This window comes from Hirundo rustica, chromosome Z, assembly GCF_015227805.2.
Source record: "Hirundo rustica isolate bHirRus1 chromosome Z, bHirRus1.pri.v3, whole genome shotgun sequence".
NCBI classification, from domain to species: Eukaryota; Metazoa; Chordata; class Aves; order Passeriformes; family Hirundinidae; genus Hirundo; species Hirundo rustica.
Genome location: NC_053488.1, coordinates 85,865,165 through 85,936,019, shown reverse-complemented (window position 1 = coordinate 85,936,019; position 70,855 = coordinate 85,865,165). Strand labels below are relative to the sequence as shown.

Genomic DNA, 70,855 nt, shown 5'->3' with positions numbered 1-70,855 from the left:
AGATCCCCCTGTCCAGGTCCCTGACCCTCCAGGGCAACCAAAGGAATGACCTGGACTCCAACAAATTAAAATTAAAATTAAAATTAAAATTAAAATTAAAATTAAAATTAAAATTAAAATTAAAATTAAAATTAGTGTTCTTCCTGACAGGGAAGGAGATAAAGATGTTGAGTAAGGCTGGCAAGGGATGTAGGGCTGTAACACATCCAGGGATTCACATCCATAAGAGCTCAGATGGGACATGAAATCTGTGGGAATCAGTGTCACGGCACCCATGAGTCTATGACAAAATACAATATTTCATAAATAAAAATATCTTCTAGCCAGCATTGCTCACAGCCACACTGTCCCACCTGAAATTTATCCTTCTGAGCAGATTTTTGGGAAGACTGGGAAGAGGGGTTGTGGTGCAAAATTTACACTGATTTCTTGCTTAAGCTAGATTTTTCCTGGGGTTTTGTCTCTGCGCTGAGTGTGTGGGTTTTATTCTTCCATTAAATAAAAACCTGATGAAAATAAAGATCTCTAAAGTCAGAGGGTGGGAGTGACTCCGCTGCCTCTGGAGAGAGGCTGTTAACTCTGTCTGAGGTGTTTTATTACTGACAGCTCCAAAACCTCTCCTTTGCTGGCAAAAACAGCTGCATTTTACTTTGGTGGCGTTTGGGGGAGGACTGTGATTAACTGAGAGGTCGATTTTCTACATTTTCTCTTCAATGCAAAATGCAGAAAATACAAATTCAAACTACACCCAAATTGAATTCAAACCTGGAAAAGGCTCTTTTTGCTCACACAGAAATGCCTCAGCGCCGCCGCATGCAGGAGCTCTCCTCTTACTGCGTTTTTTCCCAAGATTTGGCAAAAAACAAATTTCTGAAAGGTTTTCCTTTATCCACACATCACATTCCTGCATCCTGGCAGAACCTGCTCAGAGCCATTCAGCTCCAGGAGCTGAGGATGCACCAAGAGGCATCGAACACCTGAGTGTGAAGAATATCAGGCAGACAAAATATGAGAGTCAGGATTACTCTGTCTCGTGTTCTCCTGGGTATCCAGAGGGCTCGGGGAATTCAGGAGCAAATTCCACAAGAACTTTCGTGCCAGGTTTTGCTGTGGCCGCCTCCTCCCCTCCAGTGCTGTGTCACCATTTTGTGGAATACTCGTGGATTCATTATTTCCACCTCTATTTCCCCCAGGAACCGACATGGAACTTCATTATTTTTTTAATTTAACTCGCTAGAAATACTGAAAATGGCTTTGAGCAGTCAAGGCTGTGCTTAAAATACAACAGGCAAGCTCTGCTGTACCTAAAATACAAAGAACTCTTGCTCTGGTCCAGTTCTCCATGTGCCTGGTAAAATAGTGGAATGAGGAATAACAGGCTTTAAAAACCCCTTCATTGTGGAATAACAGGTTTAAGAACCCTTGTTCTGTACCAAAACCTTAAAAACCGGCAGGGGGAATGTTAAATCCTGCATCAGGCCTTTACTGCCTGGGTTTTATCTCTTCTCCAGCTCCAGGTTCCAAACGAGAGCGCAGATCCCAGCATGGATCCTGGTCGCGGAGATGAGCGGGGTGGATGCAGTGGCCGACATCCTGCTGGTGTCTGCTCCGCTCGTCACCATCAGCAGGGATGCTGCTCTGCCCGCCAGATTGTTTGATCCACAGCTGGATCAAGAGTGGGTATTAAAGGGAATCCTTCAGGCTGGTGAAGCCACGGCCCTGGATGGCTTGGGAGAGGAAAAAAGGGCAGCGTTACCTGAGGAATTCCCAGTTAGAGGGTCAGCAGAGCTGCATGGAAACGAGGAAGGAGAGGGAGGAGGCTGAGATTACAGAGCAGAAATGCTCTGAGTAATCCTTCAATCAGGGATGCTGGGCTGGAAAAGCAGGAGTAGATGGCACCAATTTTTCCATAAGGATAGGGGCAGGATGGCCCCGTGACAGCACGGCACTAACCGGATAGTATTTCAGAGTGGGGAAAATTGTGTAGATGGAAAAGAAATACGTGGGTTTTGGAGGTGGTTTATGAATAATCACGGTTTATGTGCTTTAAAACTTCCCATCCCAGCAGAACCGGGCACCAGGCTGCAGCCTCCACCCTCCAGGGTGGGAGCAGCCACATGGAGCTGAAATGGGGGCAGAAGTGCCCCTCCTGAGAGCTAAACAGAAAATTCCCAGCTTTGGAAACACTTGGGAAAGCCTTGGGGCAGGCTGGGTTCTCCCACACCCAGAGCCCATTCCTGCCAGGCTGGAGTTTCTCCTGCTCCAACCCATCTGTCGTGATTTTATGACCGTAGACTCCAAATGAGTTGGATTTCTCCTGAATCAATCCCCAATTAATTACCTCGGCTGAACATTGTACAAAGGACCAATTTTTATCTCTTTCCCTGCCCATGTGACTGATTCACTGGTAATGGAAATCTTTGCCTCCAGGCGGAGGAACGACGGCAGCCGGGTCTTCTGCTGCCCATAAAAGCCAGAAAAACTCAGAGATATTGCTCTCCTTTTCCCATTTTCCATTTTTTACAGACATCTGCATCCAATCAATCGTAACAAACGTCTTCTCTAAGCTCCTTGTATATTTTTTAAAGGTCTGACTGGTGAAAATCCTGAAGGAAGCAATGGGAATACGGCTGTAAACAGGCAATTAGTGGGAAGCAACACTCATTTATGATTTTTTTAATAATTCCTATGAAATGTTACGAGTCATTTTACTGAAACCTGCTTATTTATCTTGCACCGACCTCACCAGAAACACTCATCTTGCTAAATTGACCAGCAAGCCACATTTATTGGAGTCATTTAAGCGGGGAATTATCGAGCGACTTATAAAATGCAGAAGCTGGAGCAGAGGGCTCACGTTCGTAGAATCTCATCTTCCTGCCACTGGGCAAACCCAGCCACTTTAGTGGCAGCAGGCTGTGAGTCACAAGCCTGTGGGAAGCAGAGGAAATCCGTCCAAAGTCTGGAGTATTTGTGGTGTCAGGAGGGACAGCGCCAGGGCTCGGCCGCCACGGAGCCGATGGAGAAGGGAGGTTGAGGAGCAGCCCTCCAAGGGTCTCCAGCCGCCAGGACGTTTTCCCACCAAGTGAAAGGAACTCGCCCGTGGGATGGAGGATCTTTGCCCACCCTGCTTTTCTGAGAGAGGCCTGTCGGTTGTGTCATGCAGTGAATTTTTCAATCAATTCATCAATTCGTCAGTTGATGAAGACATTTTCCCGGGAGAATAAACCCTTCTCCCCACGCTGGGGACGCGCCCAGGAGATGGGCTCTGCTTTGATGACACAAGAGCGTGTTTGGGTTTGCTCTTTCCTCCTCCCTCAGCTCTTCCCGGTTCTCCCTTCTCCTCCTGACTCATAAATAATTGAGCTGTACAGAACAGCCAGAATCTACCCAGACCTCCTTACAAAAGAAGGTATTCTCCACTGGAAAAACCAGTGTAATTGCAGTTCCATTTTATTATTTGATCTCTTTGTTGTTTATAGTGTAAATAAGGAAGGCTGGGATTTGGGGGCTGCCTCCCAAAAACCTCTGTTGGAAAGGAAATCGGGTTATTTTGCTTGGCTGTTATAAATACTTCATGAAAACGTCTACTCCGTCAAACAGAATGTGAATTTGCTGAGTGTTGAAAGGAGCTGAAGAAATGCACATTAAAGATTCACAACCCAGCCCAGGCTTCATTCAGGAGAAGCTTTCTCATGATTTTTTCAGCTGATGGGATCCTTCGCAGACATGAGAGTGTTTGTATCTTCCTTTGACTAAAAAGCTGCTTTAAAGCACAGCTTGATGGCCTTATTCAAACAGAGGCGACATTCAAAGCTGGCAATTAAGGACTCAGGGTTTCGGCCAAGGCATCACATCCCCGCTGCTGAAATATTCAGTGCTCGGTGCCGGCACTGGGTTTGTCTCACTTGGTGAGGAGCAAACTCTGGATCTGAGCTCTGCAGGTCACCCCAGGTGCCTCGGGACAGGGCCACGCTGAGCTTCCCCACGTCCTCCTCACTGAATCCAGAATCAAACAGCCCAGAAATCACAGAATCCCGGGATTTTTTTTTTTTTTTTTTTAATTTTTTTTTACATTATTTTCCACCCTGTTGGTTGTGGGGATATCTGGGGTCCATGGGCCAAATGGTCCATGCTGTTTTAAGTTGTATTCCAGCTATTTTGGTTGGACAGGGCTTGGAGCAGCCTGGGATAGTGGGAGGTGTTCCTGCCCGTGGCAGGGGGGGTGGGATGGGAATGAGATCCTTCTGCTGCATCCCCTCCAACCCAAACCGCTCTGGGATTCTGTGATTCTCTCCTGGATATTTCCAAGTGGTTATTTTTCCATAGCCAAGCCCAGTGAGCCCTGCACGTGTAACACAACACCTGAATATTCTAATTAAACCCTGAATTCTATTTGTTTGTTGCCGTACTTGTCCATAGCTGTATCTGATTTAAACCTGCCTACTGTTTTTCCCTGACAAGCCACGATTTATTTGAGTAGATCCTGCAATCCATTTCTCGTTCAGGCTGTTCTGTGCCTTACCGTGCTTCCATTCTTTTTGAAGGAAAATGAAACCTCCCACATGGATTAGCATAATTTCTTGTGTGAGCGACTGTGCTAAAGCCATTGACTAATGCAGTTTGCAAACTAGAATATTTTTCAGGGAGACGAGTTCCTTCTGGGCAGATATGCAAATGCAGCCTTCTTTTTATTCAAATATCTGAGGAATTATTTGTGGGGAATTAGTTTGTGATTGTTCCCCAATCAGTATAAAAAAAGCGCTCGGACGCTGCCTGCATATTAAGAGTAGTTATTTATAACACTTAATAACTCAACTCAGCAAAGGTCACAGGGGATAAATGGTGCTCCTGTATTCAGGCAAACAAAATCCATTAAGGATTAACATCTGTCTGGTAGTAGAAAAACACAAAGGAGCTACTTGGCCTTCACTAATTTTCCCTCAGATCAACGTCCTTTAGGGGCTCAGGATATTTTATCTGTTTTATGTGCAATACAGATGCAAGGAGAAGTTGATTGGGATGTCCTAAGGTCAAGCCCTGGGTGTTTATGGAGCATCAGGGGCTGGAAGGTGATAAAGAACAAACCTTCAGCTCTGGCGCTGCTAAAATGGGCAGCCCGAGGTTGTCCAGGATCCAGAAAAGGAAGGTGACCTTTTCCTAGGGTATTTCTGGAATGAAAACACCCCAGCAGGAGCCTGTACCATTCCCCGGGAAGCTCAGGGCAATCAAAAGCAGCCCAGAAACAAGGCGAGTTCCCAAAGGGTGTGGAACCGACCTGGAACAAACCAGGAGTGGGGCTGAAGTGGTGCCTCTGCCAAGGGTGCTCCTGCACGGACACAGAGATCCAGGGAGGAGAGGGAAAGGGGCTCGGAGATGACGGTGAGCTGGTGCCAGGGTGACCCAGTTAAAGTGAGATAAAACCTGCCAAGAGGGAAGTGCTCTCCAGGTGTCCCTGCCCCTGCCCGGTTCATGAAGTGAAATGTGACAATATCGAAATATTTTCCATAATCACCGCACTCCACCCTTGGCCACGTGGACCCTGCAGGAAGAGTGATCCAGGGAAATTCCATAAGCAAGGTCCATCTCCTCTCCCTTCATCCAGCCCATGAGCAACCGGTGCCCACGGAGGACTTCCCTGGGCAGCAGCACTCCTGCTTTCCTCTGTCAGTATCTTCCTGGAAGTTTTCATCTGACCAGCAAGAAGAAGTGGATTTCTTCTTGAATTGACAACATCCCATTAAAATTCAGCTGGAGATGTCCCGTGCTTTGGTGGCAGCACATCCCTTTGGGCGTCCCTCTTGTAGGTCAGACATCCTGAGGTACCACTGAAGAAACAGAACTTCGTTACTACAGAGGAGAAGAGATAAAAGGGAGACAAAGATAATAATTACAGGCTGAGCAGAGGAGAAAGAAATGTTATTAGTGGCTCCAACGACCCGTCTGCCCAGGGCATTGGAAGTCCACCAAAATAAACAATATGTCTGGGAAGATGTGAGTACACAGATAATGCAAAATTTATATTCTTTCAGTTTTCTTTGTATTTAATGAATGCAGTGGCTCCACAAACAGGTTGTGTGGGACACGGCGTCCAGCAGAACACGCCAGCTGAGCTGCTCGGACAAAAACCAGGTCACGAAGGGCGACCTGCTCGAAACTGCAAAGACACCTCTCCTTGCGCCGCCAGGACACGTGTTCCTGCGAGAGACCTGGCATTGCAGCAGAAAGTTCTGCAGTTGCTTGGAAGGTGAAATGAGCTTTTCTGCTGAAATGGAGAGGGATCGGTACGGCAGAGCACCGAGCTGTGGAGCCTCAGTCCTGCTGGGACAATGTGTGGTCACAGGAGTGGTGATCACCCGTGGAGGGAGGTAAATTTGGGCAGAGAAGCCCCAGCTCAGGTTTGCTCCACTCCGACTCCATCTGTGGGGAGCTTAGTCCAGTCCCAGGACTGGGTTTCTAATCTTTGTGTTTAATCTGCAAAGTGAAAGATGTCCCTGCCCATGGCTTGGAACAGGATGATTTTGAGGTCCCTTCCAACCCAAACCATTCTGCGATTCTATGAAAATAATGAAAACCCCCGAATCCCTGAACACCAGGCTCAAGCGAAAAATTCCAAATCTTCTTTAGGGCGCATTTCCCTGGGGCTTTTTTTAAACATTTCTCCTCAGGTGTGGCAAAATCCCACAGGCAACCAGCGGCTCCATTCCCAGCCAGCCCATCCTCCGGGAAGGGGAGCCAGGCTGGTGCCCAGCATCCCGACCCGGTCACCATGACGACGGGATCGCACGGGACAGCGAGCGAGAAACCCTTCGGAAACCTCTGGAGCTGGAGAGGAATCTGGATAATTACCACCCCAGCCTCCTGCTGTCTCCGGGGACAGCCGTGGAGGGCCAGGGTGACGCAGGCTCTGATGTCACCCGGCCAAGGCACCGTCGGAATTCGGGCGGCTGGCGGCTGGCGGTGCCACCGGTGTCACGCAGGGAATGACAATGAGCCAGGAGAGGCTGGCTCCGCGGGAGGACCCGGAGCGCTAATGGATGTCAGCAGCTCCTGAAGAGCCCGTGCTCCGCATGGTAACGACGGGTCCGAGGCAGCCAGGGGCGAGCGCGCCACGGAGAGCAGTAATTGTGATGTCGGAGGGAAAACAAGCGCTTCCCGGCTCCCGGGAAATGCGCCTCGTCCGCGCGGCAGAGTTTCACCTTTGTGTGGGAGACGGCCAAAGGTGGGGTGAGAGGGAGACGTGGGAAGTGCGGGCGCTCTGTCACCTGCAAGGATCGGTCCTGGGTGTTTGGCTGTTGGTATTTGAAATGGTTTTTCCTTGGAAGATGCTGCGAAGCCACGCTATTTCCCCTGGTGGGTCCAGGTGTTCTCGCCTCACACCTTCTTCAGTCATTCCATGGGGTCCCAGAATGGTTTGGGTTGGAAGGGACCTTAGAGGTCACCTGTTCCACCCCCCTGCCATGGGCAGGGACACCTTCCGCTGTCCCAGGTTGCTCCAAGCCCTGTCCAGCCTGGCCTTGGACACTTCCAGGGGTCCAGGGGCAGCCACAGCTTCTCTGGAAATCCACTCCAGCCTCTCCCCACTTTCACAGGAAGGAATTTTCTCCTAATATCTGATCCAAACCTCCTCTCCTTCAGCCTAAAATTATTTTCAGATCACATCTGCCCAGCTGCATGAGGAACAACTCATTGGGCACTGCGAGTGGCACACAGGAATCTTCTCCACTGCTGGGTGGGTTTTTTTTTGTTTTTTTCAATTTAATTCAAGTCTCAGATTATCAGAGCAGAAAATTTTAATTGGAACAGCGGTCACAAGCACAAGGTCTTTCTGCAGTGGTTTTGAGCATCAATAACAATTAATTTCCAAAGCTCCTTATGAGGGTTATTTGTGTAACGAGCTCAGGCAGTGTTTGGAGTCACTGCAGCTACTCCAGGTGAGAGCAGCTGAATTTCAGGTGAGAGATGATCTGTGCAGAAAACCAGAACCCTCCCGACCTCAGTGAGGGGTCTGAGCCCTCAGCCCTCACCCAGGGGCTGCTGTGTCACCACTGCACAGAGGATTTTCGGGAACATCACAGCTTGGCTTCCTGCAAGGAGGAAGCAGCAAAGAGAAGGAAATCCCACTTCTAGGAGAATCCCACACATGAGCAGAGGGAATTTCGGCCATGAGAGGGGACTTCTTGCCCAGCCTGCACCGAAGGATTTCGGCTGCTCCTCCAGGATCAGCAGCATCTGTGATCCTTCAGGAAGTAAAAAAGTCCAGGCTGCTCTCTGCCCACTTCATAACGCTCAGCTGGGAAGTCCCAAGGATGTGGAGCAGAAGTAATTGGATATAAAATGACAAAGTGGCATTATTACATATCATAGACTTGCTGCTGAATCAATACATGTCAGGAAGAATTTTGCTGCCCCCAGCTATCAGCCAAGAAAGTTCTCCGTGGCATTCCCCTAAGTTTAGGGTTTTCTTTTCTCCTGCACAGGGAGATCAGGGGAGGAGCAGTTTTTTTCCAGAGCCACCTGAGAGGAAGACAACAACCCCCTAATATGGTTTGCCCTAATCAAATCTACCCTTCCTTACCATCCTATAAAATATTTACACTTTTTTTTTTTTTTTTTCTCCCACGGGAAGTCGAGAGAAAAGTTTCCAAGTGTTTGGGTGAATCAGCTGGTAAGTTAAAATCCAGGGGATTTAACCCACGTTATGAGGACGTTTTCTGAGCAGGCGCCCAGGAAAGCACAGCCATCGGTGCCCAGGCCCCCTCTCCTCAGTGGATTTCCACCCCGTTTCACAAATGGCTTTCCTTAAAAGAGCCTCATCCTCCCCCAGAGCTCCTCTCCACGCTGGGTTTTCCATCCAATCCCTCGGGGCAGCGGGGAGGGCAGGGGCAGGTAAAGAGCCCCTTGCACACCTGTGACACCCTGGGAACTGTGACAACCCCCAGTCTGAGCATCCCCCGCTCTGCTGACACTGATCCGGGGCGCAAATCCCTTAACGACCGGGCCAAGCCCCGAGGCACATCTCGGACCCTGTGAGCACAGCCGGAATAAGGTGACAAAACGCCCAAGCTCCTCCACAGCTCTCCAAAAATCCCTTCTCCCTGCTCCTGAGACCCCCCCTGGAGCAGCCCTGCCCTTTTCTCTGCTCATTATCTCCGTAGAGCCTTCCCACCACCAGCAGCCCCCGGGATCCAGCTCATCACAGCAGATAAAAACCCACCACAATGCCACAGTAAAAAATAACAGAAATAAAGGTGGTGTTTTGTTTTGGTTTTTTCTTTTAGCAGTAGGCACTACCTCAAACATAACCTCAGCTCCTGTGAGCAAAGGTCCCTCACCAAGTGAGGACAGGATGCCCAGAGCTGGAGGACTCAGGGTGTTGCTCAACAGGTTCAGGTAACAAATGACCTGCCTGCTAATTAAAAGCTAATTATGTCCTGAGAGAAATCGCTACCAGGTGTTCTGAGTAAATAAAAGGAGAGGCTAGTCTGGTCTTGTCCCTTCTCCCAGCCCTGGGAAGGGGGGGTGAGCTCTTTTAAGGCTCTCTGGAAGTTCTTTGCCTTCAATTTTATGCAAATTGTATTTGTTTCATTAAAGTTTTCTTGTTTGCGCCTTGGGTGCAGCGTGGTCTCCTGGCTGGCTCTGCAGGCAAATGTCCTTTTCTGTTTTGCTCTGCCATCCTTTTATTTGAGTAAATCTAACTCGGATGTTTCTGTCTTCCTGAAAAACAAACCAAGGAATCTGGAAAAAGCTTCTGGGAATGCTTAATGCTTGTCCCTGGTGACCTGACAGGGGGTGAGGTTGGGAAAGGAAAGCCCCTGGAACCCCGCCCCACCCGGGGTGATAAAAACACCTCTGTGCTCCAGGCGTGGTTAAAATTCCAGCTCTAGCTCTAAACGAGCAGAAAAGATCCTTCTCCATAGGATGCAAACCTCTAAATCCTCTGAGCAGCTGCAGCCCCCAAAACCTGGGCAGGGAAACTGTTTTTAGGGGCAGCTAAAGGATGGAAGAAACAGCAAATACACCTCAGGTGATGAAATAGACCCCAAACTTGTCTTGTCTGCGCTCATCACGTCCTGCCTTCTGTCAGCTCCTGTTCCCAGTGCCACATCCGGGCTGCCACCTGCAGGTCCCATCACTGGAAAATTAAATATTCCTGGCCAAACAGCCAGAATTTGGCTGTTTTGGACATCCAGTTGTGGATGTGGGGTTGTTTCTTCATTTTCCCATTTGGACACTGTGGGAGTGGGAGAGGTCTGAGCTATCCTGGGGTGAAAGGATGCAAATTCCCTCCACACGGACAATTCCTGTGCTCTCCTTCACTCCCCTGTGATGCAAGTCCACTGCATTCCTTTCATTTCCCCCACCCCAGCACAAATGTCTTTATAAGGTGAGTGCAGGATTTTCTCTTTTATAAAAGGTGTGTGCTAACCCAGCTATAAAAAGTTTGTAGGATTTGATGTTCCTGAAAATATGCAGCAGTGGGAAAGGGGGGACTGGGAAAAAAATATATATAATAATAATAATAATAATAATAATAATAATAATCCCAGTGTTCAGAGCTCAGGTGGCAGAGCTGGGTTTAGCTGGGAGGGAAACCTTGGATGAACTCAGTGGGGCCAGAGGAGGAGGAGATGTGGGAGAGGTCTCCTGGGTGCCATCCAGGATCCTTCCCTGTGTGTTTTGCTGCCCACATCCCATCCAAATGCCAAAGCGGAGTCTCCAGAACCAGACGCCAAGTCACGGAGAACACATTTATCTGTCCCAGCCCACCTGGAAATGTGACCTGGGATGACACAGGGTCCCGAGGCGCTGCAAACTCACCTTGTGCGGAGTTTTACATCCAGTAGGGATTGCTCATTTAAAGGCTTTGTCTCTGCTCCCACGAGGTGCTCAGCAATATCCCATTATTGTGTTCATTTATCAATATTACATTATTGTGTTCATCTGTCTGTGACATTTCGGCAGAGCTCTTGCAGACGCCTCTGAGCAGCATTCACAATGATGATAGTTTCGTTTTCTCCTCTTCAGAGCGAATTTTTCCACACCTCATAGAGCTGGGAAGGCTCATTTTAGGAGAAATCTCACCTTTCCTATCACCCACTGCAGATTCATAACTTTTCCTCAACCTCAAATCACCCTCTGACTGCAGCAGCCAGGGCAGGGAGGAACCAGACCTGTGGAAATTCGCCCAGGTTTGGCACCATTTTACTTCCCTGTTAGAAGGGCCATGGTGAGATCCCAACGCCCACAGCAGCCGGGACCAGGTTTAATCACTGACGTGACACAGACCCCTCCTTCCCACCCCTAAAAGTAATTATTGTTGAGGCTTCAAAGGGATAACTGACTGGAGCTCCTCTGATGCAAAACAAGCGGCAGGGTTTAAATCGATATAATACAACTCCCCAATTTTTATCCCAACAAGGCGAGCCCACAAGGAGAGGGGAAGTAGCCACAGAGTGGATAGAAAAGATGTTTCCTTGCCAAACCCTCCTGCCTTACCCAGCGGGTAAATCCAGATCCCGGTAAAGCTGCTGGGGGAATATTGATTTCCTTGATCACACAGTTTTATTCCCTCGATAGATCCATGTTGGTGTTGTCTTGGTCCAGCCAGGGCTTGGATGAAGAGGTTTGCATCGGTCACTGGAATTCCCTTTCCAGGCATTTCTCCTTGTCCCTGTGCTGCTACAGTAGGCTGTATTGGGCTCTGTTTTGTGGAATGGAGGATTTATGAGCGAAGGAATTTTTCCCTGTGAGAGTGGCAATGGATTTCCCAGAGGAGCTGTGGCTGCTCCTGGGTCCCTGGAAGTGTCCAAGGCTGGGTTGGATGGGGCTTGGAGCAGCCTGGAGTAGTGGAAGGTGTCCCTGCCCATGGCATGGGAGTGGAATGGGATGATCTTGAACATCCCTTCCCACCCAAACCACCCTGTGATCCCACAATTTTTTTAAAATTTGCATTGTGCATAAAACGATAAAATTCAAATTTGCTTTGTAGGGAAACCACCCAGGCCCTTCCGTCACCCCTGGCTCGGACCACGCTCCCCTCGCACCTGCCACCAGCCTGAAGCCCAGACAGCTCAGCTGGAAATTTCCAGCTGGGAATTTGTCCCTTCCCACCTCTCCAGGGACCCGGAGCAGCCCAGTTCTGTGATGATTTCGTGGCCCTTCCCCTGTGAGAGGCCAAGGCTGCGGAGGAGCAGGGAATTCAAGCTCTGCCGAGGAGAGTTTCTATTTCTGGCTGGTGCTGCTGAGCCTCTGCCCTGCTCAGCGTGGGCTGGGGGGAAGAGAAAAACACTGACATGGAGCCTGGAGTGATTTTTGCCTTGAATGGAGACGTGCAAAATCCCTGATTTGGGCAGGGGTGGGATCAATGCGTTGCTCTGCCCTTGAAAAGCGGGAGGAGGTGATTGTGCCTCTTCCAGCTGAGAAAAACCCCTGACTCATTCGTGCCTCACCTACACACCACATCCCGGGTCCTAAATGGAATTCTCAGGGTGCCTCAAAGCCCATTAAACCCAGCAGAATTCCTCCTGGTCAGGGAAAGCAGGCTGGAGTTTTGTCTTTCCATACATTAACGTCACATGCCAGAAACGTGGAGCTGCGCATCCTCGCCTGACCCTGAGATGGATCAGAAGATCAATAAGATTTCAGTTTACATCATTTATCTGTAATTCCAGATGACTTTACCAAATTCTTTATTATCCTGACTTACCCAGAGAGCAGCAATCATTTCTTCCCTCAGAGTGGGAGCATGGAGATATTTGCTCCCAAATTCAGCGCCCGGTGCGGGTTTGTTCCCAAATTCTGTTCTCGGTGGCTGGGCATCCCAAATATTTACCAAGCGACAGAGGACAGGGTGGGAAAGGCCAGCTTCATTTATTTAATGCTGGGCTGCCCTGGTGCCATTTAAATATTTATACAGAGCCATCAGCTGCTTGACCTGTTCCCTTCTTCATTAAACAGATCCTCTGGATAAATGAACGAGGATTCTGCCTCTCCCCTTGGGATTTAGAGCCAAATCCCAGAGTTTGCTGTGACTTGGGGGTGGCATTCCCTTTTGCCATAAGTGATCCCCCGAGGATGAACTTTTCTCCCAGTCTGATGGATCCCTGTTCCAGCAAGTGTTTCCCTTCAGGATGAGAGCCCACCCTCCTCCACTCCCCGAGCTGATCTAACCAGACTTCTGGGAAGAGGACGATTCGGAATGTCTTAGCCTTCATTATATTTTAATTGATTTTTTTTTAATAGCTTCCCTGATTGGTTTTGAGCTGGTTTTTAAACTACGCTTCCCCTCAGTCGTTTTTCACCCCCGTCTGCAGGAACCTGTCACGTCCTGCAGCCTCTGCCCTCGCTCCTTTTTCACTCCGCTCCTGGAACTGGGTGCGGGATCTCTCCCATTCCGGGTTATTAATCACCTGCCAGGATCCGAGTTGGCATCTCCACAACAAACCCATAACAAACCTCTCGTCAGCAGAGCTCCCCATTCACGGCTGGGGTTATTTTTCTTTCACATGCTCCATTATAAACGCATTTATTGTGTTACACCCTCACACCCTGTCAGGCAGTGGGTGTTGTTTTCCAGGGATGACGCAGGAAGGTTTGATCCCATGTGCTGCCTCCTGCCCCTGACAAAGCCACTGGTTCCCACAGAACCTCCTCTTCCACGAATCCACAAATCCATGAATTCATGAATCCATGAATCCATGAGGGGTGTGCTGGTGCAATTTTCTCCCCTTGGCACAACCTGTTTCAGCCTCGCCTCTTCTTCCTCACCTCTTCAAGGGTTTTTCATCATGTGGAGACCCCTGAAATCCTCCTTAGGTCAAGTTTTCCTTAATTTGTGAGGAAAGAGTCTTCAGCTCCTCACCTGAAGTTTTATAAATCCTTCTGGACTTGTGTAGCTGTCCCTCGGGCTTTTGGTGGCAGGTTGGTTTTATTTAAATAGGAAAAAAAAAAAAAAAAAAGTTTTGTTCATGTTTCAAAACCCAGCCAGAAGATAATATCACACTTGCAAACTGTTTTAAATGCATTTGATGTAAAAGAATACATTAAAGAAAAAAAAAAAAAAAAGGGCGGGGGGGAGAAAAGAGCTGCTTTCCACGTGCCCCCACAACCCCTTGGGCAGGGATCGCCTCCTCTTCCCTCAGCCCAGCACTTCTTCACTTTTGGGGTTTACCATGGGGAGCACTGGGGCACCCCAAAGGGGTTGGCTTGATAATTCTGGTTCAGCATTCCAAGATCCATCTGGATTTCAAGCATCACCTCTCAGCCAGGCAATGGAACGTACCCTGAAAATCCTCAGAAAATTGCTGAGTGCCCACCCTCACGTTCACTGTAGAGCCAGGAGCTGAAAAAAAAAGCCACTTTGTAACCTTCTTCCCAAGCAGGATTTGGGCAGAACCAAAAAAAAATAAAGACACCTGCGATAAACCTGCTCTGATCTGGGCTGCAGCTCAGCCACGTCATCAGCAGAGGAAACAGTTCTGTTCCATTAATTTTGCAGAAAATGTATGGGAGTTTCTGCCTAATGAATACTAATAGACCCTTTAAAGCTCATTTACCAAATCCTTACAATTAAAGGACAACGGGAGGCATCACTTACAGAGCACATCTGAGCAGCCCCAAAATATTCCATTTGTTTATCCCAATAACTGCAAAATAAAATACATTGATTGCTCCATATTTATGAATTCAAGAGCTATTTGGGTCTGGGCTCTGTGTAATGAATGTTATAAAAGCATCTTAATGCAAAATACAAGGAAAACTTGAAAACTGCATGAAATTTGGGAAATAAGACCTTGTGAGTCAGTCATTTACTCATGTTCTCTCCCACCAAAGCACAGGGAGGATGATGCAAACAGGATGTGGGAGGATTTGTGGATATTTATGAGCAGGTGCTCTTCAGCTGGAGTTAGGTTTGAACTAATTGGCACCTGAGGCACAGGCTGCCAGAGGATTTCAGTGGGAGCAGGAGCAGGAATTGTGCTGTGGAGTGTCCTTGGATTTACAGCAGGTTCACTCCAGGCATAGCACTGAGCAGCACATGCAGCCCCAGGATGGTCTGGGTTGGAGTGGACTCAAATCCCATCCCACCCCCTGCCATGGGACAGGGACACCTTCCCCTATCCCACCTTGCTCCAAGCCTCATCCGACCCAGCCTTAGACATTTCCAGGGATGAGGCAGCCACAGCTTCTCCGGGAACTCCATTCCAGGGTCTCCCCACCCTCCCAGGGAGGAATTTCTTCCCAATCCTTTCCCCCTGGCCTCTGGCTGTGGGAAGCCATCCCTGCCCCGTTCCCCTCTGTCCGTGGAGAGCAATGACAATGAACAAGCTCTGCTGGTGTGCTGCAGCCCTTCAGCCCAACCTTCCATGAGGTCTTCCCAGCAGGAATCTGGGAGAGGAGCCCAAACCCACTCTGCTGACTGAGGTGGGAGTGCCCAGCCTCTGGTCCCACTGCCTTTCCCAGAGCTGGGGTGGACACAGGAATTTGAGCCCTCCACCCCAAACCTTTCAATAGAGGATTTCCAGTCAAGAGCCACCTGCTTCCTTTTGTTTCCAGACTGGAGCCATTTCATTTTGGAATTGTTTCCTCTGCAGAGACACATCATTTTGCCTGCTTTTTTCTGCTTTAGAGCAAAAAACAGCCGCAGCACAGAGCAGGCAAAGGATCCTCAAGAACTCCAGTGGCTGTAAAGAAATGTCAGAGGTGGGCGCGGGCTGGGTCCAGGGATTTTCCATGTGAGGTGATGGGAAAAAAGGGATAAATAGAAGCATCACCCAAAGGGGAAAAAACTCCCACTGCATTTGAATGGTGGAGCTGAACCCCAGCAGAACATCCCCCAACTGCACTGCTTGTCTTTGCTGAAAAATATCCACCAGGCATTTGGGTTTATTCTCAGAGCTTTGGGCACATCTCCACAACATCCATCTCCCTGTGGTTTCCATACTCCCTGGTTAAACCTCTGCCTCCAGCAGTGCTGGATCTGTTGGTTATCACCTACTAATGAAGCCATCCATCACTCCCAGGTGAGGGGAACCAGGCTCATGGGGTTCTCAGTGGTTCTTTAGTCATTTTCCTTGTTTTTTAACTGATTTCTCTAAATCCGCAATCGCTGTTTTCTCTTTTCAGCTTTAACGCGCCCATCCATCCCTCCTCTTATTTCCCCTTATTCGGAAAACACCACCTGCAGCTCTGGGGAGGGATCAACCTCTCAAAACGCACTGATCACCCCCAGAATGCTGCCAGCCCCAGCCAGTGGTGGTGGCAGCACCTCTGTGGAGCAGCTGGCTGCTGATGATCGGCCCCAGACCCTCCAGCCCATCCATCAGGGCTGTTCCTGGGGGAAGCAGCTCCGTAAGGCTGCAGAGCCAACCTGTGCAGCCTTCAGGACAGGGACTTAATAATTCAGTGGTTTTTTTCTTCCAAGCATCATTTATTAGTTCTTTACAGAGCTGTTTGCTGCTCAGTCTGAAACTAAAGCCAAAGTTCTTTGTGAGGGTGTGGCTCTAACGCTGGTAAACTTCACAAAACCCCACCAGCAGCGATTTGGCCCCAGGCACGAGAAACTGAGGAGGTTAAACAGCAGTGTTTTCCTGCTTGCCTGTGGATCTCAGGAACCTGGCAGGCTCCTGTTGTTGCACATCCTGGCTGGACGTGGTTCTTGGACATGGTCACATTCCCCATGGAACCAGTGGCTTGTGCCAGGCAATGGCTTGGACACACACCAAAATCTGCTCTGAGTCATTCTGAAACCTTAAAGCTCTGATCAGCATTGCCGGGGCTGATCAGGAAACATGAGGAAAGAGGGAGGAAAGCTTTCACTTTGCTTTTTTTTTTTTTTTTTTCTTTTTCTTTTTTTTTCTTTTTAATAATAATAATAATAATAATAATAATAATAATAATAATAATAATAATAATAATTTATTGAATGGATTCTCTTGCTTCAGTGGATTCCGAGGTGGGAGCGCTGCCCAGGTCCCAAACATGGGGATGGCAGCAGAAATGTTTCAGGCCGGAGTGCTCAATAAATCAGACTGGATTCACCAGCAGTTTCTTGCTCTCCAAAAAGTCTTTTTTTAGCCCATGCAGGACTGGAATTAGCCACGAAACCTGCCCTGGGAGGAGTGGCGGAAAGCTGAGACACTTCACCCTGGTCCTGTCACATCCCTGTCACATCGCAGGCGCGTCCCCTCCGAGGTGTGAAGCCCGGTCATTCCCATGGAAACATTGGCAGCGCCAGCCCAGGGAAGGGACAGGCCGTGGTTCAGTGGCCCTGACACTAATGATATAATTAGCTGTGTTAAAAGTCACCTCTGGGAGCAGCTGCTTTGTTTCCAGGGTGACTGGAGTGCCATAAATGACGATGTCCGGGGTGTTTCCATAGAGCCGCAGTCCTGGCAGAGCGGGACAGAGGGTCCTTTGTGGCCACGGGCAGGACACGGGCACGGACACGGCCAAGGGCTTCATTCCACCTCCCAGGCTCTCAAAGATGAGATCACCCAGCCTCTCCCGGTCCAAGGGAGCAGCTCCAGGCTGGGATCCCTCTTCCCTGGCTTCCCACAGGTGCTGAGCACCCCTTGTTTTGTACAGATTGGTTTTACCTAAGCCACTCTTTCCCAGGGGTCTTCCTCAGTTTTTCTCCTAGAATCTCTTTTCTTGCTATGACCTGACTTAGAAACCGTGGGGAAAAGATCCCACTCCGGTTCAGGAAAGCACCTAAGTGTCACACCTGTGACACTTTGTTTTCCCGCAATAAGAGTTGACGGATTCATTCACTGGATACAGTATTTCAAGGTCTCTCTCCCGACCTAAGTGATGGCAACGCTCTGCAGCTGAGTGTTGTGATGGAATTTCGGGTTGAATGGATTTTAAGGAAGTGTAATGAGTTGTGGGTACTTTAACCTGGGAAGGCCACAGCTCTTTCTCCCAATCTGGGGATAAATCGGCCCCAAGGCTGGTGGTGAATCCAGATCCTTGCAATGCCATTCCCTGGGAACAGCCGGGGATAAGCAGGCAGTACAATATAAAGGGATCTATTCCAGCATCCATTCCGATCTTTGAGACAGAACCACGAGCTGCAAGTCCAGCCTATTGCCTGGAAAATACCAGGAGCTGAGAAAACACTGGGGGAAGAAATTTTTGGCACAAATGGTGCGAGCACTGCGGGGTCGCATCATCTCGAGCTGGGAATTGTCATCCTCCTGCTGCTCCGTGGGGAAAATGGGAGGGCAAAGCCGGCCCTGGGCAGCTCCTGGGACATGGAAACACCACCGGTTTTGTGTGTGCAGAAATCTGGGAACGTATGGGCAGCACCCTGTGTATCCCAGCAGAAAATCAGGAGTGTGAATAAACTCCTGTCAACAGTAGGATGGGAATGTTTATGGGAAAATGAAACAGAGGATGAGGGAAAGGGGTTCCTGTGGGAGGGTGGGCTTGGGAGGGAGTGGGGCTGCATCGTGGAGGGATTTGCTGTTCCCATGGACCCAGACGTGAGGAAAATGGAATAAAAATGACATTAACCTGGGGAGGTACAAGCACACACTGCCCATAAACAGCCATGATCTGCATCCAGTTCTCTAGAGGACTTATTTTTACTTTTATTTTGTAATCCTAGGCAGAGCGAGCAGCCTTCCAGTGTATTTATTACGGTCTTGAATTCCTTTCCATGGTAACTAATTGTGATTTCCGAGGCACAGGTTCTGCAACGGCACAGGATGAAATGGAGCTGAATATGGAGGCAGCTGGGAAGAAGAAAATCGCTTATGAAATAGTATTTAATGATGGGGATTGATGAAGCAGAAAAAATGGAGGTGGCAGGGACTAGAACACAAAGCAGCTCTCTCAGCTTCACATTATTTCCTCAGATTTTGAATTCCTCAGGAAAGCATCTGGTGAATATTTAAGGAAGGGAAACACCCCTATATGTGCTGCCTTCTCACTTCCCCGCTTCCCATTTTATTGAGGAAAACTCTTAAAAATGCAACTGTGTTTAAAAAAAACAGTCATGAAATGAAATTATTGTTAAATGGTGTTTTCTGGTTAAAATAATGGGAGGGCTTTTACAAAAATTTACCCATTGCACCGTGAAAAAGAGGTGAAAAACTCCTGTTTTGGGTAATGTTGGATAAAACTGAGGAAAAAAGGTTTCCCTGGAGCGCAGGTGTTTCTCTGCCCTCCCACATCCAGAGCCTGGGATGGCGCTGGTGCCCAAGGAAGAGCTGAGCGGAGCCAGGGAAAACACTGAGGACCATTTTGAGCCAGTTGGGAATTTCCAAGCTCTCACACGGGGTCAAAAACTCTGGAATGTTCCTGCCCCTCCTCTGTAAGGCTCTGAGGGTCCATGGAATTTAACAGCTGTGACACCTCCCCTTTTCTTGTCCTCTTTAAAAACTGAATTAATGAGCAGTAGTGGAAAACTCAGCTCATGAAACAAAAGAAAACCCCTAAAAGAGCCCAAATCCCCTCCCCAAAGCCCAGAAAATCCAGGTAAACAACCAGAAATGTAACCGTGGTGACTGTGGTTTATGTTGCCCAGCTAAAACCCAAAAGTTCGTGGGAGTTTCTCCGACCTTGGCCCAACATCACCAGAAATCCTGGATAAATACGGGTTCAGATTTATGGAGATGTACGTACGTGAAGTCCAATCCTTTGTCATTGAAATTTCCATTTTATTGACCCAGCAGACAGTGAGGTTTTTATTATATAGAGATGTAGGCACTTCAAATGTGAGTGTTTGACACAAGCCCGGTGACAAGGAGCACAGAGCCATTCCAAGGGATGGGAGATCCACAGGAACCCCTCTGGAACTTTTCCTGTGGGTCTGCCAGGCTGAATCTGAGCCTGTGCTCTAAACACCTGAGGAACTGTAACCAAATTTTCATCTCTCTTGCAATCACCACACTCCACTTCAGCTTCCTGGAGAAATCTGCCCGCTCCAGCTGGAGCAATCAAGGAATTACAGGAAACCACATGTTAAATAAAATGTTCTTTTAATGATCATCCCCCAAATACCCAAAGGCACCAGTCAACACCATGGACTAATGACCTACAAATTGGTGGGATTCTTACACATTTGTAGCATTACAATATTTTTTCCACAGCTTCAGATGGCACATTGAGAGGAATATTTCATCTGCAACAGCTTTGTCCCGAACGCCCTTCCATGTGATTATTTAATAGGAAAAGGATCAACCCAAAACTCGGCTCACTGCCCTCCTTTCTCCAGATATTTCTGCAGCTCATCTTGAATCCAAACCTGTATAACTCCAAATTTATTCCCAAATTATCACTGTAACTCCTCTAACACCACCCAAATCCCCTCAGAGGTCCTCAGGCTCCGGGTAGCACATGGTGAGGCAACACCTCCGCTGAGGACAATTTGCATTTCTTTTATCCACTGCAAAAACCTCTGTAACGTGTCAAGTATAAAGCTCACAAAATACATTTTAAAGGAACTACCATAAAATATTTGCTTCAAATAGACCTTTTACAACAAAACACAAAATTCAAAGGACTTTTTCTTTAGGAAAGCACTTGAAACTGTAACACTTAGGTCCTGACAACATTAGATTACTTTAAGCTGTAAACCCTAAGAAGTTTTGTGATTAAATAAAATCAGCATTACAATTTTCAGGCATTATAATCATTGAACAGATTGTAACAACGAGATATAATTATAATGCAAACATGAAGCTCAGGAGAGTGGCACTGAGAAAACTCTCAATTCCTTGTAGATTTAGATCTGCACATGATAAAATCAGTAACAACTGGAGAAGAGGTCCCAGTTTAATCCGACACACTGATATCAGTGTTTCGCAAGCAGCAGTCAATACATCATCCCCATTTCAATATTATTTTACAGAGTCATTATGACCTTGAGCAAAAAAAAGAAAAAACCCTCCAGGTCAATTACTGCTGCCAGGTATCAATAGAACATCTGGAAGGAAATAATTAAAACCATCAGGTTTTGTTAATTGCCCCTGTAGGTGTAGATACACGAGATTTTATATATGTAAGGCTAAATAAATTACACACATATATATATGCTTACATACACAAAATCACAACCTCAACCTTCAGAACTGAATTACCTCTAGGTAAGAAATATAAGACCTTTTTCCATAAATTTAAAGGGTTTGTTTATACCTGAGAGATTTTTGCATATTGATGTCTTTGTACCTTTGCCTGTAGGCACTCCCCTAAGTCTTTCCTCTTTCCTGGGGTACAAAGCCCATTGCAGCCAGGTGGACTCTTCCCACCAGCTCCATGGACTTTGCCTGAGCCCTTCCTTACCTAACCTGGATGAACAGAGAGGTGACAGAATTCAATATGTACTTACATAAAGTTCTGTACAAGTGCACAGGCTGGTTTATACAAATCCACAGCGAGTTCACCACTCCTGATCCTTCCACAATATTTCATTTAAAAGGTACTTTAATCCTTTACCCAATGCATGTTTCTACTTGTTGGTTAGAGAACACCTTAGTGAAGAATTTTTCTGGGTATTGGATCACTGGCCATGCGAGACACATTGCAAATGCTCCTTCCTGCCTGACCTGTTCCCATTCTTGGGAATATCAACACATTTTTCCACCCAGCAACCACGGAAACCAGGAGTGGAGAAGTAATGAATCAAAGTGGCAACACTACATTAAGGTCACAGGTCAGCGCAGATGGACTGAGACTTTCCAACAAATCTAAAGAGATTAGGAGCCTCATTCCTCCTGAAATTTAAGGCATTTGGATGCCTGATTCCTACATATCCCCCAGAGCAGCTCTCAGCTCCTCATCCCTGCAGATCCCAAGCAGTGGCAGGGACGTGACCCACGTAAGGCTCTTACAGAATTTCACAGTGCTATTTAACATGGCAAACACCAAACTAAATGGAAAGGTTCCCTTTGTCATCCCGACAGTTCAATTAAAACAGAAATAAAAGGAATCCATCATGTCTCACTCCATTTTGCTCCTGACAGGGGGAATTCCCTAGCAGTGCTTGCATGCAAATGTGGTGTTACCTTAGCTGATCACAGAGCAATTAGGATTGATGCTTCTATTAAATATAGTTTAACCAATGGTAAGAACTTAGTGGAAGTGGAATAAAGTGTGCTTTCAGACACCAAATTGGACACACCTGAAAAATCAGCAAAAGTAACAGTACTCTTTTCATGAAAGACATCACAAAATGCATCAGTTTCATCAGCAAAACCTTATGTTGCAGAAATACCATTTTTTTGCACTGTACTTTACAGAAAGAAGTTGATTTTAGTGGTGATGGTCTTTGAACAATTCTTTGTTTAAATGTACAGGAATATAACGGGGAGAAGGGAAGCTACATTTCACTGGCAATTGGACTTCATAGACCTTAGAAAATTTAGAAATGTTTGTTTTAATACAGCACATTTATGGACTACATTTCTCCATAAAATAAATCAAACTCTTGTGCCCAAGTAGAAGAAATTCCCAAGGCCTGACACCTGTTGTAAATGGATGCAATGCAGCCACTGCTCTGGAGCAGGAGGAGATGAGGATGAACAGTGACAGGGACAACACGGCGACACACTAAGTCGATGTAAGAAATTCTACATCTTGCATTTCCAGTTGGCTGCTCCCATTTTATACCCACAAACCTCCTTTTCCTGCTAGTCCCTCTTGTTCTGTATTCTTTTTCCCATGTTTGGTTTTGGTGGCACCAGCTTAGGTCCATCTGTCCCAAACCTGCTCATTCTGGAGCAAACCCCTCCACCTGTCGCTGCTGCAAACACTCTGCAACCCCAGAGCGTGTGTTCCCTTTCCATGTTTCCCTTTCCACAATTCAGGAGTTCTCTGGCACCATTTCCAGCATTTCATGGAGCAACTGGCACAGGGAGGCACTTATGTGACATGTTTAAAACTTATCTTTGGTAAACACTCACACACACACACAAATGTGAAACTCATGTTTTGCTTCCTGATCATAAATCCTCATTTGCTACTGGTGGATGTGTGCAGGTATCTAAACACAGACAGGACTTTACCAGTATAAAATAGTTTTTCAAATGCCACTGCCAAGGATTTGTTTTAATTCACTTAAAAATAACGCAGTCCTGGGCTTTTGGAGTTTTTTTCCTGACTCTGTTGTGCATTAAAGCAGCTCTGATCAATAACAAATTAGCAACAGAAAGTGAGCCCGTTCTGCTCAATTTTCACCTCCCTCTTCATTCTCTTGCCTTGGTTTTCATGACCAATTTAATCAGAATAGTTGTACCTCTTACAGCTTTCGTTATCTGTGAGACGGATCCTGGGCTCTGACGCTGCCTGACTTGAGCAGCCAAATCTCTCACTGGGATCAGTGGAAATTTTGGATACACAAAATGCTGAGTCTGCTCTTGGTAGGAGCATTTCCTGCCCACCAGTACAAACCAGTACATTGGCAAGGGGAGTGACCCCAAGTCTCTGGCTGACCTGAGGAACAATCAGCAGAGCTCACACCACCAAGAGATGACCCATCAATGTGTGTTTTCAAAGGTGCTGCAAATAAATGTTGCTGGAACTGCATGGATAAAACCAAGGGATGATTGACTTTGACATATACAGAGCACTGTCCCTTCTAACAGCAGGCATTTCTACAGAGAGGTATTTCATTGGCTTCAGTTTTCATCGACACCATTTAAATTTTGCTTAAGATTCTTTTTTTTTTTTTTTTTTTTTTTAGAACCCAGAACTTAGTGCATTTCATTTTTATAAAATTAGAATAATTTATATCCTTCTCTTTTCATTGCAAAAAAATACAGCCCAAACACACGTCAAGGTATAAACACTTCACGAATGGCAGACGCTTCACTTATTTCACCTGCTTAATGGTGACTTAGACATCGATCAACCAAACAGCTTTGGCAACTTGCACAAAAATATGTCCTTAACTCAAAAGTGCTGATAAAACTCGCTTTAATGAGGCCTTTACTAAGGAGAGAACTGGAAAGAGAGGAGTGGTGAGTGCTTGGAGGTCGGAGAGTTCCTACACCATCCCACTCTGTAGCTGTATGTGGAAAGGGTACGGCTGGTAGAACACAGGAGGCTGTCCATGAGCTATGTAGTAGTTGCTGAAGTTTCTGTCACTGATATAGGGAGCAGGCTGATAGTAGCACGTGACGTTGGCCGCGTTCGGGATGATGTTCTGTTCTCCGAGCACTTTTAAAGCCAGGATTGTGATCATGTTGAGGGTCTGCCTTCGCTCGTGCCCCATGAGGCAGACTGTGCTCTTGTTCACCACCCCACGCAGGGTCATCAAGTAGTCGTACTTGCTCTTCTCCTCCCCGATGAAGTGGTTGCGCAGGTAGGACTCGATTTTCCTCTGCTGCTCGGCAACGTCGGGAAAATCAATGAAGAACCGGGAGCACATGTAACGTTCAAGAGATTTAATTTCAGCCTCATCCGCCGGCTTAAAATCACGGACCAGGAGGTTGCTGTACTTCAGGAGGCCGCCTCCCCTGATCTCCTCCGGGTTCCGGGTGGAGATGAGTTTGTATTTCAGGTGGTCCATGGCTTGGTTGAAGTCCCCGTACATGCTCTCGGCGATGATGGTGGGGTGACAGTCCTGGGTCAGGGGCCGGTCTGAGGCTCTGTAGACGGCCAGGATGGAGTCCAGGATGATCTGGAAGGAGTCCACGCTGAACTCAAACTGCCGCCGGAGCGAGCTGACAAACTTCAGCTCCACGTTCTTGCCGCTGTTGTTGGACAGGGAGATGAGGCTCCAGCGGTCGTGGTCAGTGGAGACTTTGACCATCTTCTGCACGTAGGCATCTTTCATGGTCTGAGCCGTGATTTTTTGCTTGTTAACACATTTTGGCAAGAAGTCCAATAGGCAATTGAGAACTGCTTCCTTAACGACCTGGAATTCAAGCTCGCTGGGAAGCTCCACTCCAAAAATGATGTCCAGATCCTTGTAACTGGTGCCATTGTGCTTCACCAGGATGTGACTGGCAGTGGAACCGTTCAGGCGGATGTCCCTGACATGGATCTGCTTCTCAATGAGCTGCTCCTTTACCATATGGATTATATCCTTCGGCTTTACTTCCAGGGTTGGAAAATTTCCTCTCCCATGAATAGGTATAGCCTCAGTTAAAACCTGGTCCAGGATTTTAATCTGATCCCAGGTGAGATAACTGAATCTGTGGTCCAAATCCTCAGTCATTGTGATATCAGTTGGCTAAACAGGGAGAAAGAGGAGTTAGACATAAATGTTAGAACTTTCCAGAACAACAGAGAGGACATTTCGCTAGGTTATACCAAACCTCCTCCCTCAGTGTAGTGACAGAGCTGTTCATTTTAGAGACACAACCCCAGTTAACGGTCTGAGTCAACCACTGCACTTGTCGCAGGCTTTTAATTGAATTTTAATGTACTCAGGTTTTAATCCTGCTGAGAAGCCATCACGTTATTGTATAACCCGTGACTCAAAGTAAATGCAGCAAACCATACAGACCCAATTTAAAACTACTCAAAGGTCAATAACACAAATACTTGGTTCTAATGGAACTCCAAATAAATTTCACCGTGAAGAGCTAAAATTAGCTAAATGAACAAATTTGTTCTTTCTGTCCCGCCTGGACATCTCCCTTGATCTTCAGTGACCTGAATACTTAAAAGCACTAAAAGACCAGGAAGTTTTTTTTGTGAAAAACCTGCTCCCCGTTTATCCAGCCATATGCCTTGGATGAACTTTGCTCTCTATGGATCATCTAAACACATGCATCCTTTAATATCACTTGTGGTTTAAGGACTGGATATCTGATAATTGTCAAGCTGTTTCCACGATGTTTCTGAGGAAAATATTTCCCTCCTAAGCCATAAGCCATGTTTTACATTAATGTATCAATAATGCTGCAAGTCGTGGTTTGCAGATCCAGTGAGAAAACCCCTTCCCGTCTTATGGAAGAAGGACCTCAAGAAATCCTGTAAAGAAGCACCTACAGAATACATGGGATAAAGCTCAGCTTTGGGAATTTCTCAGTTTAAAATGACATCTTGACTTCACAGCATCACATTTAGCAAGGAGATGAGACACTCAGGTGGTGGCCAGGTGGGATCTGAACAAGCTCAGTGAGGCACCAGCCCAGTGGAAGAAGTGCCTTTGGGAATCTGCCAGCACCCAGAACCTGCTTCCGAAACACGCCCGAGTGTTTCTGCAGCCAGATGGCTCAAACATATTCTTTCAGCCAAAGCTCAGGCATAAAAATAAAGTAAAATCATACTAAGTAACAACATTACTGAAAAGTCCCCGCTGTTGTTTCTTAACCAGTGGTGACTCCATATGTACGTTGTCATACATTCATTCCCCTTCCCTCGCCTTCGGATTCCACATTCTGGAATATTTTAGTAATTTCAAATAACCTGTCAGCTGCCAAATGGCTTGGGAATATGGCAGAGCTCTATTTCACATATCTCTGCTGGAATTTCAGCTCCCATTAAGCTGATCAGGAGCACATGTAATTCCAAGCACCTTCCTGGCCTCATGACAAAGAATGGGACTAACCAGATGTTTGAAGTTTGAAGGAAAGTTTTGAAAGTTGGCTAAAGCAGGACTGACACTGGGAATTAAGTTGACACTATGAAGGTCTTGGAATGAGTCCCACAGGCCTGGCACAATCACGTAGCTCCTGGCATCGTGTACATAGCGTATCATTCCACACCCACAGCAGGTATGTTCTCGGGTATATTCAGGAATATCCACGTTTTTCCTGCTGGTGTTTAGAGGACACAATATTTGAACCAAAAAGGAGAGAAATTTCCCTCCACATCACTGCCAGTTTTACATGTTAATGATTTCACCATTAAATATTAATTAGAATTCTGTGCTTATTCCTTTAAAACTATAACTATGCATCCTTCAGAGCCTTTATGACAACTCAGTACAAACCTATCCTAAAAAACAGCTTTTAGAGAGAGCTACTCTTAATTCTGGAAGGGGCACATCCTAGAGTGGAGGCAGGTGGGAAGGAGAGGGTTTTGTTCAAATGTTTTGGCTGCCATGTTGTCACCTGACTCCTTCGTAGAATCACAGAATTAAGGCTGGAAAAGACTTTTCAAGATCATCAAGTCCAACTTTTTATATGTCAGATTATGGGAGACCAGCCCAAATGATCCTCTAGCAAACTGAAAATTGTCAGAATTGTTGTCTAAGCAGTAGTTTTTATTATGGCATTTGTTTGATATTTCAAAACTTTGACCTTTCTGAGGCTGATGTTGTGATGTAAAAACAAAGGAGAGTAGAGAAGGGAATGTTGAAATTCAATCCCCTTTTAGCAGAGGGATCCAAACACTTGGAAAGTCAGAAGATGGACATACCCCTAAAATAAGCTTAGAAATCCTTCCTTTATTACTACATGCTTTTAGGTTTTTCAGATGTTATTGGAATATATTGAGGTTTGCAACTGAAAGGAGAAGGTAACATCAGTAAATCTCTCTTTTGTGTTAAAGAGGTGTTCCTCAAAACGCTATTTCTCTTAAGTGATTCCTGGAGAATCTGGGGAGGCTTTGGGAACTCAAGAGTCTTACCATTAATGTTTTATGATAAATATTAAAGAATTCTGTGCTGAAATAACACCTGCAACTCTGACAAGTGAGCAAAATGTACTAGGAAAAAAACTCAGGAATTCCACTTTCAAAAATATAGTAAATTTGCAGGTAAGCCTAAATAAATAGTAGTAGTAGTACTAGTACTACTAGTAGTAATAGTATTTATTATTTACTAATTTGCTACCAATTTGAAACCCAATATTTTAACCCTGTACTCTCCTGGAAGGGTTTTATCTTGTTCTCTTTTGCAATCTTGTCTGGCAGCAAGAACAATTTCCAGGCACTTTTATAGTCATTAGGAACTCGATTTCTCACAGCAAAGACAAATTTATCTACTGAGGTGCTCAGGTTAATGCCAGAGCTATTATTTATGTAATTAACCTCAGTTACAATACATCAGCAGCAACATTGAGGTTGTAATTAGTCAAAGTGTTGTGTAAAACAAGATATCCTGGGATGAAGGGAAGGAAGCTCCCTGCACGTGACCACAGCACTTGGATGAAGCGAAGCACAAGTGAGTACTGAGCTGGTTAATTGGAAAAGGGGCTGAAAAATCACTTTATTCCTTGGAAACTGGTGCTGTTTGCAGTGGAGGTTGATCAATTTACATGGGAAGAGAGTGATAGGACAGAGGAATGGTTTCAAAGTAAAGGAGGGGAGATTTAGATTAAATTAGAGAGAAATTCATCCCTGTGAGGGTGCTGAGACCCTGGCACTGGTTGCCCAGAGAAGCTGTGGCTGCCCCTGTATCCCTGGAAGTGTCCAAGGCCAGGCTGGGCAGGGCTTGGAGCAGCCTGGGACAGTGAAAGTGGAACTGGAAGCAGATAATCCTTAAGGTCCCTTCCAACCAAACCATCCAGAGATTCTGTGATGCCTGGATGCAGATACAGCTCACCTCACTGGCATCCCCAATCCCAGCCGTCATTAAGCCTTCCCTCCTGCACCCTGCCAAAGAATTCCCTTTGTGAAACTCCTTCCACACAAATACCCCGAAGCATCTCATGGGTTCCACATTCAGGGTTTTCTTGTCCTACAGTCTGCACGTGGGCAAATGGAAGCTGTACAAACATCACCACCATGGCAGTGAAAATTAAAAGAGGGTGTTTTTTCCACACATCATCAATATTTTAATTTACTGAAATTCTCTCCTAGTGACTTTATCTGAAGTTTTGGTTTTTGGGTTTTTTAATGGGATTTAAAATGTTACCATAAACTGCAATAGACCCTGAATACCATCTGATGTAAGACCTCTGCCAGAAAAAAAGGAGGAGGAGAAGCAGTTCTCAGAGTATTTTCTTTTACATACACCAGCTAGAGGAGCATAGAACAAGATGGATCAGACCCAGACAAGTTGTGTGGTATATCATCCTTATTGTAAGGTTAGAAAAATATTTCCCTGATTCAACATCCAACTTGTCCTTGAGTGGTCACCTTCACCTGATAAAGCAGCCACGATGCGGAAAAATGTTTGGATACTGTTGGATCATTAAACATAATATCGTTAAATGTTATCATTTATTTCTCCATTGAAATTAGAGGCTCTAATTTTCTTTTTTGGAGCAAGCAGCTCTGAGTTTGGGCTTACAATGATGCTAAAATGTTTCATTAACCACCTCTTAGCACTCCACTGTGCATGAGCTTCATCAAAAGCAGATCTGGCTTTACATCTGAATGAAGCAAATCTGCCGTGCTAATGACAGCTTTCATGTTCCCCACAACTTTCATAGAAACAGATACTTGCAGTCTAGAGAAAAGTCTCATCAAATTTAGCTCATATTTTAGTGATAAACTGTTTAGATTCTCTTTATATATATTCCATAATGTTGATTCAGTGTGTTTTCAAAGGGTTTGCCATGTGCTGGCATTTTCAGGCAGGATACAGCTGAAATAGTTTTTGCGCAGCTGTGGCAGCTCCATCCTCTTCCCTTTGCTTCTATCTGCTCCCATGTTTTTCTGTTTACAATAAAGGCTGGGAATATTAAATGCTCCAATTCTTTTTACTTTTCACTTGAAATCAGTTGTGTGGGGACCTTTCACAGATCACAGAATTCCAGAATGAGTGAGGTTGGAAAAGCCCTCCAAGACTATCGAGTCCAGCCAGTGCCTGATCCCCACCTTGTCCCCAGCCCGGAGCACTGAGTGCCACCTCCAGCCCTTCCTTGGACACCTCCAGGGATGGGGACTCCAAACTTCCCTGGGCAGCCCCTTCCAAGGCCTGACCACCCTTCCCATGGAGAAATTCCTGGTGGTGTCCAACCTGAATCTCCCACTGCAGCTGGAGGCTGTTCCCCCTCATCCTGTCCCTAGTTCCCTGGGAGAAGAGGCTAAAAAAAGAGATGTGGCAAGATGTCTTGGGAGCTGCTGTGGTGCCCTTGTTTTGGGGGATCACTCCAGAAACACCCACAGGAACTCTGCCATTCCTCCCATCTCTGCACTGGCTCTCCTGCTTACAGATTTTATACATCACTACAAATGTGCACGATCTCCTGCTAAAGCTTTATTTTAATTCAAAGATCCATTTCTCTATTAAGCTGGACATTTGGAAGTATTTTGCCCACTTACTTCAGGATTGCAGCTGGCATAAGCTCCAAAGGCAGCAATGTCAAACGCGGAGGGACTTCCAGTCGTAATTTAAACACAGACGAGACAAGGAGAAGCAGTAAAGCATCTGGGGAACCTAAATGGGGACATATTTAAACTGGTTTGACAGTGTTTTCCATGAGTTTTTCCTTCCATTAATGTTAATGTAGGCGGTGGAGGCAGTGTTTATTTATCCTGTTATCAAGATATAATGCATGAATTGCCATCAGTTTTCAGTCCAGTTACCACTGAGTTTCCCTGGGATAACAAATGATAGCTCAGCTCTTCCCTGGCAGATAAGGCTGCGGGATGGGCAGAACGCACTGCAAAGCTGTGGGCTTGGGCTGCGCCACAGAGTGGCACCGTCAAGGGCACAAAAAGTAAACACAGGACCAGAATGGATCCACAAAACTGGGTCCTACTTTTCCCACCCAAAAAAAGGAATGTGGATAATGGCTTTAAGGGAAAGAGAGCAGGGTTAGAGGGGATGTTTGGAAGAAATTATTTCTTTTAAGGGGGGTAGGCCCTGGCACAGGGTGCCCAGAGAAGCTGTGGCTGCCCCATCCCTGTAAGTGTTCAAGGCCTGGTTGGACAGGGCTTGGAGCATCCCAGACTAGGACGTTTCCCAGGCCCATGGAACGAGAGGGAATATAAGGTCCCTTCCAACCCAAACCATCCTGGGGTGCTGTTTCTACTGGAATGCTCCAGGATACTGGCTTGATGAGCTGGGAGTTCTCAGGGGGCACAAAAATGAGGAGTTTAATTTGGGTACCCAGTATGAAATCATAATCCATATTCTGTCATGCTGGATATTTGGGGGTTTTTGGATGTCCCATTTTTCCATCATGACTCATGGCACACTCAGTCAGATGGGGATTCCCTCAGAGGGCAACATTCTCAAGGGCCAATTTATCATGACTTGTTATCAGTTCCTACAACACATGAAGCTCCTTCTCACAGGGCTTCCAATCCAAACCAGCGAAGGCTTTAAAAAACATGAGGCCAGCAGTATCTCAATTCCTCTAAAATACTTCAATAACTTCTAAAAAATAGCTGTCATGTGCAGTATTTGGTCTCTTTGGGGCTGTGGTCACCCCTGGGAAGTTCCTGCTTTAGGAAAAGATTATTTGTACCACCAAACACATACTTACGGACTAAATCCTGAGTAGCACTCCCAGCAAGGACACAAAATCCCACGGACTCACCGTGGCAGGACGACTGGAAGTGTGTATTCCAGCAGAGTTAATAGGATGAGTCACTGCATCATTTGGTAGAAATATGAATTGTCATCTTGTCGCGGATAGAAACACGAAGCTCCCCGGGAAAAGCTGCAGGAAATAAAACCCAACAAACAATCACATTCACTTGGAGATCAGTGTTAACCACCAGTCACCTGCTGGACATAATAAGTGAGACATTACAGACTGGCAGTCCTACAGATGTAACAACAGACTTTGAAGTTGGGAATGGTAAGGTAAAAGTAGTGGGAAAAGCACCAAAAGGTTTATGAAGACTCTGGGTTTCAGGTCATGCTTAATCCTCTGCAAGGATATTAACAAACTTGCCATTTTCCCTACGGGATTTTGAGTGGGAATTTAATATTGAATAATAGGCATGCAAATTAGGAGGGATGTAGTGGAAGTATATAAAATTTAGAATGAATAATAACTCAACAGAATGAAGTATTATGAATTATGTAGTGGCTTTAGATTCTTTCTGTCAGAGCGTGCAGCTGACTGGAAGGTCTTGTTTCCTGGCACATGAGGTTGTTGGTTCATTTTTAGAGTAAGCCCAGGTTCCTGTTGTTGGAATTTCTGTGTTCATGGACTGGCTGTGCTGGAATGAAATATTTCTGTAAATATTCACCTGCTACCATAAACGCACTCCCTTATACTTGTTTCTCATTTCAAACATGTGCTGACAGTCAGTATTCTCGGACTTTCTTTGCAAGACCTCCCATTCCAGCACCCCATCCTGCAAAGTTCACAGCACCCACTCAAGTTCCTTGACTATCCCAAGCAGGGCCTGTCCTCTGTACGGTTTGATATTTGTGGGAATTTACTCCTTGTTGAGTTGCATTCCACAATCTCAGCTTTTATGCTCAAAATATGTATTCGGTACTTGGCAGAGATAATATTTAAAGTATGATTTAAGCGTAAATATCTGCATAATCTGCAAGAAAAGCTGAAATTATGGCCCAAGGAGGTACGGACCGTGTTATTACTTTATTTGGAATATAGTGGATTTTTCCTCCCTGCTGCAGCAGGCAGATTTTTATCCCGAAAATGCCATTTTAGTGCTGCCAGAAGCACAGCACTTGCTTTGCTCACCCTGTGAGGGCCTGTCTGTGGTGCCAGGGCCTGTCTGCAGCTTTCGTTTGCTTTCCAGCTCCTGATGGGCCACTAATTAGCCGAATGCATGTTCCTGGCCTGCTCCCAAATCCGTGCACTGGTGGTTCACGTTGGCAGCTGGAATAAAGGGTTAAGTCTGGCAAGGGCTGAGCTCTGCTCTGAGCCTGGCAGTGAGCAGCCAGTTAGGCCTTGACGGCAAAAGGAAGAGTTCTGGCCCGCGTAGATAAAAGACTCTCAGCATGTGGAGTCTGGAAAAGTCAGACAGATCAGTCACTTCGCAAAAAAAAAAAAAACAAAAACACCAAAAAAAACCCCCAAAACAAACCAAAACCGACCAATTTCTTTTTAACACTAAAATATTGTTATTTTTTCTGTGCAGGGATGGAAGGTTTAATGGATATATGATATCCATTAATGGATATATCACTGTGATAGAACAGATTAACACTGGAGTAGAATTTATGGCTTCCCCTGGTGATATTTAGGGGAAGAAGAGAGACTTTTTTTTTTTTTTTTTTTTTTTTTTTTTTTTTTTTTCCAGGAGAGGCATTGTTATATAATAGGTTCACAGAAGCAGCAGCTGAGATTGATGAGCTGCTTTGCCTACTGGGACATTATTCCCAACAGCTGCCTTTTATTGGCTCAGTCACCACAGGAAAAAGCATCATTTCCTCACATTACACTCAGGGTTCCCAGGATTTCTTTCAGCTGAAGGAAAAAACAAAAATAAAAATGACAATGTCAATAATTACCCTGTGATTTAAAAGAAAGTATTTCCCTGTTCCTGAAGTGGGTATGTGAACTGTGGCAACACGCACCACCAAACCCATTCCCAAGCCTTTTCCCCTGGTACCTCTGCGCCTGAGTAGCACAGGACTATCTTGAGATCCAGCAGGGTCTGGGAGATGATGTGGGGCTCTTGTGCCTCTGTGCCACAATTTCCCAGCTGGCCACTCCTTTGGGTTTCCCCACTCATCGGTCCCACCCTGAGGAATATCAACCCTCAGACTTTCCAGGTGGACCTCAAATCTCTGTTGGATGTGGAGGTTGCTCAGACAACTCATGAGCTCTCCCAGAGCATTTCAAGGTGATGCCCCCTGAACTGGCAAGAACAAGAGCCAAGGATCCCAGAGATTCCTTGCTCTCCCTCTGTGCTGCAGCTTCCTCTGACTGCTTTGCTCAGCTCCTCAGAGTAATCCCAAAATCTATTTACTCACTCGAGATTTCAGTGACTCAATCCAAAGCTCACTTGTCAAAAACTCTCATTATTATGACTAAACTGCAGCAAAAAGCAGGCAAAGTAAAAACTGAAACAGTCCCTCTTTTCCGTCTATTAACCATCCTCATAATCACCTCCCCTCTTCAAATGCCAGAGGAAGAGGGATGAGCGATGCCATGTGCCACTGCAGCCTTAAAGCCAGGCTGCTTTCAGAGTAAAAAGGGCATTACAAAGTCAAAGTTCTCCTCAGGAACTCTCCAGAACCATCCTCCCCTAATCTACACCAAAGGACACCTATCAAATACCCCCATGGCCACTAAACCATGAAAGGATCCTCCAGGATCACTTTCCTGCCAGTTTTGAGAGGAGTTACAAGACAACCACAGCCACTGAATGGATTTCTCTTTTTTAACAGATCGTACCCCAAAAACCTTTTCTGGAAGTTGCATTTAGTTCCTTCAGCCAATGCAGTGTGGGGGTTTCCCCTCTAAAATCAGTACTGAGCCTTTGGGGTATGGAGGGTGGGTTTTGACGGTTCATCCAGAGTGGATTTGGAGTTTTCCTTGGGAAGAGCCCGAAAGATGAAAGAAATGCACCCGGAAAGCCTCTCTGCATCACCCCTGCTCCGCTCCGCCCAGGTTAGAAAAGTTTCTGTTGAACAATTATTCTGTCCCACCCCAGGAGTATTTTCATTTCATGGCAGAAGCCGTGAGCTCCAGGCCCGGGCTCCAGGTTGATTTGTGAAGCAGTTTAGGATCTGTCCAAATATAAAGGCTCTTCCCGATTGCTACAGCAAGGGGGGGAGTTTAAATTCAAATGGGAAAACTTCAGTTGGGAAAACTTCCTGGAGCAGGCTGGGCTGGCATCTCCACAGGACTGTGTCTCACAGGGGACTCAAAGATTACTGTGTCTTCCAGTATTTAATTATGTTGCTATATGTGTTTACAATGTTCATATAGAATTCATATTTTTATGAGTTAATTTCCATACTTATATTAGAAAGTTACTCTCTGAATACAAAACACAGCAGTGGGATTTCATTTTAATGCCATTTTCCCAATTTTATGAGTTACACTGTAAAAGGGGGGGGGGGGGAATGAATTATTCATTATCTTTAAAGTATTTGCTGCACAGGAGTTTATGTTTAATTTTGCATCAGTAACAGCCAAGATTCCCACAGAAAATAGTCTTTAGATAAGTGAAATGTTTTCTAGAGTTTGTAGTTAAAAGAAATCTGCAGAACTCTGGTCATACTACAACAGGAAAAAGGATTCTGTCTGCAGCAGCAGAGCAGGGAACTGCTCTTCTTTTGTGGTGAAGGCAGCACGAAATCTCTGTTGACATTATTACTAAAAGGCAGAGAGGAGATAAAGTGATGATTAAACCCAAGAAAAAGGCCCAGGCCCTGCAGCACAGCTGTGCATTCGTGACTTTTCCATCACTATCAATAATTCATAATGACCATCACGTACCTGACAACACCAAGTTGGGGAGAAAGACTGAGTCAAGCTCTCACCAAATGTGCAAAAACATCCAACTTGACATCGGATGTCAGGGCGACAGGACCTGCTGGATAAGCAAAGATCCAGTAGAAAGGGTAATGGAGAAGAAAATCAGCTGATGTGGACACAAATCAACATCTGCTGTACCCATTTGTGGCATTTCACAGAGGAAAACTCTCTTTTTGGTGATACACATTGAAAGAAACAGTTTTTGGTGCTTCTAAAATAACTTTTTCTAGAAAAGAACTGAAACGATGGTTTACCTGTGAGCAATTCTGCAGCATGAAGGATTCATGCTCAATATTATGCTCAAGTTTTGCAGCTGGCTTCTCTCTTGCTGTACCACATTAATTCAGCACGGCCATAGGCAATGGCACATTGCTGATTCCCTGGAGCATCTTAGATTCTCTGCTGATGGTTTGAATAATTATTTTTGCGTGAAGATCATGATGGCAAAGGCAAAAAAGCCAGACTGCAATTTGCAAAATATTTCTTTTTTTTTTTTTTTAATGTGTGAATCCTAATGGCATAAATTCATAGAATCATGGAATGGTTTGGGATGGAAGGGACCTTTAATCCCATCCAGAACCACCCCTGCCATGGGCAGGAACACTTTCCACTAGCCCAGGTTGCTCCAAGCCCTGTCCCAGCTGGCCTTGGATACTTCCAGGGATCCAGGGGCAGCCACAGCTTCTCTGGGCAACCTGTGCCAGGGACTCCCCACCCTCACAGGGAAGAATGCCTTCCACATATTGCAGTGAAATCTCTCTCTTTTGAAATTATTACTCACTGTTCCACCTCTACATTTCCTGATAAAGGAATTGACTGAATAGAAATTCAGTTCATCAAGAATTATATTATAAATAATATATTATAAATATATTCTATTCAGCTCTGGTGTAAATGGGAGCAGAATTGGCCTGATCTATTCATGGTTGAACATCTGACTTCTGTAAGATAAACCCTGAGTTTGCTTCCACGCTCCATGGACATTCTCTCACTCCCTGTTACCCATTCTTTGATGGTGAAATTTGACTTACAATTTGCCTCCAAATCCTCTTACTGTCCATTGACTTTCATCCATTAAAACCAGTGGGTTAAACATAGACACGTAAGAGATATATGACATGGAAAATGTAACTATGTGTTAAATCCTTTTAAAAAAAAAATCTATCCCCATATGCAGAGACCATCAAGGCACTGAGAATTCAACACACACTGTCAACAGCCTCAGGACAACCCACCAAAGGCTCTTCAACGTGAATGAGAAAGGCAAAGCAGAGTAAAAGGTTCCAAGATTTCCCCCTTGCTGTGGCCAAGCAGGGGTGGCACAGCCCAAACCTCTCCTGCAGTCTGATCATCAGAGCCCAGAACCATGAAACAACTCTGGATTAGGAGCGTTTTGAAACATGGGTAGAATTTAATTCCTTCAAGCACTGTTAATTAATGAATTAATTTCCACTGCCTGCCTAAATGCTGCTTAATTGACTCTCCAAAATAACTCAGTCTCAGTGTGATCTTTCAAGGAACTCGGTCTTCTTGTGTCTCCCTAATTTATGGCCGATTCATAAATTATGGGTCTCTACTGTGTCAGCAGTTACTCCTGAGCTTGAGCAGGAGCTCAAGCCCTGATCTGCAGGGCAGGAATTTAGGGTCAGGGTTTTGCTCACAAGGGTCAACGCATCTCTGTGTGGCAGCTGAATCATTCCAGGGCACACAGTCCTCACACAGCCCTCTGTGTCTGGTGCCTAATGAGGCAACAAAACTAAATTTACTGTAAAGTTATGCCTGGGATGCACAACTGGGCAGGGAGGGCCTGCAGGCAGCACTGCCCAGAGGTCAAAGGTCTGCAGCACTGCAAATTAAAGGAATTATTGGTGCTCCCTTTGAACTAAGCTGTGGGAATGCCAGAGGGATAAGACATAAGGAATAGAAGGCACAATGCAGACAGCTATTCTCCCTCCACACACCAAGCCCGTGTTCCCGAATCCTGGATGCTGCAGGCACAGCACACGGGGGAATGAAAGGGCACAGGGATTGTTTTTAACATTTCTGAATGGGACAGACACATCACACCTGCCTCTAGAGCTTAAGGAGGAGTCAGGAGCATGAAGCATGGGAGAGTCCCTGCTCCGGAGTCACTGTCATTTATTATTCATCCCTTGGCCTTTAGCGGAGAATTCGGCACATCCCCATTCATTCCCACCTGGCTGCTTTTCATGGGAGCCACGAACAGGCTTTTACTCTTGAGGCAGCACACGAAACACAACGTGTGAGCCTGCAGAGGCCACCCTCCTCTTTCCGAGGGAACAATTAAGGCTATTACAGATTTGCAGCGGCTTAAAGATGTATCAGAGATGCCTGCGGGAGAAGGCAGAGAGCACATGAGAGTGATTCCTGGCTGGGAAGACACAGAATTCCAGCCTCGAGTTGCTGGAAAGCAGTTTTGCTTTGCACGCAGGCACTTCCGAATAGTTCAGGACACAGATTCACAGCTTGCTGTCACTATCACTGTCGCTATCACTTCACTGTCACCTCTGGGCTGTGACCTCCCCCCAAAACACGGACGGTCCTTGCAGAATACACCGAAAAAGGCCTCAGCTACCAGGGCTGTCATCATCTGAGTGGGATGACAGAGCTTCCAACAGCGAGTAAGGAATGCCACGCTCCTACTACCGCTACTACGAACGTGGCGAGGCAGGGCTTGCCCACATCCAGGGAGCTTTCAGGGTCCATGCGAAGGAACGCCCGTGGCGAGACGGAGCTCACGTGCAGCCAGACACACGCACCCCCCCCAGCACCGCCGCGCCGGCCAAGCCGCCCTTTTAACAAGTTCACCCCCAAAGTTTCTAAGGAAAACGCCTTACGGAGAGAGATGGGAAAGGCCCGAGCCGAGCCGAGCGCTCCGGGTTTCCCCCCAAGTTTTTTTAACCGAGCCCAACCGCTCCCGCAACGGCCCCGCCCGGTCCCAACCCCGCGGGCACCCGCGACCTGCGGGCTGGGCGCTCTGGGGACACTCACTCGCCATGCTGGGGACGAGCATTCACCCAGCGGCCGCGGGGGACATCCGCTCGCCGAGCGGCTGCGGGGACACCCAGTCACCGAGCGGCCGCGGCGGACGCGCTCGGGGCGGCTGTGGGAGACAGTCACCGCGCGGGTGTGGGGACACTCGCTCACCGTGTGGGGACACTCACCGTGCGGGCGCAGGGGACGCTCCGTGCGGGCGTACGGGACACGCACCGAGCCGTGCCCGCTCCCTGCCGGGGCCGCCGCTGTCCGCGGCCGCGCTGGTGCTGAAGGGGCCGCCCCGCCCCGCGCCCGCCCCCGCCCGCCCCCGCGGAGCGCAGCGCGGCCGCCATGGCAACGCCGTGAGGGGGCCGCGCCCGCCGCCGCCCGGCCGGGCCCGCCGGCAGCGCCGGGATCCCCGGCACACCCGGTACACCCGGCACACCCGGGACTCCCGGCACACCCGGGACTCCCGGGACTCCCGGCACACCCGGGACTCCCGGCACACCCGGGACTCCCGGCACACCCGGCACACCCGGGACTCCCGGCACACCCGGGACTCTCGGCACCGCTGTCACACCCGGTAGCCCCGGCACAGCCGCAGCCCCGGCTCCGGGGATCAGCGCACCGGCACCGCGGCCGTGCTCTGCCTCAGCGGTGACAGCGAAGAGGACGCGGCCGCCGTGGCCTCCTCCACCTTCCCTGCCGCACGCTCCCGGTGGAGGGCAGGGAACCGCGGAAGCGTGGAATCAAAGAATCGTAATATCAGGGAACTGTTCTGGTTGGGAAAGCCCACTAAGGCCACCGAGAGAGCTCAGCGCTGCCAAAACCCGCCACTAACCCGTGTTTCCCAAGTGCCACATCTACATGGCTGCTAAATATCTCCAAGGATGGGGACTGAGGTCCAGGAGCACTCGGACAACACCTCAGGGAACAGGGTTGGATTGTCAGGATGTCTGTGCAGGGCCAGGAGACTGACTTGATGATCTTGATGGGTCCCTTCCAAGTCAGCATATTCCATGGTTCTGTGATTCCGCCACTGCCCTGGGCAGTCCCTTCCAATGCTTTCAGAACCCTTTCCCTAGAGAAATTTTTCCTAATATCCAATTCCTAATTTTCTGACCCTCCCCTGGTACAACATGAAAGGAAACAAGGTCCCGCTGACTTGGTGGCAAGCATTTTTATCCTGGTGATGCAGTTCTCAGGTCGCTAAACCTAAGAAAAGTCAGAACTAAACTTGTTTGGTTTCAATGTCCTTCCTGCACAAACAGTCTGCCTCACTATTTCATAAAATCCTGGAATGGTTTGGGTTGGAAGGGATCTTAAAGAGCATCATCCTACCCCCTGCCATAGGCAGGGACACCTTCCACTATCCCATGTTGCTCCAAGCCCCATCCAGCCTGGCCTGGGATGCTGCCAGGGAAGGGGCAGCCACAGCTTCTCCAGGTAAGACACATGCACAGGATGTAATTGCCCAGGAAATCTAAGGAAATCTACATTCCAGAAGTGCAAACGGAAGGATTAAGATGACTGAGGGGAAATCAATGATATAAGCACCAGCACCTGAAGTTTGGCCACTCAAATCCCCAAATTCTGCCTCACCTGGAGCTTGTAGAAAAGCGCTTGGCTGCTGTGTGATCCTCAGTTCAGGAATCAGGATCTCCCCCAGCGTGGCTCTGCTTGGAGACAGTCCCACTGTAAACATTCCATATGCTCCCCCCTGTACAAGGCATGATGTCACAGACTCAGTTCTGGCTCTAAGCGCCCAATTTTAAAAAAACAGGATTTCCAACATGAGCTTCTAAAATGTATTATTTTTGATAAATTACTTCACTGGATGGATGGGATAAAACCTGGCATGAGATGAGCTTATGGCATTTGTGCCATCTTTGGTAATTTCCATTGCACTGTGACACTGAATACCTTTGCTGCTGTACAATGTTTAAGTTTGCTTAGACACAGACCTAAAATGAGAGATAATTTACTTAACTGTTCTGAGAAAAATATGCCAAATGGGAAAGCCATGATTAGTTTTGAAAAAAGTGCAGATTTAGTAATACAGTGACTCATAACAATGAGCAGAAAAAAGGTCATGGAAGTATTTTAAACTGCATTTTATCATAGGGAAATAAAAAATCACCTTAAATATCTCTGTCTGTACTTGACCTTCCAGCACCCAGGTACTTCTAGGCTGGCTCTTGGGTATTATACCAAAGCAGGATTTTAACCTTTTCTCCTAAAAGAATCCACAGCAAGGAAACAGCAAGGACCCTTGTTGAACATAAAAATCCCCAGACCAGCTGTTATTCTTTAGGGCCCTTGAAAACATCTTCCGTCTTGGGAATAGTTTTATGATGGAGCAATTGCAGCAATTACAAAGCATTCCACAATTAAAGAATGCCACTCCTGAGACAGCTTCATTTTATGTCATAAAATTAATTTATAATATTTTATATTCCAAGCTCTGAAAATCATCTATATTTAAAATACTTTATATAATTATACTAGTTTATTATTTATTTTCTTTGTTTATTATTATTATTATTATATGAATTTATATTCCTAGTTCACAAATTAGGGAAAAGAGGTGAGGGAACGTTTGAAAATCACATAAATTCCAAACACAAACCAAATCTCAGCCCCTAAAAGTCTCTCTTCCTGTTGCCTGGTCCTGGGACACTAGAGCCAAGCTGGAGGGAGGCCAGAGGCCCTGGCCAGGCAGCATTGCTGGAGAGCGGAACAGGATGGGAGCTGCACACTCAGCCCGTGCCAGGATGAAGCCCATGACTTGCCCAGCCATTGTATGTAGCTACCGAGTGATTAATTGGGCAAAATAATTAGTTAATGGCCCTCCTGCACTTAGAAAAAGATACACACCTTTCTTTTTTCCCCACTTTTTATCACTAGGAAGTTGCAGCACCGCAGCATAGCTGGGCAAGGGAATAGTGTTCAGTACACTGAGAAAAGCTCATGTTCAGTGGGTGATGAACCCAATTTAATGTCAGGCAGGGAGAGCTGAATTCTCTTGGAATTGTGCCTTTTACCTCTTTGCACATTTTCAGGGAGGCAGATGGAAAAATCTGCCATGGTGGTGTCACCAGGCTGCTGGGACTGGCCACAGGCAGGCAGGTCAGGAATGGCACCAAAGGGCTGGCAGCACCACAGGGGAAAAGTGGCAGGAGACTGGGTGAAGGACAGGGACATTTCTCTGATGACATCCCAGGGTCACTGAGGTTGCTGGGACTCCAGTTCCTGAGTTTAGTAAAGCCAGGATTTCACTTAGCTCCTTTTGTTTGGGTTGGAAATGAGGATTTTAAAGGCCACCCCTAAGGCCAAGTCTCCTGTGCTGATGTACAAGAAACACTCCCTAAACCTGGACTCTTGATGCCTCCTCCTGCCTTGGCCCTAATTCCAGAAAGCACTTAATATATCCATAAATACATTTCTCACAGGCAAAGCTCTTGAGCAAACACCTCATTTAAAGATTTGCTTATCTCTAATTCCTTGGTGAAGAAGTAAGGCATTACTCCAAAGGAGTAAAAAGGGATAATCAAGCTGTAAATCCTCACAGTTTCTATAATTTATAACCAGAGCTTAGTCATCTTTTGACCAGTGACGCATAGCACCGATTTCTTGCTGAATAAAATTGTAGAAGCACAGCCAGTTTTTCACAGAGTTTGGAACCGTGCCCTTCGTGGGGTTTTATGAATGCAGAGCTCAAGGTCCATAGTATGCCACAGATAACCTAATGCAAGGTCATGTTTTGCTGGAATAACAGTGCTGAAATCCTCCACAGCAACGATGGGGTCCAGCCCTACCTGGAGATTTTATCAAATTTCACAGGGATTTGGCTGTGCAGAACAAGTTCAGACTGTGAGAGTAATAAAGGCAGTTGTAAAACGCTGAAGATGGGAACTGTAAAGGTCAGAGCCTGATCTGCACTCCCCCAATTCTCACGTGTATTTAGATCTGAGATACCCTGTGCATTTAGCTTGGTGCTCTGCAGTTCAGCAAGCTGGAAGAAAATCATCTTTACCTTTGGAAAATTCCATCACAGGGCTATGTTTTCTTCTAAAACTCCAGAATTTCATGTCATGAATGATGCATATTCCGTCTCAAAGGAAATAACCCCAGGAAATAAACATTCCCGGTGTCCTTAACTTTAGGCAGATGCTGCTGAACCAGCCTGGGGGTGGGTAAAAGTGCATTTCCCAGGTGAACTGGACATTCACTTCTCCACACACACACCCCCCAGAACCATGAGAAATTTTCCTTTCCAGCCTGCCAGAGTGAAGCCAGATTGCACACAGGACTCTCAAAGCACTGTAAACTCTTTCCTCTCATTCCCAACCACCTTGGATTGAGCACTCAGCCAGGATTTGGGAGGAACTTATATTCTATTTAATAGCCACTGAGTGGAAAGTACTGAGAGCTCCTTGCTGTGCAAATTTCTCTTAAGAAAGTCCGAGAAGTCTGTTGAGGTCAGGGTTTTTATGGCTACTGCTCCCTTCTGTGAAGTTTTACTCTTAAATGTGAAGCAACTTGTTAAGTTTTTGTATTGCTTAAACCCAGAAGTGGAGAATATTTTGATTCATCCAAAGAAATTCTCTGAAGGCCATCAATGCTCAGAATGAAAATGAATCAAAACAATCAACCCCCTGGGAACAGTCAGAATTAGCTCTTTTCCTGTACTGGTCTGTATGAAATAATTCCTTGACCTTTGACCAGGGAGAAGAAAAAAGTTTAAGAGCACAAAATAAGCTATAAAAATGACCATTAAAAATTTCCTCAGGAAATCTGTTTAAATGCTGATGTCATTTTCTCCACTCACCACTCCAATCTTACTCTGTGTTAAACCAGAAAGGCACCATCAGAGTCATAAGGAGGGGAAGGTTTGACCAGGCAACAGCAGGAACGTGGGAGACACATCCGAGGGGGAATGCACATGCACAGGCTGCCAGGAAGACCCTGTTCCAAGATGAGGAAGAAATCTGAGGAAAGAGGTGTCTCCCTACTCTGGAGTCTGAGGTGGATCCTGGCACATGAAGCACAGAATGGTTTGGGCTGGGAGGAACCTTGAAGATCTTCTCATTCCAACCCCTCTGCCATGGGCACTCAGCAAGTCTTGCTCCAGATGTCCAGGTTTGGAAAAGTTCATGGAAGTGTCAGATTTAAACAGAGCTTTAACAGTCCAGCAGGTGAGAGGCTGCAGAAAACTCAGGAACATGACTCTATAATGGAGTGAAGAAGAGGACTCTGACTCAAGGCACAGAGTAGTGAGTGCCAGTTTGTTGGAAAGACAAGGGAAAGAGAAGATGTGGCCTCATAAATCTGGTTAGTCTTCCAAAAATATACTGCAGGAACATGAGATGCTACTGGGAACATACACAGTGCAGCACAGTGTTCAGCAAAGCATCGTAACCTAATTTCCGTGTTACATGAAAGGAGAAAACCCTGACTCATATTTTATGAAAATTGTAATGGTGAATCAGCAAATTACTTCTGTTTATCTCCTCCAACGTCAGCATGCTGAAGTCTGGAGCAACCTGAACTAATCCCAGAGCACTTTTAAATAGAATATATTCAGGCCAGCTGAAGCTGGACTAAATGGGAACAAGCAGGAATTCGTCATCAGCGGACAGCTGGGAAGCTCAGAGTGCTGTTTCCTGTCTGACCAGTCAGAAGGAAAGACAAGCTCTGTGTGTGCCCTTCACCTCTGACTCCCACATCAGATCCCAAATAAAAAATGTTTACACTTTGGAAATGTGTGGCCATTACAAGAAGATGCCCCTGGATGGCAAATGCTGGTGGCTTGGTATATGTGCCTGTTTACCCATATCCCTGTGGTGCTAGGAAGAAAATAAAACTGCACAGAAATCTATAACCTGATCTGGTTTGTTTAGCTGCTAATCCAATCTTCTTTCCTAGTAGAGCTCCAATAATTTGATTGTGTTGTGTAGGGCACTCTGGAGCACCTGAGGCATGAGAATGAAATAGTGTAGATGAGCAGAGAAACTGCTGAAATGCCTTTCTGCATCAGCTCTCAGAGTAAGTCATGAGATTGCTGCTGCTCGTCTCAGACCCACGTGAAGACACACAGATCTGTGAAGGATTCTATGGGTGCTTTGTCAGGGAATGGGGCTGCCCAGGGAGTGGCAGAGCCCCCACCCCTGAAGGTGCTCAAGGAATGACTGGAGGTGGCACTCAGTGCTCTGGGCTGCTGACAAGGTCGGGACTGGTCACAGGCTGGACTCATGACCTTGGATGTCTTTTCCTGCCTTAATGATCCAGTGATTCTGTGATCTCCAGCTCCAGGGCTTTTCCAGCCATCCCAAGACATTGAGGGGAGCACAGGGAGCACAGCAGGACCGTCTCCCTCCTTTGGAGCTGTTCTCACAGCCAGGACCGCGCCACTGCCTGGACCAGGCACATTGGCTCCCATTGGAAGCAGCAATGTCCCCAGTGGGGTCACACCTAGCCACACACCTTCCTGTAGGTTTATGGCACTCATTCCTGCTGTAACAGCATTAACTGCCTGTAAATTCCCTTTAACCCTCTCTCCCCCTCGTGAGGAAGTTGTAACTGCAGTGAATCTCCCCTCAGTCTCCTCTTGTCCAGCTGTACAGATGAAGTGACCTCAGCCGCTCCTCAAGACCCTCCACCATCTTTTGCCTCCTCTGGACACTTTCTAATAGTTTCATGTCTTTTTTATTTGTGGTGCCCAAAACTTTCCCCAAAGACCAGAGGTGAGGCCACCCCAGTGCAGAACAGAGCGGGACAATCCACTCCCTTGCCTTGTGTCCCCCCCAGGACAGGGATGTCCCCCCATGGCTGTCAGGGCACTGCTGACTCAGATCCAACTTCCCATCGATGTGGACCCGCAGGGAAAAGAGCTGGGATGGCCGTTCCCCTTCAGCGGGGCGGGGGCTGGACCAGCCCGTGTCCCAGCGGGGGCTGGTGGCACTGGTGTCCCAGTGACTGTTCCGCGCCGGAGCCCGAGGGCCAGACCTGCAGCTGGGACTGACCTCAGCGTGACGGCAGCAGCGCTGAGTCACCGGGCAGCAGAACAACAGGAGCAGTTTGCACATTTGCAAAGTGGGAAAGGCATAGAGCAGGCTGCATGGGATCGTTAAGGGAGAAGCAGCCAGGCTCTGCAGTGGGATTCATGCGCTACAAGGAACAGTTTCATGGGGTTTGCGTGAAAAGAGCTGTAGTGGAGCCTGGTATTATTATTATTACTGAGTTGTGCAATATTGAAACAATCCCAAAGAAAGACAAATGCAGAGTGATTCCTTCAGAGAATCAACCGCTCTGATAAGTACTGCACCACTGAGAGGAAGGATTTGTTTTGATCATCATTGAGAAAACATGTTTGAAACACTTGGCACGGCACAGACAGCCCTGGCAGCAGAAATCTGAATCCCTGGAGCACAGAGCAGTCACGTAGGCTCCTGGAGTTTTCCCGTCGCATGATTTCAGCTGGGGGAAAAAAAAAGGCGAAAAAACCCTAAAAGTACTCTGGAGGATTATTCCTTAAATGCCCCCAAATAAAATGCCACAAAAGGTAAATCAATGACATAAAACCACGTTTTAACTTGAAAAAATTGCTATCCCACATAAAAGCTTTTGTAGTCTCTGAGCCTTTGGAGGTCCTTGTCTTCCTCCACGGCTGAGTTGAGTTTAACCACATCTATACAATCCCAAGTAGTGGCAGAGCCATTTCTGGCTGCTGTATTGATTTATATTTGAAAGGAAGTTAATTTTTTAAAATAAATATTTTTGATATATATATATTTTTTAAATCGTCATGCTGATTTTTTTAACTGCTTCTCTCCACTAATCTTTCTCCAGAAGAAAAATCACTTCCCTGCCACATTAGCCAAGTTTAATTTTCTCCTTAAATCTGTCCCAGGCTTCTCGTTTGCTCAGTGGTTGACAGAGTATTTTCAAAGTTATTAAATATTAAACTATTTAAGAACAGACAGAAAGCATTTTGGAGGAAAAAAACCCCAACAAAACAAAACAAAACAAAACAAAACAAAACAAAACAAAAAAAAAAAAAAAAACACCAAAAACTTTCAAGTCTTTTTCAGAACCAACAGTTCCTCAATCTATTTTGAGTGAAACCCCATGTCGCTATTTTAAATTGAACATCCACAAACCATTGCAGAACACAACCAGGACAGCTCAGTAGAAGCTTGTGCCAGTGGTCTGGCAGAGATAAGCTGGAAATAAAGCTTATTCAGGAAATTCATGGTAATAGAACAGGGAAAAAAAAAAGAAAAAAAAGAAAAAAAGGAAAGGAAAAAAAAAAAAGAAAACCACCAAAAAAAACCACCACCACCAAACTTTTCAGTAAAAATAAATGAACCCAGTGATGCAGACCCCTTTGGTTTTCCCTGTCCTACTGGCTTTCAAAAAGACCTAACTAAGATTTACACTAGTTTTTCTGAAAATGACACAATCTGAGGGACCTCAGAGGTGGAGAATCAGATCATTAACACGGCTACTGGAGAATTAAATGGTTTTATTGAACTGATTCTTTCGTGCCCTCTGGTCGCTGCCTTTCAGATCCTGGCAAGTTTGCTGTGAATCCTAAACACTTCATCCTGGGCTTCACATTCCTGTTTGTCTTCACAGTTCCACAAAGAGACTGGAGAAATCCCCCTGCTGCTTCAGATAAATAATGCCCATGGTGGAAGAAGTTTTCCTGCCATGCAACTTTGAAGGAGATGGCAACATTTCAAAGGACAGCTAGGAGGTCTTAAAGGCAATGATGTTTAAGGAACATGAAATATGACTAAGAGGAGAGTGATAAAAAAAAAAAAAAACACCAAAACAAACAAACAAACAAACAAACAAAAAACCAAAAAAAACCCAAACAAAAAACCCCAACCAACTAAAATTTAAAAATGAAATCAGAAACTGAGCTTTTTTTCCTATAACATTAATTATTGAACTCTGTTTTCCTGGAAAATTATATAATTTCTGGTGTGCACTCTAAATGAGAACAATTTTTCGTGAATTTTCTGTGGAACAGAAACTCAGTTTTCAGTGTGTATTTTAGGTGGAACTGTTACAGGAATGTCTCAGTGAAAGAACAATCAGCAGTGCTGAACAAAACAACATTCAGTTGCCCAGAGAAGATGCCCCATCCCTGGAAGTGCCCAAGGCCAGGTTGGGCAGGACTTGGAGTAACCTGGGATAGTGGAAAGTGTCCCTGCCCATGGCAAGGGGTGGAATGGGATGGGGTTTAAGGTCCCTTACAACCCAAACCACCCCATGATTTCACGGTTCTATGATTAAATCACCATCACTGGCAACTTCAGTGTCTCCTGTTGTTGCCTTCTACTTATAGTGATTTTATCGAGTCAAGAAAATGCTCATTTTAGGACGTATCCATGCAATGTGTGGTACAAAATATTGCCAGGATCAACAGGCCTTTCACACCTGGAAGTATTTGGCTGACTACAGCCAGAACATCTCTCTTTGGTTGCAATGCAAGATGTAACCAGCAGTATGTATTCTATTCCCATCTGTTGAAACCGGTTGGGGAGGTGTTTTCTTTATCTCTTGTATAACCCATTCCTCATAACTTCGGGGGGGAGGAGGCAGGTGTCTTCTGTTAATGGGCCAGCTGTTAAACCAGGTGGGGCAGCGCTCTTTATCTCTTCCATGACCCCTCCCTCTGGGGTATATCTGCTGTTAATGGGCCATCGAGGCTCACTGCACAGCTGATAAAATGACATCATCTCATTGGGAGGTGCTCCACCCAGCATGAGGAGCCAAGCATTCCTACCTGAATAAAATCTGACATTCAGAACACCACGACAGCCTGTTTGCACTGGATTGCCAGAGGAAGACTGGACACATCTCACCACCACTGGACCTTCAGAGGAAAGCTACACCTTTCTACAGGATCATCTCTGCTCCAATAAAACCACGTCTGTCACTCCAGGAGGACTTAACTGGACTGCTCCCAACACCCTGACCTACATTTTTATTTTTAATATACGTAGTAAAGAACTGTTATTCCTATTCCCATATCTTTGCCCGAAAGCCCCTTAATTTTGAAATGATAATTCAGAGGGAGGAGGTTTACATTCTCCATTCCAAGGGAGGCTCTGGTTTCCCCTGGCAGACACCTATCTTTCCAGAGCAAGCCAACATCCCTGTTTATCCAAGTCCAGACAGTGGGCAGAGCTGTATTTTGCCATCTTCTCTCCATGCGGAGGCAGGACTGATTTGTTGTTCCCTCTCTGAACTGGACTCGCGCAGTTGCCAACCACCTGCAGTGGAAATCTGGTGAGTCACCAGCATTTTGGGCCATCAGTAATTTTGAGATGCAGAGTCCTCCTGCTGTGGTGAATCTGCTGCAAGTAGAAAAGCAAAGTAGCCGGTGGGCAACGCGTGCACATCCCTGCGCCAGTGCTCTTCCATCCAATAGGAGGAGGCCAAGCTGCCTGGCTCATCCCGAGGGATAATGTCATCCCTTCTCCCATGGCCAACAGCTTCTGCCTCAGAGATGCAGCCAAGATCCCACATCCCCCAATGTCTTTATCACCTTAATTTCTTTTTGCTATATGTTGACTTTAAATACAACGTGAGTCCAATCCTTCTATTGCTTTTATTTGCATCCACTAAATAAAAATGCATTTCAATTACAAGTGTTCTCACAGGGTCAGAGTTCTCAGCAGTGCTGTATCACACCTGGGTTTGATCATTGTGATGTTCTACCCCCTGAATTCCTATTTAACATTTGCTGCCTCTCGCGCCTCATCCGTGACTGACACCGGGAGTGACTCAGGGAACAGATCAATTATTGTGATTAAAATTGATCCTCATCGCTCTTGGTGTCACAGTTCACGAGCCAACACTCATGAGCTCATTTGGCTTGGGTCTGTAACCATTGCCAATGGTGAGAATCTCACTGAGCAGAGTAAAATCATCTCTACGTCAAAATTAAAGGATTTGATCATCACACGAATAAAAATCAATCTGTGTTTGTGGCCTTTATACCTAACAGCAAAGTCATATTTAGGTTGGGATGCCTCTCAAAAATGCCATTTTATAGTAAGAACCACTGTTTGGGAGGTTTATGCAATATGGGATCTCAGGTGCCGTGAAAATAAAATGTACCTTTGTTCCCTCTTGCAAAACATGAAGGGTATTCCTGTGGGCTTGGCAGAAAGGCAGCAAGGAAATGCCAAATGTTTGTAACATACTGCACTGAAAAGCTTATTATATTTAACAAATCCTGGGCTGGTCAATTCCTGTATGTGAAAACACAAAGTAGAGGGAAAAAAAGAGATGGAAAAGAACATGATGGAGGCGGAATAAAAGAAAGAGAAAGACTGAGCTGAAACACCATAGACAGAGAAGGGAAAATTTATGTAATGAATGTTTTCCACCTCATCACCTCCTTCCTGCCCTAAACACCATCACCACCTGTAAGTGCACTCATCAAACTGGCAAAACTATACACCTCCATCATGCCTGGAAATTGAATTCTGCTGCTTTTTCAGCACTTTTATTTAATAATTCTGGGTTTTTTTTTCATATTTTCAGTTCGCTTTTTTCCTAGCTCATCTTCTTGTGCAGCTCAGTTTGTCAGTTTTATTTCTCCAAAGTGCTATGGAGGGAGCAACATATAATTCACAACCCAATAAAATTTAAGGAAAAATAAATATTTGCTGCATCCAAGACGAGACGGAGGGTGTGTAGGAGGTGAGGAGGCAGGAGGTAGACTTGAAATTGCTGCTTCTGGAAGAGGTTTGAGAATTGAGAGTTGGTACCTCAGTGCAAAATGTTGGGGGCTCTAAAATGGATTCATCAAGAATTGCAATAAAAAATGCAGGAGGGAGCTGTTCAGAAATTGTGTCTGTGCAAGGTGATTTCAGTCTAATGAACAGTACTGGACACCCATGATTGTTTGAAGGTAAACCAATTTATTTACAATTTTACTGGCTGGAAAAAGCCACCAACTGCACCTTCACCTTTCAAAATGTGGGATACAGCAAACTGCTTCTCATATTAGAGGCAGAAGGTCTCTACCAAGAGTTCAGAGATTAATCAACAGCTTTATTCCCTCCAAACCACTGGTGACTCAGATGTCAAAGTCATTCTTTTTCTCCTGGGTGAGAGAGGCTGGAGGGTCTGGGCACTGATCTCTTGTGAGCAAAGCCTGACTCTGTGCCCAAAGCACAGCTCAGGAAGGACTCTCCTACACTTACAGAATGTCTTTATAATGAAAATATTTCTAAATTATTAAATTACATAGGTTTCATTGCAATCTGTGTGTCTCTACGCCTGCACCCACAGTAGGTAACATTTAATTCAAGTTATTGAAGATAATTGCTTGGTAATGTGTTTCTTCCAAATTTGGAGGTTTTTTAATAATGAAAATTCAGCAATGATTGTAAGGAAAAAACCACAAACCGATAAAATGCATTTCTTTTTCACCTCAGGTAGCTTTTTAAGGTATACCACCAAGATATTTCCTCAGCGGTCAAAACGAAAGAGAGATTTCAGTTGGAATTTGTGAGCTAATGTCCTGAGCACCTCTGAGGAAGCTGCAGCCCAGTGTGTTCCCTCCTGTGTCACCTGCGTGACTCTGATTGATGCTTCTCCAGGTTTGATTGAGGTAGAACATTACAGGCTCCTGTTCCTGAGCAGCTTTTGTTGCTTTGTTCTCTAACATTGTTGCGGGTAATTAGGCCAGGTTCACTTCTCTTTGACAGAGCTGAAATGAATCATTTTTTTCAGAGCAGACAATCACTCTAATACTTCCTATCTAATATCACTGCCACCTCCAAATCGTGTCCTAATGAGAGAGTTCCAGGAATATTAGAGAAAAAAGAGGTGAATGCTCAATGATCTAGTGTCTGCTTCCGACCCTGGAAAACCTTATTCATTTAAAGAACTATTACTCATGAGGATTACAGTGCAAGCTTCCAGGAGGCTGAACAGAGGATGGTTGTCCAAGCAGGAACAGACTCTGTTAAACACAGAACTATCAAATATGTTAAATCTCTCCTACAGCCCTCCCAAGAGATTTGGTTTAAAAACATATATAGTAACACTTCTGTGAACTGGTGATACTGAGAATTATCACATACAGAAAATCTCATCTTTTCCCATCTCCTGGATAAAAAGGTCCTTCCTGCAGACCTCTCCTATTACACACATGGAGTCTGTCACTGCTGTGGTGTCACCAGCTCAGTTTCAAAGCTTTCACAGCCAGGACTCAGTAATCTTTATCATTATAAATTCAGACTCCTGAGACACCAGCAAGAATAATTAGTTACTGGCTTTGCTCAAGTGTCTTCTGCCACACTCTTTGCAGTTCATTTGCCACGAGCCCTGCTGTGTTATTACCGTATCCACAACTCCTACAGGCATTTCACCGGGGAAGAACTGCCAGCTCAGATGCATCACTCCTCTGGCAGGTTTTGTCTGAGATGCCGCAGCAGAAAATATCATTAAATATAGATCCCGGTGGGTGAGAGGCTGGACATGGCCCAGCCCACAGACCCCCAAGTCCTGGGCTCATCTCCAGTGTGGGCAGCAGGAAGCGGGGGATTCTGCCCTGCAGAGCTGCCTCCAGCATTGGGATCCAGGAGGATGTAGAGCTGCTGGAGCCAGTCCAGAGGAAGCCACGAATGTTTAGAGACGATGGGGCAGCTCTGCTCTGGAGAGAAGCTGTAAGAACTGGAGGTGTCCATCGTGGAGAAGCTTTGGAGTGACTTAATTGAGGCCTTCCAGTATCTGAAGGAGGTGACGGGGATGATGAAGAGAACTCTTTATTTACAAGGGACTGGAGAGACAGGACAACTGGGGAATGGATTCAAACTGAAGGAGAGGAGAGATATCCAAAGGAGGGGACATGAAGATGGTGAAGTGCCTTGAGGAGCAGCTGAGGGCACTTGGTCTGTTCAGCTGGAGGAGACTGAGTAGAAACAGCGCAGTTACAACTCCCTCGTGAGGGAAAGAGGAGGGGCAGGCGTGACAGGGACAGGATCCAGGGAACGGCTGGAGCTGTGCCAGGGTCAGGTTGGAGATCAAGAAAAGGTTCTTTCCCCAGAGGGTGTTGGTCACTGACCAGGCTCTCCAAAAAACGGGCACAGCCTCAAGGCTGCCAGAACTCCGGGAGCGTTTGGACAACGCTCCCAGGGATGCACAGGGTGAGATTGTTGGGGTGTCTGTGCAGGGCCAGGAACCGGACTGATGATCTTAGTGGACCCCTTCCAACTCAGGATATTCTGTCATTTAGATTGGACATTAGGGGGAGGATCTTCCCTGTGAGGGCGATTTCGAAGAGAAGCCGTGGCTCCCCCATCCCTGGAAGCGCACAAAGCCAAACCAGCAGCAGCCCAATCTACGAACGGGCTCCTGCCCACAGCAGCGGAGGGGAGGGCCGGGATGAGGCTCCCGGTCCCTCCCAGCCCAAAGCCGCAGGCGCGGCCCCGCCCCGGCTCGTCACGGGGCCGGAACCCGGAGCCGCCGGAGCCGCCGCCGCCCCGGGCCCAGCGCTGCCCCAGCCCGGTCCGGAGCCGCGCCGCTCCCCCCGGGGCCGCCAGCATGTCCAACATGGAGAGTATCCTCGGGCGGGACCGCGGGCGGGACGGGCCGGGAGCCGCCGGGGCCGGGGCGGGGAAGGTGGCGGTGGCGGTGGAGAGCGAGGCCTCCCCGCCGGGAGGAGCCCCCGGGGCGCGGGGGAACGAGGAGGAGGATCCCCCCTCATGGCAGTGGACTCGGGGCCCGAGGGGCAGCGGCAGGAGCAGGGTAATGGCTGGGTGTGATACTGGCAGGGGCTGAGGTCTCTCAGCTTCGGAATTCTCTTCTAAAGGCGAGAAAACCGACGTGGGATCTCATATTCCGTACCAGTATCTCCAGGGGGTGTCAGTGGATGGTGCCAGGCTCTGTTCAGTGGTGCCCCAGCACCAGGATGAGAAGCAGTGGCCATGAACTAAAAAACAAGGAATTCCACCTCAACACGAGGAAGGACTTCTTTCCGTGAAGGGGGCAGAGCCCTGGAACAGCTGCCATGGGAGGTGTGGAGTCTCTGCCTGGAGACATCCCAAACCCACCTGGACACATTCCTGTGTCACCTGCTCCAGATGACCCTGCCAGGGCAGAGGAGTTGGACTGGGTGATCTCCAGAAGTCCCTTCTAACCTCAGTTATTCCGTGATTCTGTGGTTTTCCCACAAGGAAGTGGGTGGGAAGTTCGGTGTCTCTTCCCAAGGTGTGATTAGGCAACCTTGGTTGGGAGTGAGGAGAAGGAGGCAGGGCTGTGGTGGTGGAGGGACAGCCCAGTTCCTGAGGCAAAAACACAATTTATACTAAAAATAATGCAAATTGTGCAGCAGGGCCAGCCCAGCTGTGTATAGACTGGAGTGATGTCAGCAGGGCTGTGCCCCAAACAGACACTGCTGTGTCAGCTGTGCTTCCTGCTCTTGGAAAGAATTTACACACAGGGCCCTGTGTGGGCTGGCTGAAACTTTCATGCTGTCTGGAACCATCTTAATGCACTGGGGCAGAAAACTTAGAGATTCGAGAGGTCTCAGTGTGCTTTGAATGTGCAGGAAGTGCTGGCCTTGCCGGTTGTCCTGGTAAGGACTGACGGGATTTCTGGAGCAGCTGACTGTGAGTCACAAACTGAGGTGGAAGTTGTGTTCCACTCGGGTTGTGGCTAACTCGGGTTTGTTCTCGATTGTTGAGAAAGACACTTGAAGGGAGGAGCAGGAATGTGCACCTCTGGGATGGGTCAGCTGGTTTAATGTCAGGTAAATTCCCCAGCTGAGTAACTGAGGAAGTTATTTCAAAATAAACTGCTCTGGTACTGGTACCTAAATTACTAGATATTCTAAATGCAAAGTCAGGCATGTTACCTGTTAGTAGCCTGCCAGTGATGTTCATAGGATAACAAAGACATTCCTAAGGTTTCCAGGTTGCTGTCAGAGTAAGAGGAATGGCTGGACTTTAAAGCAGAAAACAGCTCTGGAATAATTTATGTACTTGAAATATTGAAGAAACCTCAAGTACTCGTAATGTTTAGCTTTGTGCTTCCACTTAATTGGTAATCGTCTTAGTACCTGCTGCATCTTCCTCTTGGGATATCACAGGTGGCAGGAAAGAAGCCTACAAAGCTTTTTACTTACGTATTGTTTGAGAAAGGATGATACTGCTTGGAAGCTTTCATCAACAGTATTTTAAGAGAATGTTTTTGATTGTTGTTTTTACAGCACACACTCTATTCTCTGTCAGTAATAGTTTAGTGCAAATCGCTCTGAAGGCCTGTCTTACTGTTCTCTTGGAGCTTTCAGTTTAAGCAGTTGAACTTCTGTTTATAAAGTTCCTTTTCCTGCCTGAAGTACTCTCTGCCCAAAAGTCAGACGAGCTGTCGGGGAGCCCGGGATCACTCGCATGACCCAGGGCTGGGAAGGAGCTGGATGAGCAATTTAAATCCAAGATCCTGCTGGGCTGTAGCTGGCCGTGGCCAGCTGAGGCAGTTTGCTGTTACGCTGTTTATTTGTTGTGTTCCTCAGTGACTTTGGGACTTTTAATTTTTTTTTTTTTGATGGGGAGGTTTCAGGGAAGTCCGGAAACCACAGCATTTCACTGAGAGTCGCAGGCTTTGGGTGTGGGAGTGAAAGTAACCAGCAGAGAACCGTTCAGGGGCGTGTTTGGTGGTTGGATTTATCACTCTGAAATAGGTTTGGTCCCTTAACTTGCACTGCAGAACACCTCTTTAATTTGAAGTTTGCTGCAAAGGAGCTCAACAGGAACTCAAAAAAATGCGACAAAGAAGAAAAGGCTGAGAAAGCTAAAATTAAGAAGGTAAGTCAGAACCAAGCTTTTTAGATCTGTTGCTGCCTGTTAGAGCAGGAAGACATCTGGTATTTTGTCATCTCCCTGGTGTGCATGCTAACAATCACGTGGTCAGTGTTTGTTAAATGTTTGTTAAAACAAATGTTTGTTAAAAAATGAGACTATAAATCTTCCTGTGCTTATTAATAAGCATGTGGATAAATCCTTGTGCATCCTCATGGTCAGCTTCTGGCATTTGCTTCCCTAAAGGATTGTCTTGTATGTGCTTTGGTAGAGACTGTTGCTCTCAGGGTTAAAACCCTCTTCATGTTCATCAGCTTGTATTAAAAAGGCCTTGCAGAGAGGAGCTTCAAAACAGCTTCAAGGACTCGAGCTTTTGAGTCCTTGAAGTAGTGAAGAGAGAGACCGAGTTGATTTGGTGTATTTGTGCCCATGGGATATAGCTGTACCACCTGTGCCTGTGTTTCTGTCTTGAGACTGAAAACGTTTTCAGGAACAGAAATTATGTATCTGTAGATCTGCAAAACTGCCTGTTTGAAGCGCATTTTTTCCAGTGCCTTTCCTGGAAAGGAGTTAGGAGTTCTCACGTTGGAAGTGTTTGGGATCTGCTGTGGGAGGGACTTTCTTTCTTTTTTTAATAGAAAAAGATAAAGTGACTAGTGAACTCTTTTTTCAAAGCCAAAACAGACTACAGAGAAATCCTGTGTGCAAGAGCAGGCAAGGGTAAAAGGCTTTTCCTTTTGTCTCTCCCTCTTTGCCAAGGCCATTCAGAAGGGGAACATGGAAGTGGCGCGGATCCACGCGGAGAACGCCATCCGCCAGAAGAACCAGGCCATCAACTTCCTGCGCATGAGCGCCCGCGTGGACGCCGTGGCAGCCAGAGTCCAGACTGCCGTCACCATGGGCAAGGTGAGGCCCTCCCTGTCCTGCAGGGGCAAGGAGGAGGCTTCTCATCTTCCCTGGGGTGCTTTCATCCCGGCTGGAATGAGCTGGGAACTTCCAGTTTTGCTTTTGGAGGAACTGGGTGCTGGAATACCTCTGGCAGCCGCTCTTTGAATTATTTCACAATGATACTTCTCCCCTTCGAAATGAAGTCGTGAGGTGGGAGTTGTGATTCCAGAGATCTTTTTTTAGTTCAAATAGTTGTTTAAGGTAAACTGATTTACTGCTCTCCACCTTGAAATTTTATTGTGAGCTGGGGATGAAATGTATCCCTTAACAGTGACAGGTCTCAAGTCCACAGAAATGAATGCCATATAAAGCTCATTTTTAGTGAATTTTGCCTCAGAATGTGTATTTCAAGTGGCTGAGTTAATTTCTAGAGCTGGGAAGGGTGGGAGATATTTAAAATAATGACATTCCAGATGGAAATAGGATGTTCCCTCCTATTTGATACTGTCAAAGCTCTGTCAACAGAGATAAGATAGCTGGGTAAGAAATATCAGAATCCCAGAATAATTTGGGTTGGAAGGGACCTTTAATCCCATCCAGTCTCACCCCCTGCCATAGACAGAGACACCTTCCACCATCCCAGGTTGCTCTAAGCCCCTTCCCAGCTGGCCTTGGACACTTCCAGGGATCCAGAGGCAGCCACAGCTTCTCTGGGAACCTGTGCCAGGGCCTCCCCATCCTCATGGGGAGGGATTTGTTCCTCAACTGCACATTTTTTCCTTGTAATAATTTCCTTCCCCTTGTTTCAGGTAACAAAGTCAATGGCAGGGGTAGTGAAGTCAATGGATGCCACCTTGAAGAGCATGAACTTGGAAAAGGTAAATATTTAGACTTAATTTTCTTGGAGCTGACATCAAAAGCAGAAAGGACAACAGGCACAAGTTTTAGAAAGGGAAATTCAATCAAAAGTTTTCCAGCTGAGATGTATTACTTTTCTTATCTGAAGATAAGTGATTTGATTCATGTTTTTCGTAGATATCTGCACTAATGGACAAATTTGAACATCAGTTTGAGACACTGGATGTTCAGACACAGCAGATGGAAGACACAATGAGCAACACTACGACATTAACAACGCCACAGGTAACAATAATAGAGTATATTTTAGTAAGGTGATCTTAAATTATGTGTCTAAACTGTTCATTAACAGCACGAGACACTCAGGTGTATGTTTGCGGTTTTTTAAAGATAAGTTGAATTCTGTAGAAGCATTATTTACAAGCCAGAGTTCAGTTAATGTCATTTCAACTGCTGAGCACCTCTGCTTCTTATTTTTGAGTTCATACCTTCTAGTGGTTAAGCACCAAACTATTCTGCCAAAGGCATTCACCTTTAAATCAGTTTTGTTAAAGTAATTCCTGTTCTCTGAAGATCGAACCAGAAGTTGTCGGAAGCTCCAAATGCAACAATCCATTTTGTTTTCCTTTAGAACCAAGTGGACATGCTCCTGCAGGAAATGGCAGATGAAGCAGGGTAAGTGAAATTTCTATTTCTTGAGTAAACCTTGGTTCCCTCAACCCTTCCTGGTTATATCTAAGGTCAAATTCCCTTGTTTTATAAGTCTGTCTCTTAGAAGCAGAGGGAAAACACGATTTTCCTTTTACCTCTGGACATACCTGACTTGTCCTGGTGGTGAGTCAAAATTACTCACCAGCTTGTGTAACTCTGGAATGTTCAGGGGCTGCTGTCTCATTGTTCCTCTGCTGTCAGTTATGGTGCTTCCCCCTCGATCCACCTGTGCCTGACTTGGTGTTTGCTCTGTTTTCTCCTGGTAGCCTTGATCTGAACATGGAACTACCTCAAGGACAGACAGGTTCTGTTGGTACAAGCGTGGCCTCAGCAGAACAGGTAAGTGGTGGAATTCAGTGAGGTCAGTGTTTTCTGGAGAAATGGAAGGTGGGAATTAATGCTTCACTCAGTCAAAACAAGATGCTAAATTGCTGAATTCTATTTCAGGAAACTGTGTGGTTAAAAGTCTTGCTATCAAAGTAATTTTAACCATACATTTATTGAATGTTAAAGGGAAGGGCCCTTAAAACTCATCCAGTGCCATGGGCAGGGATGCCTTGCACTAGCCCAGGGTGCTCCGAGCTCTGTCCAGCCTGGCCTTGGACGTTCCCCGGGATGGGGCAGACACAGCTTCTCTGGGAACCTGTACCAGGGCCTCCCTGCCCTCACAGGGAATGATTTCAGCCCCCTTGTCCTATCAGATATTCCACAAATAGTTTCTTTGAAAAAAGCTGCAAAACCCTGACCCTTTCTCTGCTTAATTCTGTGTTCTGAAACTCTCCCCGCACTGCCGTGTTTGTGGTCTTAAGCAAATCTTGTTAAGCCATGAGAGAATTTCTCATCAGCTGGACATCAGACGGCAAAAGTTGCTTTTCCTGCTGCTGATGGTTGATTTTCCCTTTTTGTTTTCCAACGGTGCAGGATGAGCTGTCACAGAGACTGGCCCGCCTACGTGATCAAGTCTAAGTGAACAGAGCTGCAGTTCTCTGGAGCTGCTTCCAAATTCCCTGTCTGGAACTAACCCTGCACTACACTCGAGGTGTAAAACAGTCCAGCTTAGGTGTTTGAGTGTTTGTAATATAGGGTACTTCACTCCCAGCTTGCTACTCTTTCTAAAATACATTAAGTGACCCAAAAATATCAGCTCTAACGTCCTTTTCTGTACGTTTGGAAGTCGATCTATTTTTTGCAAGCTTTTTTCACAAATTCAAGTTGATGTTCTGAGTCAGCTGCTAATGGTGGTACATTCTAGTTCCAAACAAAGCAGAGTGTCAGTGATCTATATTTTAAATTATGATTTTTTTTTAAATTATGAGAACTGTTTATGGTAGGAGAACTGATGTATCAGTTCAGATGGTTGTCGTAGGTAATTTTCCTACAGAGCTAAACTCCTGGAACACAGAGGGATGGACAGCATGGACCTCCTGGAAAATGCACTTGTTGAAACAACTAAGTGGACTTTGACGTTTTTAGTCTTTAAAACTTAGGATAAATGTGCTGAAATGAGCAGTTTAGTTCAAAATGGGTTACCAAAAGCTGATTTCATGTAACTGGGGACTTGTATGGTGGCATCACTTTAGCATAGGTGGAATAAAATATATTTTTGGACTCTTTGCCAGGTCTGTTTCTCTCTGCAGATAAAATCCCAATATTTGTAATTTTCTTGCTGTAGGGAGTAGCTAATTTTAAGCAATCCCTTTATATTTCTGCACAGTAAGAGTCTGGCTGCTCTCAGTAGCTTCAAACTCTTGTTGCAGTTGTAAAATAAGAAATGGTTGTAGAAATCTGTCGCTGAGACCACTTGTGATGTGTTGTGATAAACAGTGACGTTCAAATTCTCTTCCTAATTTTTTTTGGGCTCATTTTTATGTTTTGTCTTTGTAGGGGTGAGGGAAGGTGTGGAGCACCAGGCTTGGAATTGGTTCTTAATTGCCTGGTGCTCAGGGCCACGTGGGTTTTCCAGTGTTAGGGAATTGTTTAAGGAAAAGAAAAAAACACTCACTTTTTTATTCAAGCAGGATTTTTTCAATGAAAATGTGCAAGAACCATGAAACTTTTTAGAGCAGTTTCAGATGTTATTTTGAATGTGTTACCCAACTCACTCTGAGGGTTGAGCAGGATGTTATGTAATCAAGGTTACTGTAAAAATAAATTCAGGAAAATAAGATAGACAAAACAACCTAGAATGTTGTGGGATTCTCTCTCACACTGGCAGCTGAACTGAAACCATGAGTTTAAAATGGGGGTCTTTTCACTTGTTAGAAAGAAACTGGGGTTAAAAATAAATGTAAACTCCTTGAGTGTTCCTCCTGTAAACAGGAGAAGTTGGAAGGTGTTTAAAAACCACGAACTGACAGCTGTAGTCTGGCCACGATCCCTTCAAACAATTAATAAAACGTCCTAGAAAGGGACTTTTTCCTGCATTTTCTTCCCTGGCTGCTTCTGAGCATTGTAACCAAGATCACAGTGTATCTATGCAACCCAGTTACCCAGCTGGGGTGGCTGCGTGTGTGCCTTTGCCTTGCTGGACTTCCTTCAGCTTTTTAATATTCAGTTACTTCATATCATGGGAGTGCTGGAAGCTTCCTGGCGAGGGATCGCTCCACACCGGAGTTTACTTGGAGCTATCCGTGAAATACTGAGGATTCAGTGTCTGATGGCAGGACAGCTCCAGCTGCTTGTCTGGCTTCTTTTAATGTTGAAAATGTTGCTGCTGTTCGACTGATTTGGGCCATTCTGGAATTAGTTGAGGGTCAGACAGCGATTCTGAGCTCCCACATGGTTGATTTTACCAGTCTGTTGCCTTGCTGTGAGCCTTGGAGGGATTTAAAAATAGACTGGGATTGAGATTGCTGCAACGGAAAGGTTGAATAAGCTTCATGATTTTATTGATTGTTGTGGATCTTATCCCAGGCTGGTGAACCCCAGGACCAGCGCAGATTTCCAGTGCTGTCTCTTGGAAGGAATTAACAAATACGAAGGTTTGACTGACATAATTAAGGTTGTGTCTGGGGGGAGTGTGATGCAGTGAGGCTTAGAAAGAAATAAGTGTTTGAGCCAGGGTATTTTTACCTGTTGACTTCACTCCCGGAGTTGCTGTGTATTTCAGCCATGCCAGGGTTTGGAGCTGGCAGCTCCTGTGTACAGAACTCCTGCCCTCTCCTGGGGAAATGCTTTCACTCATGGCTGGAAGCTGCATCCAGGAAGGCTGAAGTTATGTCTTAAACATACACATTTTTCTCATGACATTTGGGAATGCTTAAAGCTGGAAGTTACTCTTAAAGCAATATTTGAGTTTTATCCCTCCTCCCTTTCAGGCTCAAAACATTTCTCTTCCCTGAACAGCTCTGGCTCCTCACTCTGACCTTGTTTTGTCTCTGTAAGTTGATTGTTTGTAAAGTTCATTTCATGTTAAATCACTTGTTTGTGCTTTTCTGGAACCTTATTGCCAGTTAAAATTTCAATATTTCTGCTGACGAGCAGGCACATCTTAAGTGAAACATTGCTTAAGTGAAATGTTGCTGGATAGTTTTGCTCAGCATTTTTATCCTCTGTTACTAAAACTGCTGGCTGGTGGTAGCTTTGTCTTCATTAGAATTCCAAAACAAAGCCATGCAAATCTTCAGATGAAAGGAGAGGGAAGCAAAACAAGAAATTTAATGTCATTATTGCAGTGGGATAAAACTTAACAAGTTGCCTTTGTGGAGATCCTCAGAGCCAAAAAATAGTGAATTTTTGTTAAACATAATCAGCAGTTGTGTATAGGTATAAATTCTGAAGCTGGTGCCGTGTATAGAGGAGAGAACAATTTTTGTAGCTCTGGTTGAGTTCACTTTGAGAACTGCTTTACTTGTATGGGACAGTTTGTAAATGTAACTGCAGGTGGTAAATAAAATTGTACATACAACTCATTCTGGGTGTGCGGCTGCTACAGGTCTCTGTACATGGATGGACAGGCGGGTGGGATGTCTTTCCTGTAGGAAGTCACCCACAAAATTCAATCTTTATGGGGAGAAAACAAGAAAAAAATAAAGTGGGTACTACTGAGAGAGATTTGGGACAGTTGGGGAGTAATTAATACTAAATATAACAACATAAACTCTGCTTTTATGGGGTTTGTAAAAATGTTTAGTCTGAAAGAGCCCCGTGCTTAAACATCTCTGAGGGGTTTTTGTCCTTACACACAGGACAAGGGACCACTGGAAAACTGGCAAGGAGGTGGTGTGTGGGTTCGAGTTTGGGATTGGGTTTGGCTCTCCCAGGCCTAAAAATCGTCAGTTTTAACATTTCAATTCAGTCGTCCAAGAACCAGCAGAGGGCACCTCAGGCTTTGCTTTCATGTGTCCAGAAATGGCTGGTTGGAGCAGTTGAAGGAAAACTGCTTGGTTCAGGGAACAGCCTCTCCCGTGGAACCTTTGTCTGGGCAGCATCCACTCACTCTAGGACGTTCCTGTGCCGGGGCTTTGATCCCAAAATCCAGCTCGGCAGCTCATCCACAGGTCCATCAGCTGAATGGGGTCAGTCTGCGCTAACTCTTCAAAACGGTCCTTTGCTGCCTTTGGGGGTAATTTAGGTCTCTAAGATCTGTTGGGAGCATAATAGTGGGTAACCTTGTGCTTAAAACTTGGGTTTAAATTTCATTTTCAGTTAAATTTCAGGGTTTCTCGCTGTTGTCATTCTGCTTTTGACCTGTGGTAATTTTTCTGCTCTCTACATAAGGAAACACGTAGTATGCGCTGATGGAAATGGGTTTTGGTGGTAAATTTTATTTTTTTATCAGAGCTTTGATGAGCTTTGGTTTGATGAAGGATTGACTTTAATTTCAGGATTCCCTCTGCAGTTCTGCCTTCACCTCTTGCTCAGGCTGCTTTGAGCTCACGGCAGCACTTGGCTCCCAACTTTCTTGTTTCAAACAGTATTTTTCCAACGGAACCCAGAGTAGGGTCAGTGGCCTCGCTTGTTTCGGAAGCAGCTCCCTTCATTACCATTTTGTGAGGGAAAGGCCCGACGTGAACAATCTGCAACTAATTTCACGTGCCAGTGGAGCCGCTTTCGCTGGGAGAAGATGCACTGAGAGAGTCTCCCAGGCTCCTGCTTCCCTTTGCTGCTCTTTATTAAGGAACTCAGCCTGGGTCAGCTGCACGATGCGGTTCAAAAGGGAAAATCAAAGGGGCTGCAGGATCCAGGTTTTGGGAAAGCTTTCCAGGGTCTTCCAATGGTGCCGGTCGCTGTGAGGAGCTGCCGGACCCAGACTCAGCACAGAGGCTGCTCACAGCCCTTACACAAATAAGGGGTATTTCAGAGAATAAAATATTTCATATTGCATATTTATCATCTAAATATGCGTATTTAATAATCCAAATACTCTAGAGAAAAAGTATGCTAATTATATAGAATAATAAAATATAAATAATAAAAATATCAAAATAACATAAATAAAATCTAGATGTCTAAAAACAAAGAGGTTTTACAGTCATGCCTGTGTCTATTGCTTAAGGTATTCCAAATTTATTAAGCCTGAGTGAAACAATCTTTTTGCAAAAGTCTAAAGCAACGAACATGACATAATGTGTGTATCTGACAAGATAATAATCAGCTTAATTTAATTTCCCTGCTATCTGATTCGTAATTCTTTATCACAATCAATTTCTGTCAAAGTGAGCTGTCAGGGATAGGAAAATATTTGAAAACTTCCTTTAAAATCACTCACTATTTTTTATTAAATCTTTTATGACTCTTTTCAAAGATTAGATAAACGTAACCCTAAAGTCTCTACAGGAGATATTTCCATTTATTCTTATCACAATCAGGGCTTTGTTTCTTGTGTTGCAAAATGGGTCATTACTAGAACCATTAAAGCTGGATTTCTGTTGCTGGTGGTTTTTCAGTTCCAGGTTCCATCTGAAGTCCCAATATTTGCCTGGAAATCCATCGGAGAAGCTGGCGGGTCTGTTCAGAGTGTTGTAAATTAGTTCCAGTCTCCACGAGCCTGCTGTGACTAATTGATGTGACCTGGAAGTGGATAAAGTCCATAACAGTAAGATCAACTTTTCCTCTGGTAATTTGACAAATAGAGCCCTTTTTTAAAGTCCCGTGTAGGCTCCAGTCCCCATTTGTTCTGTCATGATGGGCATCGTTTCCGTGTTGGAGTGATAATGATTTTCCAGATTTCTGCTGATTTGTAGAGCAGGTGCCTTTATTTATTAATGCCAGAAGAAGGGAGAGATTCAACAGCCCCAGCAAAAAGAGAATTCCTGGCAGCAGCTGTATATCAAAGCCATTCCTTATCCAGTTACCTCGCTGTAAGTATTTGACCACTGCTTAAAATATTCATGTTTCCACGGAAAATGTAAAATTACAACTTTTTTTTGCAGAGTAGTTTTAGGTATAAAGAAAGTATAAGTAATAATTTATTAGTGGTAATTATCACGTTTAACAACAGCACTGCTTTTTCATCCAAATATTTTAGGAGTACAAAGATTAATACTCACCAAACCCTGAGCTGTCTAGTGTGTGGTGAGTTTAAAGCAGCAAATATAGAATATCCCAGGTTCTCTTCCAAATTTAATGCTTTTGCTGAAGTTTTACAGTTGGTTTTTGTTTTTTTTTTTTTAGCCTGTGGTTAGAGTAATAAATAAACCAGATATTCCCAAGCTCTTCATTAAGGTTTATGGGGTTGTCTGGGAAATCTGGCTGTTTTCTCAGGATACTCTTTACCACACAGGTTTTCCTCCTCCTGCACTGTAGAGATGTGCGGGAAGGCCAGTGGTTTGCGGAGTCGCTCCAGCTCATTTATTTCCTATAGCCACGGGGAAATCAGGAAATCTCAGGGTTGTGTGGGCTGCTGCTCTTGCAGAAGGGGCTGCTGGAATGGGATCTGTACAGTGGAAGCTCCTGGAAACTCCACGTCGCTGCCTAATTATTTTTTTAAGATGAATTTTAGGCAGCCACTCTTAAGTACTGTATTGACTGTAAGTAAATCCATGATGCTTTCTGGATGGGCAGGGATTTAAGGAATTTCTCTGCTCCCAGCCCCTTCCAAGTCTGCATCCCATTCATCCTCTCCCATCCCCACCAGCTCTGTCATGCTCCAAAATCATCTCACCATGACTATAAACCCCCCAGCCATGAGCCAGGGGAGTCCAGTCCCTATTTATTTGTGCTCCAGTGGGATGTGAACCTTGGTCTTCCAGGGTGAAAGGTTGAGGGATGAGTGTCTTGTTTACCTGTGCTTTTCAGAGAGTGTTTTCCTTTAATCTATTAAGCAGACACACCATTTTGTCCCGCGGTGTGCAATGGGATCGTTAACGATGCGCTTAATTACTACCAAACCACATCTGAGTGCCCGATGGCAGCAGGCAGGAGACTCAGAGCCCAGTTTTCCAGGCAGGAGGGTCCAGCTAAGGTTCCCCCACCTCAGGTTTTAATAGTAACATCTCTCCATGAGATCCTGCGACGTCTCCCTGATTTATACACGTCTTTGGTGGTGGATAAAACCACATTGCAGGGTTTCACATCAACCCTGACTGACGGCTGAGGGAAAAGTGGGAGTGAATGAGGAGAACCAAAACTGTCAATGGATTTTAAAATCCAAATTGCATTCCTTGGAAGGTTATTTTAAGAACCCCAAGACCTGAGTAAATTCAAATACTGTAGCACCGCTGCCTTTAACACACCTGAGGATTTATCTTCTCTGAAACTCCTTACGTTCAGACATTCACATCCCAAAGGTGGCATTTGTGCCTAATTTTTTGGCAGTGCTGCAGATTTGTTGTATACATTAATCAGCCAAGGTAGAGGGCTTGGGCACATCCTCCACCAGGCACAGACACAATAGGGTGGAGAAGGCCCAGCAAACACAGCTGGTGAACATATTTACCATCCGCTGGTTAGTCACACTTGTGGAGTTTTAATTGAATTACCTTTGACAGTGAACAGCAAACCTGGTGGGTGATCTACTAAATTTAACTGATGAATGGGCTCCCTAAAATCAATTAGCATCCAGGGCTGGGAGCATGAACACATCCGTCGCTCGGCAGGGACCGGAGCGGGCTCGGAATGACAGCAGCAAATGTTGGCCGAGTGAAAGCACGGATCTCCTGCTGCCGCTGACCCCTGCTCCCCACATGAAAGAAAAACAGGAGCCTAACAGGAGCTGAAAGAATCCGACGGTAAATCATTTAAGCCCTGTTTTGCACAACTGATACAGGATGCTTCTAAACTGCTTGATTAATGCTGGGCAGTATATTAGAAGCAGGACGTGGCAGAGCAAGGATTCCGTGGCCAAGCACCAGCTCCACAAACACCATCTGCTCGCTTAATTATTTTTGGGAGATTCAGGATAGCAGGAAGCCAGGAGGAATTAGAAATGGCCTTTTTTCTTTTGCTGCAGTGATCGGGCCCTGTCTGTGGGCACAGAGAAGCCCCGTCAGTCTTTAGGTTGTTTGTTATCTGAATAATCAAGCGATGGCAAAATGCAGGCTGGAGGTTCCTCTGACCTTTGCCTTGGTGCAACCTGACCCTGCGTGGGGCTCAGGTGGAGCATGTAATGAGGAACAGCTGGGATGGACTGGAAAAGGGAGCACACACTGTGTCTGAGGGAGAAGGGAACAAACACACATTTCTGAGGGAGAAGGAGCGAACACACCATGTCTGAGGAGAAGGAGCGCTCACAGTTTCTGAGGAGAGGAAGGAGCAACTACATTCACATTTGTGGGGCTCCTGGCTTTGCACAAACTGGAGAAGGCAGAGGACTCTCCGCTGGGGCTTTTGGGTTTGGAGGTGAGGAGGAAGAGCAGTAAACAGGGTGATAGCCTTCCCTCTCTTCTGCCTGTTTTGTTGGATCACCAGCTAAACCCTCCTTAGGAGGAAATCTGGGCCAAACCTGATTTATTGGAATATTGACTTAAGCCAAGACTCAGTCTGGACTGTGAATTACATGTGAATTTTATTTATCTTTTCCTAATCAATTTTTTTAAAACAAAATGAAAAGAAAATGTATCCATTTCAATGATGCTCAAACTGAAACCTGTCCAATGGCCCCTGGAAGTGCTGACTGGGACACAGTGACTTATATCCTTATTTTCTGTGAGGGTATCCTCCTTCCCAGGCTGGTGTTCTGAAGCCCAGGGAAGGCACAGTGGGGCTTTTCTTTCCTTGCCTTCATAAGTCATTGACTTAATGCATTGATTTCAGAGACAATGCATGGAGAGCATTTTATTTACCATTTTATTTTATTTTATGTTTCTTTTTTTAACAAATGGTATAAAACAGTACTTTTTAAGGAAGAATTCTCACCTTGCACAGAAAGTCCAAACCTCATGGGAGATATTGGACTGTAATATCACCAGGTTATAGCATGAGACGAGCAGAGACGGGGTGGAGCAACACCCGCCTGACTCCAAGCGTTTCATGACTGCTTTAAAAATGTGACATTTTAACCTTTAAATAAAAAAGAGGGTGGGATCCAGCACGCACTGACACCGTGCTCTGAAGTGCCGCCTAAGTTACGCTGTTCGTAACACACACCTACTTTTTAATTTAATTAATATATAAACAATGGACTCCTGCAGAACAGCCCGGAGGATCCAATGCTTTCCCTGCTCCTGGCTGTGCTCCACTCCTGCTCTCGGAGCTGCCCTGAGGTCTTGCTCCAAGGCCCTGCTGCTGCTGCTGCTGCTGTGCTGACAGCCCAGCTCCAGAGTTCGCCTCCAAACAAACCATTCCCTGGCCCATCCAAAGCTTTGGCTTCCGGACAAACGCAGGGGAACACGGCTCCAAACACCCGGATCAATCCCCTCAATAAGATTTCATGCGTTTTCAAACGGTATCTGTCTTGATTTGGAAAACAAAAAGCAAAGAAAAGACAACGGCAAAAAGCCTTCCCAGTGCATGAAGTGAGAAATGTGGCTTTAATTTAGACAACTAATTGCTTCCAGCTGAACCAGCCATTAAAAACAGTTGAAGAATTACAATGTAAATAGATTAATGCAGACAAAGCAACATGTGCACTATTCCATGTCTTCTTGTTACCTACAAAATACTTGGGCAGTGACACACTGTTAGTCTAAGCCACTTGTTAGGTTCTGTGCTAATCAGCTAAAATTAAATAAACATGACTGATAAAAATGACTGTTGTGTTTGAAAATTGATGCACCAACAGAATTTACTCCAGGAGATAATTACAGATGATTAAGTAACAAAGAAATAATTCCTACGGCAAAGGGCGAGCGCCGGCGGCGCAGGGAAGGGGCACTTGCCAATGTGCCGGCCTTGTCGTTTGGAGGGATGGGCCAAAGCTGCAGGAAAATCCATGGGGGGAGCAAAAGCTCTGAAGGAGCTTTTCCACCCCAGCAACCTCCGGTGGCAGAATGCAAAAGGGCTGGAAAATCAGTATTTTGCTGTTGCAAAAACATGTATGTTTTTCCCCCCCCCTCTTCCTACGCAAGGGATCGATCCCTTCAGACAACTCTTTACTTTTAAATGCTGAAAAAGTGCTCACAGGTGAACCATGTTAGTTAAAATTACTATATTTCCTAAATAATAATGTTAATTTGAATATTAAAGCTAATTTCCTTTGTCATCAGGATGAAATCAGACTGAGACTCACCTTCTAAAATCCAAAATATTCTTCAGGCAGTAATTTTTAAATGTTGGTTCTTAAAGGAATTTATTATTAGAATGATAATACTGATTGGAAGCCTCGGAAAAGGAATGTTTTCCAAAATCAAGAGTAAATCTGGGAGGGTTTTGCATTTTTTTCTGCTCTGTAAGGCATGTTGGTAGGAGCTCTGTGGTATTAGAGATATCCAAAAAATAAATGAAAGGCTTTAAACTGAAAAAGTGGAGTTACAGATCAGAGTTTGAGAACAAATTCCTGCCTGTGAGGGTGGGCAGGCCCTGGCACAGGGTGCCCAGAGAAGCTGTGGCTGCCCCTGGATCCCTGGAAGTGTCCAAGGCCAGGCTGAACAGAGCTTGGAAGCAACCTGGGACAGTGGAACGAGATGAGCTTTACCATCCCTTCCAACCCAAAGCGTTCCATCATTCTGTGATTCCAAGGAGCTGACTCCTCCACAGACCTTAGCACAGCCGTTTCTACACAACTTTTCCCCATATTTTCTTTAGCACACTCGTATCCTTGAGCATCTCGCTGAAACACATGTTGGAGTCAAGATTAGCCCCTATGAAATGAAAATCGCTCCGGCTGCAGAGGGGGAAGTGGAATATTATTCTTCATCCTGAATTGAAATATTAGAAGCTGACTCCTGAATTATACTCTGGGGTTACCGAGCTCTAATTGAGATTGAAATTGGGCCTCTATTTTTGGTGCAGCCTGGAGAGCTCCGAGCCTTATTCCCATTTGTGCCGGTGGAAATCCCCACCCATCATCTCAAATTCTGCTCTGCCTGCACCTTCGGGGTGAGGAGAACCTTCCTGGCCCCTTCCCCACCGAAATAATGATAAATGACAGCTACTCCAAATTGGAGCTGGCTGCTGCTCCTCACCAAAGGGCCGAGGGGAGGGTGGGAAGGGGCTTCTCCCCGAAAGCTGATTGACAGGTGGGGTCAGGATGGGGGGAGAGTTTGCTGGACCCTGTCAGATCCCAGGGAGCTGCTGACAGCTCGTGCTGCCATTCCCTTCCTTCCCGCCCCGGCCAGATTTATGCCGCTGTACAGAGGGTGTGGGATAAACTCTGCCCACCCCAAAATGACAACGTGCTCCTATAAACCTAATTTTTTTGTTCTGCCTGTTGCTGTCTAGAGGGGTTGGGCTTCTCTGGAGATAAAATTAGCGATGATTGCCAACGCTTTCAAATACTAAAGCAAAGCTGGTGGGACTTTCCTGTCCTCAAGTCAGCACCATGTAGCAGAAACCACGTTTCTGAGCAGAGGTGAGGGTGGGGAGGCCCCGGCACAGGGTGCCCAGAGAAGCTGTGGTGTCCCATCCCTGGAAGTGTCCAAGGCCGGGCTGGAAGGGCTTGGTGAAACCTGGGATAGTGGAAGCTGTCCCTGCCCATGGCAGGGGATGGAACTGGATGGGCTTTATTGTTCAACCCAAACCATCCTGTGGTGGTGGTGTCCAGGGAGCAGCAGGAGGTGCAAATCTCGTTGGTTGTGCTGGAAGAATGCCCCGGTTAAGGACACGCTCCTTCCCCTCCCACGTCACCGTCGCAGTGTCTGGCTGTGGGGCACGGAGGGACACGCGGCGCGAATGGCCAGGTCACAGCTCACCCTTGCCCAGCCCCAGGCTCTCCACATCCCCGGGATCCCTTTGCACACACGTCAGGGAGTCACCCTGGGAGCCAGGGAGAGGTGTCCCCTTGCAAGGAAAACACGGGGCAGGTGCAGGCGTTGGGAATGGAGCCCCTCAGGATTAACAACCCGAAGGGATTTTATTTAGCCCAACGTATCGATCGGCGCAAACAAGCAAAAAATATGTTGGGCTGAGATGATTAAATAGGATGAGGTCTCTCCTTTCTTTTTTTTTATTTTTTATTTTATTGCAAGTGGTGAAAAATTCCAAAGGCATGACCGAGGAATTAATATACAGCTATAAACATGCTGCAGGAAAAAAGGCCAGGGGAAGAAAACAGGACTCAAAATAGATTTATCTCCGAACGTCCCGTGAAGCCAAGGAATCCGCTGCTATAAACACAGGAATTGCAACCGGCCACATGAAACAAAGCCCCGCTTTCAGTGGCACCTGGGGATGGCGAGATGGAAGTAATTCCTCTTTAATGAAGATATTGTGATGTGTCCGAGGCTTTCTGCGGAACAGCAATTCCCGCTGCCTGGGAAAAGGGGGGATTAAGTTACAGAGGGGCTCTGCTGGAGGAGGAACCCCTGCTTGAAGCAAACCCTTTGCTGGCATTATCTGTTTAATGTGTTGCACACCATTTGCAGCATAAACATTTCCAGTTCATTTTAATTTCATATCGGAGGAGAATCATAAAGACAGAGGGTTATTGGTCGCAGCTGCGGGGATGTGGCAAATGCAACTTGAAGAATTATTCTGTCAGAGAGACAGAGCCAGATATTATTGTTTTTCCCCTTGCAGTCTTGCCAGCAGTTAAAAAGGGGATTTTATTAAAAATATTCATGTAATTAAAATCTATAGCCTTAAAAGCCTTCAGAGGAACTGGAGCTAAACTAGAATAATGCGTTTACATTCAGGTTTGTGACAGAACCACTGCATTTGGTCAAGAAATTTAAAAAAAAAAGAAGGTTTTTTTAAAGTTAAATCTTATATTTTAAAACACGGGCAGCCTTGAAGTGTGTGGTGATTGATGCAGCTGAGAAGTTTCCTCCTAGGAAATGCTAAATTTGGATGCAGAAATTCATCAGTGTTGATCTG

The 70,855-nt window shown here is 45.9% G+C and overlaps 2 protein-coding genes across 6 annotated transcripts; one reads left to right on the top strand and one right to left on the bottom strand.

Annotated features, from left to right (window-relative positions):
• Positions 1 to 23,713: 23,713 nt before the first annotated feature.
• LOC120765378 (terminal nucleotidyltransferase 5C) lies at positions 23,714 to 38,478 on the bottom strand. Of its 4 annotated transcripts, none has more exons than XM_040090146.1 (6): positions 38,399 to 38,478; positions 35,175 to 35,271; positions 32,463 to 32,600; positions 31,284 to 31,460; positions 30,115 to 30,229; positions 23,714 to 25,183 (listed from the first exon to the last, which is right to left on the bottom strand). In XM_040090146.1, the coding sequence occupies exon 6, from the start codon at positions 25,166 to 25,168 to the stop codon at positions 23,993 to 23,995; it is 1,176 nt and encodes a 391-aa protein (XP_039946080.1). In that variant the 5' UTR covers positions 25,169 to 25,183; positions 30,115 to 30,229; positions 31,284 to 31,460; positions 32,463 to 32,600; positions 35,175 to 35,271; positions 38,399 to 38,478; the 3' UTR covers positions 23,714 to 23,992. The 4 variants fall into 4 exon arrangements, with proteins under 4 accessions (XP_039946080.1, XP_039946079.1, XP_039946081.1 ...); XM_040090145.1 differs by having other exon boundaries at positions 31,338 to 31,460; XM_040090147.1 differs by lacking the exon at positions 32,463 to 32,600 and having other exon boundaries at positions 31,338 to 31,460.
• Positions 38,479 to 52,704: 14,226 nt separating this feature from the next.
• On the top strand, positions 52,705 to 61,413 carry LOC120765650 (charged multivesicular body protein 1b). 2 transcript variants are annotated; one of them, XM_040090725.2, is made up of 8 exons: positions 52,705 to 52,806; positions 54,954 to 55,051; positions 55,805 to 55,951; positions 56,743 to 56,811; positions 56,969 to 57,076; positions 57,423 to 57,466; positions 57,769 to 57,841; positions 58,424 to 61,413. In XM_040090725.2, exons 1-8 carry the CDS (start codon positions 52,791 to 52,793, stop codon positions 58,466 to 58,468), a joined length of 600 nt encoding a protein of 199 aa, XP_039946659.1. In that variant the 5' UTR covers positions 52,705 to 52,790; the 3' UTR covers positions 58,469 to 61,413. The 2 variants fall into 2 exon arrangements, with proteins under 2 accessions (XP_039946659.1, XP_039946658.1); XM_040090724.1 differs by lacking the exon at positions 52,705 to 52,806 and adding an exon at positions 53,774 to 53,823 and having other exon boundaries at positions 54,928 to 55,051.
• Positions 61,414 to 70,855: the final 9,442 nt, after the last annotated feature.

Excerpts from the sequence above, each read along its gene's own strand:
- LOC120765378 (XM_040090146.1), bottom strand. The coding sequence starts at position 25,168 with ATGACTGAGGATTTGGACCACAGATTCAGTTATCTCACCTGGGATCAG.
- LOC120765650 (XM_040090724.1), top strand. The coding sequence starts at position 53,789 with ATGTGCAGGAAGTGCTGGCCTTGCCGGTTGTCCTG. Across the intron at positions 55,952-56,742 it reads CTGCCGTCACCATGGGCAAG|GTAACAAAGTCAATGGCAGG; the intron begins GTGAGGCCCTCC and ends CCCTTGTTTCAG. Across the intron at positions 56,812-56,968 it reads AGAGCATGAACTTGGAAAAG|ATATCTGCACTAATGGACAA; the intron begins GTAAATATTTAG and ends TGTTTTTCGTAG.